This window comes from Lissotriton helveticus, chromosome 8, assembly GCF_964261635.1.
Source record: "Lissotriton helveticus chromosome 8, aLisHel1.1, whole genome shotgun sequence".
In the NCBI taxonomy this organism is placed as follows: Eukaryota; Metazoa; Chordata; class Amphibia; order Caudata; family Salamandridae; genus Lissotriton; species Lissotriton helveticus.
The window spans coordinates 1601375307-1601447395 of NC_136069.1; positions in this window are offsets into that span (position 1 = coordinate 1601375307).

Genomic DNA, 72089 nt, shown 5'->3' on the forward strand with positions numbered 1-72089 from the left:
GTGCTGCCAGATATTTGAATTAATTTCTAACAATACATGTTGCTTGATTTGTGTTGGCAGCTGTGCTGGTGTTGTTAGGAAATGCCAGCTATTTGCCGAGTGGTGCTCTAGTTGCACTTTCTGGAAAATTATGCGTGTGAGCAGGCTGCCAATGGCGTCCTCTTGGTGGACACTTACGTGTAAACTTGGCATTCATATTAAAACAGGGCGTTGAAGTACATGCCCATTGAACTGAAATCAGTATGGAAAGTTCCTTGTGTACAAGTCACAATTAAGAAATCTTAAGGCAGCTTGATGAATATTATGAATACTTGTGGGCTGCCACTCATGCTTTGTTCACCCCAGCCATTTGTTCCTGGGCTTGTCACGCTTCTGCCTTCCTGTCTGCATACTCACTGTCTGCCTCTCATACAGGTTCCTTGTAAGAATACTGTGCCTAGGCCTGTGCCACACACAGCTTGTGAAATGTAAGTGTAGCACTGAGCTGTTAGATGAAGATTATGCAAGCAGACTCAACTTGAAGCTACTTCACTGGAAATGAATATAAGCCTCTGTGCAGCATTTATTATTGAGTCCTTCCTGGATTGCCAAACAGATCTTCTATCATGGACTCGCCACTCTTGACTCTCTGAATACTATAGGTGGGTGAGCCAACAAATTAACAGGACCCGAACTAGAGCCAAGAACAACGGTCTGGCTCGAATCTTGGAGCCCTTGTTTGATCCCAGCATTGAAAATACTTGCTGTGTAAATCACTGAACAAACATCACATAAAATATAATAAAGTCTCTTCAAAATTAAAAATTGTTAAATAATAAATAAATAAAAATTGGCAAAACCGATAGATCTTGCTTATGATAAACCTATTGGCTTTGCCAATGATTGTTTAATGAGTCCCTAAGCTGCAGAAAATTTATATAAAGAAATCTGCATCTCAGTTTCAAATGAGTGAGTGCTACATTGGTCTTTTTCCAGTCATATTTGAACTGACTTGAAGAGCAGTGCAAAAATCTTTTGTTTGGCTTTTGGTGCTTTCGGCCCACCTAAGGCAGCCGCAAGATAAAACTAATCAAACATGCTTCCTTGCAGCTTGAAAGGTTTTCTTTGTTTGTTCATCAAGTAAAAAAACATTGTCATTTACAATGCCAAAAGCTCAGAATTTAACAAATGTGAGACCGATTGCATGTAAATGCTTGTCTTTAATTTACTGGTGGACAGTATCTTGGAGCGGTAAATTAAAAAAATGATAAAAGGTACAAGAAGTGCATTTAGAGGAATGGCCTTCCCAGTAGTAAATTGCAGCTGCCAGGCTCTCCTAAAAAGTAAAAAAAAATCTAATTAATAAATTGAATGAAATAAATGGGACACAATAAAAAGCTAAACAGGATGGGGAGGGATGGGGTAAGCAATGGACCAGGGCATAAAGAAGACCCTTGCAAGCCCCTGAGGTGTGGGGGGCTCGACCCTCCAGGTGGCCCCCCAACTCTTCAAGGGGTTCATTAAGCCATGGATCAAGGAATATCTGTGAGATATGCAAGACTCCGGAGCCTCTCATCACATTCTGCAGCAGGCCGCAATATTTTGCGTTACGCCACTGCAAACGACGAGCTGGAAGGCAGGGAAGCAAAACAGTGCATGGGAGATCCTGGAAGAAAACAGAAGTAGTCCATAGGAGTGCTGAAATGAAAAGAAAAAAGGAGTTCTCAGAATGGATACAATGGAAGGATACAAGTCATCCAGTCAAAAGGATGGTAAAGAACTATGCCTCACAGGAAGAAGGAAGGTCAAGCAAGCTAGCAGATGAGACTGGCAAGAAAGCCAATCATATATAAGCAACGGGTTGACACAAATCCCACTGTAAGCACTGGTGTTGTGCACACTGAATTTATCAACAACAAATAGCTACCGCTGTCTGAAGAAGAGAACTAAAAAGAGTGCCAGCCAGAGCCAGCTAGTCTCTGCCCTGTATCAGATTTACCCTTGCAGAGCGGTGTCACGACCAGGATTAAGCTCAAATTGCAGATATTGCAAAATTTGCCGTAACGTTAGGGTTAGATCAGGGGCCAAGAATAGGATTTGATTAGGGTCAGGGACAAGATTAGGTTAAGGTAAAGAATCATAATTTTGATTTGGTTTAGGGTTAGGGTCAAGATAGAGCAGCCGCGGCCCGTGGAGGGAGTTTCGGTGGAGCAGAGAGGCGGGGTGGGGGAGGGGCAGGGTGGGGGGTGCTAAAAACCGGAGTATGAATAATTGAAGGTAAGTAAACAATTTACTTAATAAAACGAATTTCGTAGCGTGCCCTCCATCGCAAAATGTGATGCAGGGTGCGCTACGAAATTCGTTTTATTTATTAAATTGTTTACTTACCTTCAATTATCCATACTCCGGTTTTTAGCACCCCCCACCCTGCCCCTCCCCTGCCCCGCCTCTCCACCCCACCAAAACTCCCTCCACGGGCCGTGGCTGGGATAGAGTTAGGCTGATGGCAAATGGCAAACCTTTAGGAATCTTAGGTCTCAGGTCACGGTTAGGACTAAGGCCTCAGCTGGGGTTTTGCAAGAATCAGTGAATGCATTGGTGTTAGGCAATGGTTAGGTTTAGGGTCAAGTTTATAGTTAGGCAAAGGTTAATTCAGGTAAGTTTTTGGATTGGGGTTAGAGATCGGGTTACGTTAGAATTTAAGTTATTTAAAAAGCAGAATTTAAATGACAATACAATGAAGCCATCTTGAAAGGACAAACCATTGAAAAACAGCAGGTTTTTGGTGAAAGAATTTTCAAACAGCTGGAATCAAAACCTCTGCTTTAATGTAAGGAGTGACAACATCTGAATAGCTCTCAATAATATGTTATGTAATGATAAAACTATTCTCTGAAATAGAATGTATCTTAAACATTCAGATAAAATCACACATATAACCAGCAGCCAAAAAATGATATGCGAGTGTCCCCTACAGATGAGTGGTGCTGCCTACTGCACATTGTCGCGGTGCATCTACGAGGGTCCCAAACGCCAGCACCATGAACGACATTTAAGTCAATATGATTGTTACTGTTGAACCTTTCAGGTGAATGCAGATTATACCCATATAACAGTGGATAGGGAAAAGACCATGGACTTCCACTAACCAAAATGGCTGGGGCAGAGGAAATGACAATGCCACAACCTTTCACCTCAATGACATAATAGGAAGTGACATCAGAAAACCTTGAACTCTGAAATCACAAGAAGTGATGCCACATGATCTTTATTTTGAACACTGTTACCTTCTGCTCTAGGCACTATATAATAATTACGAATAATCCAGGTTTTGTTGAAGTAGGTTCTCGATTAATGAGCTCCCGATCCACAAATCCAACCTCCTTCCGATCCAGCTTCAACTGTCCAATACAGAACATTGGTCAAATCATCACTGATCTGGAACTTGCCCACATTCCACTTCAAGCATTCTACTAGATGTCTGTAGGACACCACACACTGCTTTTTGCGACTTCAGTGGCCAAGGGCGATGCAGGGGTTGTCAGGGGCAAGGTAGGTTCAACACCTTCTACCTCCAAAGATGCCTAAAAGACGTTCATGGGAATTACAGTGTAAAACCATGACTGAGAGATGTTTTTGTCTGATTAAGAGAGAGCAAATTAGGTTGCTCTACTCACAAAAATGTGTCACAGGTCAGCGAGGAGCTAAGAACTTCAATCCTTTCCTGGTCACACAACAGAGAAAAGCATCATTAAGAAAAAATCCTGTCAATATTTGACTAAATTCCCTTTAGGACCCGTATTCAACAGGCGCTGTAATGATGGGGAGTGAACCCCATAATAGCCCTTTTTTGTCTTCGCACAATTAGGAATATGGCTCGGGTATATCTAGGACAAGATTTGGTAATATTGAGAATCTTCAGATAACTCTTGGAGATATTACTGACAGGCTCGAGAAAGCTGGTGGAATTGCCAACATAAACAATGATTTCCACTAGCTCCATCCACTTTTACCAGTATAAGATGGCAGCTGGTAATGGTAAGACCGGCTCGCTGTCCCCGGTGTATTTACCAGTAACTGTATAATTGGGGCATGTGTTCCTTCTTCAGCTATTCGGAGGCTGCAACAGGTCTAGAAATGGTCTGTGTGAGTCATTCTGAATGATAATGAGTCAACATATTACCCCAGACTGCTCTGAATGACTGGCTGTAAACCTCCACGTGTGTCTACTTTGAAGTTCTTGATTTCATACCCAGAACATTTTGAAGAAAATGCTCCAGCAACCATGCAATGCTGTCTACATGGAGAATCCCCATCACTACTTCAGATCATACTCAGTTATGCCGATCAATGCCCCAAAATACAAAACGTTACGGGGGCGCATATTAGCAGAACTGGGCTTTCCACGTGAGCCTCTGCTCGAGATCAAGTTAGAAACGTGTATGTATAGTTTAGGAAAGTTATCAAAAGAGAAGTGTATTTTTTGTGTTTAAGAGAGCCTGAATTGGCCAGGCCAGCTGTGTCATTTATTATCTCTTTCCAAGACATCCATCCCCACCTGCCCAGATTGATGAGCCAAGATCTGTAGCAGCCCACTAGTACTGCAGCATTTATAAATCCCTCCCTGAAAATGCCCTGGAAGGCAGAGCAAAGAGTTGCTGTCTCCAGGCTGAAGCAGTCTTTCAGATGTAAAGGCAACTTGGAACATGGTTGACCCTGAGTTGACACCTGTTCCTTCAAAAGGAGGGCTGATACTGTCTACACCCCTGGACTAGTAGAGCTTTAATGGTATACAACCTTTACAACAAAACTTTTACAACGAACTACCATTACAACGCAACTTTTACAACGCAAACTATTACAACGCATTGCTCTGGGGGGGGCGCTCTAGGATAGGGAATAGGTTAATTTACTATCCATTAACCTTCCCTAGTGTCCACGGGGACTGGAGTTGGAATAGTAAATTAAACTATTCACTATCCAGCGCCCAAAAGCATTATGCGTTGTAATGGTATGCGTTGTAAAACTTGCAATGTAAAGGTAGGCGTTGTAAAAGTATGCATTGTAACGTCATACATCCAGCTTTAATAGTTCACCTGCTTTTGAGATGGACAGTTTCTGCAAAGGGACAGGGATACAGTGATCAGCAGTATGGCTGGGACCCCGAATAGTTGTTCTAGGTAAAAGGCATGGACAAAGCTAGAAACTGAAAAAGATGTGCTGCTGTGGCATGTAAGACAGATGAGGATGTACAACCCACTGTGTGGAGGGGCAGGACCCTGGCCGGAAAGATTTAAAGGTAAATCAAAGTGGAATGAAGACTGCTTGGTGGTAGTCTTGCAGGAGCGAGCCACACAGGGACCACGAGGATCCTGCAGTCTAGTTGGCCACAACCGACGCAAGAAGTACTGTACTATCAACAAGGTTAAAAACCTGCAGACATCACTCGAGGACTGCAGGTGTGGTGAGCCTGCATCATCTCTGGACCATCCTCTACCATCCCTGGCTCTGTGGAGCCCCTGTCTGCACCTTCCAGCCTGAGGGATCTCCCTCCGGATGTATGACATTACAACGCATGCTTTTACCACGCATGCCTTTACATCGCAGTTTTTACAACGCATGCTGTTACAACGCATAGCGTTAAGGGGTGCTGCATAGTGAATAGTTTAATTTACTATTCAACTCCAGTCCCCGTGGATAGTAGGGAAGGTGTTGGATAGTAAATTAAAACTATTCCCTATCCTAGAGCGCCCCGAGCGCAATGCGTTGTAATGGCATGGGTTGTAATAGTCGCGTCGTAAAGGCACTGCGTGGTAAAAGTTGCGTTGAAAAGGATGTTTCCCCTCCCTCCTCTCCTTAGACCTGAGGGTTGTCACACTGATTCAAGAACAGTTAGAATCTTCCTTCTTTCCCTTATTGTAATTGTAATTGGATTTATATGGCATTTACTACCTCTGACGAGGCTTCGAAGTTCTTTTCAGCAAGGTTTGGGATGAGTATAAGAGAGATGAAGGAGGAAAGAGTCTCTAGAAATGGATCAGGGAGATCAGAGTAGTAATATGAGTTTTCGGATGAGTCTAAGGAGGGATACATGAAGGGAGAATTTAGAAAGGGTTGTTTGGGAGATCATAATAATAAAATGAGGTTTAGGGTAATGTAAGGAGAGACAAAGGAGGTAAGCGTCTAGAAAGGGTTATTTTGGAGATCATAGTTGTAGAATTAGGTTTGGTATGAGTCAGAGAGTGGAGGTAGAGGATATGTTGAGAGAGGTGTATGGTGAAACATAGATCTGTATCTTTAAGTGCCAGTTCCCGAGTCCACGCTGGTGATGTGGTGGGTCCGGTGGTGCTTCTTGTCTTGTGAACTCTGTTGCCACTGGAAAGTTACACTGCGACCACCCAGACCTTAGATATAATGTCAATGATTCTGGCAGCAATGGTCCCCTTTATAAAACATTAACTTTGAGAAATGAGTTGGAAGCCCAAACTGGTCTCACCCATGCCTGAAATAAGGTACCTTAGACAGCTGACTTTGGGAATGGCCCTTAAAATATCCACCATGAACTTACTATGATAATGAAAGTTGTAAGAGATCAAGCAGTAACATGCAGTAATTAAACATTGTCATTTCCCAAGCCATAAATATGTAATTATTTTGTTTGGTGTGTTAATAGCAGGTGTATGCAAACAAATTGTGAATTAGACTGTAGAATTATTTTTCTTTAAACAAACATGCACACATCTCAGTTACTTGCTGGGCTATCCTCATCCTTAGCTGTCTTGCAGGACGATGGGTTTCCTGCAATACACGTCACAAGAGCTGGGAGGATACCTTTAGGCTGCTGAGACTCCTTGAGGGCAGTAGAGGCCCTTCAGCAGCCCATTCATATTTAACCTTCCTTTCCTAGCAGACAGCTGTGCAAATAACTTCCAGTGTACTGCATGAGCACACTTTGCAACATTACATTACCCCAAGGTCCCTCTTGTCGTCGTCCCATTCCATCACGAAATTAGGTATTTCTACCTCACAAAACAGAAGAAAAACAAGAAGAAGGCTACCTGTATGCCTCTCCCACAAGGTGGCAGCCTATAAGGCTATACTCACTCAGCATTCCTTGTTCTGTCTTACAGACAGGTACGAGGAGAAAGCACACTCTGCGTGACTTAGTCCACCGTTGTGTTTCACGTATGCTAACACCAATGTGGTATCTGGTTCCCAATGCTCTGCATCTTTCCTGCTTCTCTGCCTTGCTGGTCAACTAGAGTGGATGTGTTGTGGAATGCTGGTGCATGTGAGGTAATGGAATGTCTGGGATGCTTGGTGGATGAGGGTCAGGTCATTAACTGTTGGGGATGTCTGGTGGATGAGGGTCAGTTGGGAGTATGGGCTGAGCAGCAAGGGAGCTGCTCCTTGTGGGGCTCACCTTATGATCTACATTAAACCTTAATCTTCTATCTACACCTCGGCTACATGGACTTATTTACGTTTATTACATTTGGCGACGAGGATGCTGGTGTCTCTCCTGTGCTGCTGTGCTTCAGCAGGAGAGACGGATTGCTGTGGAGACCGGAGGGCAGCGAGGCGCTCTTCTTTGGCAAATTCATACTTTATGGTATGGTATTAAATAAAATATGTATTTTCTCTTGTCGTCCTCGTCTGTCGAAATCCCCCCACCCAGCCCCACCGCTCTTACCCGCACTGACCGCAGCTGTCTAGTGCTATTGATCCAGCGCTCTCACCAAAATATTGCACAAATGACACTATCTACTACCACAAAACTTACATTACAACACTAGGCCCATAACAACAATAGAGCGCTTGAATCATGAGGCGATAAGATCTAAATATAGTTGTTTAAACCATCTGCAATAATCAAGACCAGCTTGTCATTTTAGAAAGTTTATTTTAACACATCTAGAAAAACTTAGGTTTTGGTATTTTATTAAACAAGCATTAGAAAATGTCATAAAGAAAGATTTATTCAGTATTAATAAAAAGAGCATAAATCAAGAATTATTATTCATTAGCAGGAATAAGTAAAATTAAGCATTTCCCAAAATCCTAACTATATCTCTGTCTCTACCCTCATCTCCTAGTAATAAAGTAATTAATAAAAACTCCTGTCCTCACGTGTAAAGTCCATCAGCATAACATCGTCCTCCAGATTTCTCGAGCGTAAGCCAACTATGTGTTCTCTGAACCTATTCTTATACCCTAAATTGAGCTGAGCTAACTATTTTTCACATTCCAGCAGACGAATTCTAGTTCTCCATTGGCTGAGCCACCTCGTACCACAGTAAACTGTGACACCTCCTTCTTACATGCCCGGGCAAATTCACTAGTCCATTGTTCATTTAGAAGTCTTGGCAGCTCTCCTTAGACTGCTACATTTTGTAGCAACAGCTTCCTTTTTAACCTTGAGCTTAGTCAGTTCTGAACTCCCGTGGCACGTTAGCAAACGTTAGCAAATTTCTCCAGAAAGTCATCTTTTTAGCAGTTCAATCCAAAACCTTTCAAAATAAAAGCTCAGAGGCCTTTTCCATCCTTTCAGAATTATTTTCACTTGAGCCATTTTCATCATTAGGCCTCTTTCAGAAAGCGTCAATTTTCTGCGCCACCTTCCCTGCGCCACTTTTAAAAGGGTACTATTTTCCTGCAGCCATCTCTAAGCTTCATTTGTAAAACTATTATATAAACAAACACAAAGAATAATTAATGAAAGAAATACAGTTTGTTCTGTTGCCTCCCATCATTGCTAATAATTAACCCATTAGTCTAAATTACCTAGCAGTAAAGCACAAATAAAGCAGCATTTTATATCTACCAGTCTTCATAATCCATAAAGCCTTATGTGCACCTAGAATAGTAGAAATGACATCACATAGACAAGGGAAGCAAAATAAGCACATGCCTTTATTTTAAAAACAGCTGCTATTAGTTATGACATGACAATAGACAAGATTAATTTATTATTTTCCACATACATAAGAATGCAACATAATGCACATTTATGAGCACACATGTTAGTTTCCCACGTGTTCTGTAATGTAATGTAACTTTAAACTAGATTGAATTAGCATACACATAACACAAATTATTAGCATTATTAATTTATTTATGGAAGTGTGACTTCACGGGTTTAAACAAAATTTTTGTTTTCTATCCCGCTCCATCAACTCCCTCATCTGGTGATTAACAAATCACCACACCACCACCCAATATTTTAGCAAAGATTTTATCTAAGATGAACACGATTCAATTTCACCTGTGTTAGTATTTCTAAAGACTTATCTCATCAGTTTATCTACAATTCTCATATTGAGTTTTAAGAAACCTCTCTAGTTCTATTTCTTTCTCTTGTGTAACATACAACTAAGCTTCAAAAAAAGTGTTGCAAAAACTATAACTAATAAAATGTCAGTATCTTGCTTGTCATATTAACCTTAAACTTCTCCTTGTTAATTTCTCAAAGAACAATAACCTAATTTAACCAAAGCAGAATTATTATTGCATTGAGCTTGTAAAGAAAAATAAAACAAAAATTTTAAAAATTTTACCTAAATTTTCTAAAAATTTCTAACACCCCCCTTTTTCAAATTTTTTTTTATTTATTTTTTTTTTTTTTATACTCTTTAAACCTTCTAACAGTTTTTCTTCGACCTAATGTCACAAATTAATTTTTCAGCTAACAGAATTTCATCGACCTTGTGTCACCTAACAAGATTTCTTCAGCCTTATGCCAAAAACAGAAAACCTAAAAATTTAACAGGTATGTACTTCAATCATTGTCACTTTTGTTTTCAATCTTTTCCTGACTGCAATCCATTACAGGTATCACTTCCATTCTCTTTCCTGTCTCACTTTTCTTTACAGAATCTCTTTGACTTGATTTTTCATCAATCTGTTTCTTTGATCTGTATCTCAATTTGAATTTTAGGCCTTCGTTTTCTTCTGGCCAGTTATCACTTTTTCTTAGTAATTTCTTCTTTTGCTTGGTCACATTACATTCTGTTCTCCAAGCTCCTTTTCTGAATTTTCTTATTTCAGAATCTTCATCACTTTCATCAGTTTCAGTGTCAGACATTTCCATTTTGGACTCAGGTACTTCTTTACTCAGCAGCTTCACTCCGTTAGGAACGTCATCTTTGTAGCTGGTACTTGGCAATTCATTTTCTTCTTTTTCTACAATTACCTTTAACTTCCCAGTTTTAGAATTCCTGTTCCTGCTTTCAGAGCTACTTTTCTGCTTTTCAATACTCTCCTGGTCTTGAATCACAATCTGATCACATTCTTCTTCTGCTTCTTTTTCTGGCAGATTTCCATCATTTTCTGAGTCTTCTGTCACAATTTTCAAGTCTTCTTCAATCAAGGCTTGTTTTCTTTTCGTGTTCTCCAGATATCGACCAACCTGTCGATCTTCAAGATCTGGATTATCTTCAGGCTCTTCTTCAGAATCTGAATCATCAATTGTGACACTATCCTCATCAGGATTTTCAGGTGTAGTTACACGAAAAGTATGGCCAGTGTCAATCCACCTCTTCAGTCTTTTGCACTTCTCTGCATTTGTTGTGACAAGACTGACTGACCTCCTTTTCTGCCACCTTGGCACTAGAGAATTTCTTTTTAGACGAACCTTTTTCCTGATTCTTTTTCCTGGTAACAGATCAAGTACTTGCTCTTTTTCTCTTGTTTGTACTTCAGTTTCATCTTCATCAAACACAGAGATCAATTTGTCTGATAAATTCCTGCAGTTCTCCAAATTTATGTTATCATTGATAGTCATTATTCTCTTCTCTGGTATGAATGTCTGTCTCATGACTTTGTCCATCATAATCTCACGTTGACTTAAATCTGTCTTTTTATCAGTAGTGTTTCTCAGAAACATCAAAACAAGTGGAAGAATATCTGTCCACTTTATACCTGCAGCTAGGCACATTTCTGCATCTCTTTCTTTTATAGTAACATTCTTATGCTCCTCAACATCTGAAATTTCTATTCTATCTGTACAATGGAGCAATCTGTTTTCAATATGTTTTCTGTTATCTGATAACTTTGCAACAGTAATTTCATCATGTCGCATCCGAAATGTTTCAACCCATTTTGTAATCAAACAAAAAATCACAAATATGTAGCACAGTTTGTCATTCAGTGCCATCTCACAGAAATCCATTTGTAATCTGGTCAATGAACCACTCTCCTGTAATTCTGTTCCCAATCTCACAATTGTTCTCTTAATTGTGTTCACTTGCTGACAAGTCAGACACCTCTGGTAAAGAAATTTTGCAATTTTATGGTACATTCTGTCCATGTCAGTAATTATGCTATTTAGTAAAACTACTCTACCATCTTTGTGTGACAAAATCTCATCCTCATCTCGCTGTCTAAAATCTGTACTAAACCATGTGTTTCTCAACCATGTGTTTTTCTCCTCATGAGTTGCATCATTTAGTAAGTCTTTGACTACCTGCCATGTTTCAACTACAGCTGTTAGTATTAGTGAACTCAAAGCATGTTCATCATTCATTTTGTATGCTGCACATATCACGACAGCAAACCTTTCTGCCAATTGAATATCATCAATCAACTTTTTAATTAAATTTGCATTTCTGAAAAGTGAACCTGCAGAAGTCAATGTTTCAATCTGTTGATCATTTGTATCCTTTACCTTGATGTCTTCACTCAAAAGAACATCAATTTTATTCCAACATTCTGGAAGTGCATTTAATCTTTTTGGACTGTTTTCCTGTTCTTTATTTAATCCTGTATCTGTTTTGTCTGTTTGTTCATTAACAAAATTTTGCAATGGCAGTGAAGCCATGTCAATCTGCTGAACCATTACCTGTCGCTGTATTTGTAGCTGTTCATTTAGCTCATTTTTTTCAATTTCCTTTTCCTTTGACCATAATTTTGACTCATCAGGCTGGGTCAATTTAATCAGATCAGTATCAGACTTCTCACTTACCAGAACTGAAGTCATCTCTGTTTCTTGCTCGGTTGCAATCCCTATTAATTCAATTTCAAGTACAATAGAATAAACCTTTTCAGTTAATGGGACCTTTAAATTTGCGGAATTAATTTCATCTTTTCCCAGTGTAGGCACTATCTCTGTTTCCATATATTTCATGGACTCCTTTAAATCATTTGATGAATTTATATGATCAGGAATATTAATTCCAGATGTACCAAGCATTTCATCATGCTTTTCTATCGCATCAATTTTAGTAGAATTCTGAGCTGGCACTTTATCAATCTGATCTGACACTTTTGGCGTTACATTAATCTGCTCTGGGGGTCTTCTTGAATTTCTGTTCTGATCCATATTTACAACATCTATTGTACACTGATCTATATTTTCTACTCTGACGCCTTTATTATTTATCTTCGCTAATTTTGGAATCTTTAATTTATTCTCACATTTAGCTACAACTTTTTTCATTTTCTTATATAAGAAAGACATTTTCTTTAATTAATTTGGTAATTGTACTCTCTAAATTTGCCTTATAGCGCTTGCTGATCAATTAATTAATTAACTTAACAAGGTCAGGTGAAGAAAACTTTATAATTTGGTCAATTTAATATTTCTCCTAATTTACCTATATCACTAATTATATTTAACCTGTAGAGAAAAATTTTAATTTGCAAAAACAGTAGTAACGCAAAATTTTATTTTATAACAGTAAATATCAACATATAATCACATGTGTTTTAAATGTACTTATTTTTCACTTACACACCTTCTGCAACATATACCTGTGAAAAAGAAAACCTAACTAGTTTTGCCTTAATTTTCTGTATCTTAATTTTAATAAACCTGAAAAAATTATGTATTTGTAAAACAGCAATATAAAAATTTTATTCAACACTTTAAATGTGACTGGGCATAATTTTTATACATTTGTACATTAATTTTGAGAATTTTCGTTTTTCCTTTTATTTTATATAAATGATACTGCTGTAAAACTTCAAACCACTCCCTACAATCTCCAGCTTGTGAATCTGCCTTCCTCCACCTCACCACTACTGCACTTTGTTTAGCGCTCACCAGCATTCATTCCAATATCCACAGCCCTTTAAATGCCTCCACAGCCTTTCTATGCCCCCACAAACATCACCTCACACTAGCGCGATGACAGCATTTTAATCTCCCTTTTAAAGTAACTACTCGGCTTTAACACTCATCAATAGCTCATCAGCCAATCACAACACATCGCATCAGCCAATCACAACACAGCAACTGATGCTAATGTATACTGTTGCTGCTGCAATCTCTCTCCCCTCGCACTTTGTTCTAGGAAGTATTTAATACAGCGCGCAGTCTCTGGCCCATATTAGATGTGTTATAATCAGGAGTGCAGCCTTGTCATAACGCTCCGGACATTTTAATGAATCAGAGCTATAAATTATCAGTACAACCTTAGAAATTTAAACAATTACAGCCTTTAATGTTCAGTGTTATTAATTTAAACGAGGGACATGTATTCACGAACGAAGTTCAGGGAACTAATATTATGGAAATTAAAGCCTCAATACTATCGGCAAAAAGTAAACAACACCTCAACCAATCATAGCGCTGCTAGCTAGTTATAGCCAATTACAGTATTGTTTACGCTGCTACAGCCAATTACAGCGTGACGACGCATTGGCCAATCACATTACAGCGGTAGAAAATGCTTCAGCCAATCAAAACGCGGCCTTGATAACACTCGTCCAAGCTCAGCGCGGCTGTTACTTCAGGAGGGTGTTTGGGGTGTTACAGCCCCTTAATAAATATATTTTCCGATAAATAGTTGGGTACAGGTGTTTTCAGTCGCGTATGGTGAAGCGTCTGTCGGATTTCACCAGAGGTTTTTACATACACACAGATAAAAACGCACGCACATTTCCCCTCTCTCTGTTTTGAAAGCCTTCCCCCGCCTCCCTCAATCTCACTGACCAAGCGACGTCCCTGGTGCAATCCTGGCTTCGCCCCCCCCCCCCTTCCTTCGTTAAAACACTTTAGCAAAGGGAGCTCAACATCAAAACAGACTCTGAGGAATGATGGCAGCTGTAGCCTTCAAAACAGAGAGTCACTTATGGTATCTCGATACTGGCTGGCATCCCCAGATGCCATCTAGCCATTTTAAAAGCAGCCCTCAGTGCCACTGCCCGACTCCGTTTCCAATCCCATCCCCGATTACTTTAAATTGACTAACAGAGGCAAGTGGTATATTTAAGATGACCACTAGGGGTCAGTAAAGCACTTAGCACATACATTGGTCACCTCAACTGTTGAAAAGCAGCTAGAAACCTTCACACGCAATTCGGTGTGCTTGACCTTTACCACGAGTACTCGCTGGCACTAGTAGGTAGTGACAGCCAGTCTTGGATGCTACTGTCCCAGAAGCTATTGCGACGCTGCTACCTGTGCTAGCTTATGCTTTGTAACACCTAATCCAGTGCAGAGTTTACTTTGCATTCTGGGGCTTGTAGTCCTGTTTTTTTTTTTGTTTTTTTTTATTAGAAATTTTTATTGGTATACAAAAGAAGGTCGTACAAAAATATATATATACAGATATAGGTACACAGTTGGCGGTCATATATATCTATTGTTCTCCCTCCACTGGAGAAGAAAAGAGAAAAGAGAAAAGAGGGGGGGGGGGGGTGCGCACGTAGTTGTCCTTGATTGTCCTTTATTGGGTCGTTCTCAGGAGCTCATCAAGCGGGTCCCACATGTGCAGCTTGGCTGTGTGTTCTTTCGAGAAGGTGCCTGTAATGTTGTCTGCTCCCCTCAGGAAAGTAATCCAGTTGATCCATGTTTTAAAGCTTGCTTTGGCTGTGTTTTTCCAGTTCGTTAGGATCATTTTGAGGGCCGCTGTGAGAAGTAGGTCTAGGAGTTCTCTTTCTTCTTTACTTTTTAGGTTCGCTGTTAGGTGCTCAGTCGCCAGGCTGACGAAGCTGATCTCCAGATTCGTTTTGAGCATATCGTTCAGGAAAGTGTTGATTTGAGCCCAGAACTTCCTGACTTTCACGCAGGTGAAGATAAGGTGTTCGAGGGTCCCTTCTTCTTTCTGACAGTTCCAGCATTTGTCTGAGTCTGCTATGCCGACCTTGTGGAGTTTGGATGGCGTCCAGTATGCGTTGTGGAGCAGCCAGTATTTTGTTTGCGCTAGTTGTGGGGTGATTTTGTTTGTTGTCGCTGAACTCCACATTATCGCTCGCTCCTTTTCATTTAGTTGCCTGCCCAGGCGCGTCTCCCATGTGTTGGTTGCTTTTTTGTTCTGCGCCATCTTGGATGGGCTGAGTAGTTTATAGATTTTTGCCGTTTGATGTCCTGCTAAGTCGATGAGCTGCAGATACTTGATGATCCCCGGCTCTCCTCCGCATAGGTTGGCCTTTGTTATAGCTGTCTTAATTTTAAGGAAGTTATAGAACTCTGGGTTCGGGAGATCATGTAGCTGCTGTATGTTCTGGAAAGTCAGCGGTTTTCCCTTTGTTTCCAATTGACTGGGCGTGCTGATACCTTCTCTGATCCACGTGTCATTGTGCAGTGTTGCCCCTTGGTAGGTCACTTTAGTGTTGAACCAGATGGATTCCCAAGCAGTGCCCTTCAGTTTCTGCGCCATGTGCCTGTCCACTTTCAGCAGGGCCTCTCTCGTGTGTTTTAGTATGGCGCTCGTTTTCAGTGGGTGCCGGTTCGCTGTTAGGAGTGCTATTGGCCTGAGTCCTCCTAGGATGTCTTGTTCGACCTCCAGCCATACTGGCCTGTACGTTTGTGTGGCATCTACCCAGGCGAAGTCCTGTTTTTATAATGGGATAGATGGAACCACAAGTCCAAGAATGCAGAGAAAAAGAACTGGAGTGTAAGAGCTGCTCATGTAAATGTACTTGGAATGTGGAAAGCTCACACAATTCAGAAACACATGTATGACTATTCAAAAACAACATAGTAAAAGAGAAATAAGAGTAAATAAGCCTGCCTTTTTGAGTGGAAATCGATCGAATCGATATGAGATCCCTTCATATTTATTTAATTTATTTTGCATTGTGCAAGCATGTCATCCTTGTTTTATCATTTTGGTTTTCAGAAGGCTCTGAAGGTGTGGGCGGGGCTGCCCACAGAGCAGAGGGAGGAGTGGTGAGCACTTGCTAAGTGTGCATGACGGTTTGGCCGGCCGTCCCAGGCGGGCCAAGTCGTCATGCGCACTTAGCATGTTGCCCACCGGGCTGTATTGCACAGCCTGAGGGGAGAACATGCATAGGCTCCCACTGCAGTCATGCTGGTGACAGCAACGTCGTGATTGGCTAGGGGAGTCTGCTTCCTGCATCTTGCTCAACCAAAGAGGACGGAGGAGAAGCAGCGGCCGGCAAGTAAGTGCATTTTTCTTTTTTCTTAAACCTCCCCCCTTCCCCCGCCTACCTCTCCCAGCACCACCATTACTGCCCCATAGCAGCCCCTACTGCTTAATTCCACATCTATGTACCTTGAAGATATATATATATCGTCAAGGTACGTAGATGTGGAGTTTTATATATATATATATTCACTGAAAAACCATAGGTTTCACACCAGTTATAGTTAGGAATTAGCATTTAAAAAACCTATTAAATTCACTGAAAAAACCATAGGTTTCACACCAGTTATAGTTAGCTGGAAATTTTATTCGCATAAAACCATTGAAATTCCCACGTTATAGTTAGTTGGACTCACTATAACTTGCGCGTGCAATGCACTGCTGATGACGTCACATATTACATCACTCATGACATGGTCAGTGACATCACTCATGACATCACTGATGACACCATCCAGTGAATGTGTGTCTTTAAAAAAAATAAATATGTGTTATATATGTATATGTAAAAGTTGATGGAAGAATAAATGTTTAAATAAGTGTTTGCATGGATGTTTTAACAAAAAATTTGATTGGTTAACTGGTTTATTAAGTGTATTTTAGTGAATACATATATTAGAGAGTAATGTTTAAATATTTAAATATATGTATTAGTGTTTCAATTTGTGTATAAGTGGCTGCATGGGTTGGTGAGTAGCTACATGTGTATGTGTATGGGTAATTAGATGTTTTTCTTAGTATCAGTATGAGTGTTTGTATGGTTTGGTGGGGGTGTTACTTAGCACATAGATGCATGAATGACTGACTCTCTCTTTGTATGTGTTTTGAAGACAGCATATGTGCAGGACTGTATGGGTGGATGAGTGTGTATATGTGTGTGTTAGTGAGTGAATGACTGTCTCACTAGTGTCTTTATCAGTACCTACATATGTATTAATCTAGTATATGTGAATATTGATGTATATAAGTGAGTATATGTGAGAGTGAGGGATTGTAAGAGTTCCTGTTTAAATTAGTATGTGATTCTATAAGTGATTGTTTAAGAGAGTAAGTATGTGTAAGTTTCCTTAGAAGTAAAGTGGTAGTGTGTGTATAGCTGTATATGCAAATAAATGGATGTTTAATAGTTTATTTGGATGTGTGAGTATGTGTGAGAGTATCTTTTGGATGACTGTCGGAGTGTAACAGGATGTATAGGTGTATCACTACATTACATATGATGAGTGAGTATATGTATGAGTGACTATTTAGAACTGTTGGTGAATGAGTGGATGTGTATATAGATGGTGGAATTATTGAATTGGTTGTTGTAACTGGTATGGGTATCTCCATTTTTTTGAAAATTTTAGTTTCTATTTTTGAATATGTGTTTCAAGGGTTACATTACAGTGAAAGGAGGTCTGTCACTCTGTCACAAGGATGGTGTCATCAGTGATGTCATGAGTGATGTCACTGACCATGTCATGAGTGATGTAATATGTGACGTCATCAGCAGTGCATTGCACGCGCAAGTTATAGTGAGTCCAACTAACTATAACGTGGGAATTTCAATGGTTTTATGCGAGTAAAATTTCCAGCTAACTATAACTGGTGTGAAACCTATGGTTTTTTCAGTGAATTTAATAGGTTTTTTAAATGCTAATTCCTAACTATAACTGGTGTGAAACCTATGGTTTTTTCAGTGAATTTCATAGGTTTTTTAAATGTTAATTCCTAACTATAACTGGTGTGAAACCTATGGTTTTTTCAGTGAATTTCATAGGTTTTGTAAATGCTAATTCCTAACTATATATAGGGCCTCAAACCTATGTTTTTTTCAGTGAATTTCAAAGGCTTTTTAATAGCAAATCTCTATAGGTATGAAATGTATTATTTTTTATAATGAAATTTATATTGTATATTTATGTAATACTATTTTTTTATGTATATTTTCCCTTTTTTTTTATTTCTTTGCGTTGGTGCGCTCCCGGTGCGCGTACCGGTGAGCGCACGGGTAAGCGCTGTGTTGCGGTGTGCCCCGGTGCGCGTACCGGTGAGCGCCCCGTTAGCGATATTGCCGCGAACGAAAACATCATCGTGACGTATCGCGTAGCCGCGTGATGCGTCTTATGACGCACGGCGTAAGGGCACCCGGAAGTGCCCGAGCGCATACGATCGCGCAACGTAAGCGCCCCCGGGTGTGCCCCGGTGCGCGCCCCGGGCGCGTAGCGTAAGCGCGTCAGGCCATGTGACCTGAAAATAACACTTTTCATTGGTTCAGAACAGTTTTGTTTTCCAAATGATGAAAGCCCCCACCTTTTTTCCTCATTCTCACTTTGTTCTTTGAGTGAGGAAGACCTGGTTCTATTCATAGAAAATGGCTACAGTACTGTCAGCAGCTGGAGCATCTGCACCACCACCACCACCACCACCACCACAAGGACCACCATAACATCACATTGGTGGTGATGAAGAAGAGGAGGAAGAGGAGGAGTGAAGGCAGTTCCTGCCTGAAGACAATCCTCCATATAAACCTAAGGAGCACTTTATATGGGAGTTTTTTAAAATCCCAAGGGGTGCAAAGAAGGTAAATGCTGCAAAGGTGACCTGTCTCATCTGTGGCGCTGTTCTTTCTAGGGGGAACCCTACAAAAAAATATTCATTAGGGAACCACACAATGCTTCGCCACATGCAACGAAAACACCCCAATAACTATTCTGCAGCAGAGGTGAGAGAATTGTCCAGAAACCTTCCCCAATCATCTTCCAGAACCTCAACAAGCAAAGAACCCACTCCATCGGGTCCAGAGACAAGGGAGATGGTCCCAAACATTCAAACCAAGTTTGGTGGATACAAAATCGTTTGTATATTTTGTGGAAAAACAATTACCTATGGTGAGCAAAGTATTACACTCATCAACCATGCTGGTGATAACCACAAGTGCCCAAAGAAACCTTAATTTTTTCTTGATTTTTTTTTTGCTCCAGTTGTGCCGTTTACAATTCCCTGTTTTTTGTTTCTCCCCATAAAAAATACAAAAAATATATAAAATTGTTCAAAAAAGCCAAAAAAGTAAAAAATGTTCCCAAAAAATAAAAAATATATAAAACAACAAAAAGAATAAAAAAACAGTTCTTTTTAGAACTACCTCCAAATTATTAAAAAAACTACATTTAAAAAAAACTCTGTCATTCTTTTTTCCCCATGGTACGCTCCCCGGTACACTCCCTGGTGCGCGTTCCGGGCGCTCCCCCCGCGAAAATCTCTAAAGTTTTTCAAGAGGCCCTCTGTTCTTTGGTTAGGTTGTCCAATTTGGAGTTTTTTAAATTTTTTCTAGTTTTCTTCAATTCTGCTATGACAGCTTGGTTATATGCCTCTATATTATCATATGGGACATTTGGATTAAATTTCGTCTTCAATTTTAGGCCACTATGCTTCATTTGTTTGTTTTCAAATGAAGCATAGTGGCCTAAAATTGAAGACGAAATTTAATCCAAATGTCCCATATGATAATATAGAGGCATATAACCAAGCTGTCATAGCAGAATTGAAGAAAACTAGAAAAAATTTCAAAAACTCCAAATTGGACAACCTAACCAAAGAACAGAGGGCCTCTTTAAAAACTTTAGAGGATGACACCACAATTGTGATCAAGCCCTCCGACAAGGGGGGCAACGTTGTAGTTATGAACTATAAAGACTACAAGCTGGAGGCAATGAGACAATTAAGTGATACCTCCTGCTATGAATTGATCAATTAGGAGCGGTACAGAAAGACAATAAAAGAGTACCATGTATTACTTGGTGACTGGTACCATATTGGACTACTAGACTCTGATGAGTACAAGTTTTTGAAGAAAGAAAATCCACGTATCCCCTGTCAGGATCTGAATACGGTGCCTGCCTAGAAGATAGACTACATCTCCCAGAAAGCCTAGCGTGGTGTGGGACGGATTTCAGAAGGCATAAAAGACCTATGGGTGCCTGCAATCAGCGCTCGTGATTTGTCTTTGTGACTTTGAAGTTGCGGACGCCTTGTCCCCGCGGAGCTGCTGGGGAAGTGTGGTTCGTTTGCTCTGTGGCTGCGGAGCAAGTTTTGTCGAGTACTAGGATTTGATATCTGATGACAGTTACCGTCTGGTGCTGTCTTGTGTGTTGCCCGCGAGACGCGTGAGACGCTTGGATTGCCCCCTCCGCGCTCTTGCGGTAAACATTTAACTTGGACGGAGAGACGCCGGAGACGTTTGGATTGCCCCCTCCGTGCTCTTGTGGTGATATAGTAACTTGGACGGTGAGACGCCGGAGACGCCTGGATTGCCCCCTCCGTGTCTCTCACAGAACGCGGTTCAGAAACTGCGTTACAGTCACCGGCTGGTGCTGAGTGCAAAGGGGAGACGCGTGAGACGCTGGTTTGCACCCGCCGCGCTCTTCTACTTTAGAGTTCCTCATTTGGGTGTTTTTGTGGAGACGCTAGGATTGCACCCTCCACGTTACACTAAGACTATTTGATCTGCTCTCGGCTGAGAGCATCGAACAGGAGCCGCTGGTTTGCACCCTCCTGATTCTTGTATCCTTTATTGCACAACTTTCCCCCTCATGCAGGAAGAGCCGGTGGGCTACATTTGTTTTTGATTATTTTATCGTTTATTTGGAACAGTGATTCACTGCCTTATTATTCTGATTGGGGACTAGGGCCAGATGTAGGTAACACAATTTTACCGACTCTAAAATACCGATTTTTACCGAATCGGTATTTTAGAAAAGTGAAACGAGATGTAGGTCAAAATCCGGTAAAAAATACCGATTCGGTAAAAATCGGTAAGCCCTTCACGGTATTCACCGAATCGGTATTTTCCGATACGGCAATACCGAATCGGTAAGTCACATGCAATCCTATGGGCCCTGATGCCCATAGGAATGCATTGAAACTACCTACTCGGTATTTACCGAGTCGGTAAATACCGAGTCGGTAAATACCGAGTCGGGGATACAAAATATCAGGCAGTTGAAGTATCAACCAATCACGTGTCTCCATCCCGCCCCATAGCCAACCAACAGAGCAATAGACCAATCCTGTGCATCGACCCCACCCCACACCCAGGAAGTGGCCACACCCATGCAGGTGCAGTGTAACTGATCACACAGGAGAGCAGACACACAGAGAGAGGCAGCTGTGAAGCAGATCCCTGCAGGAAAAACAAATGGAGCCCCAAGACTCTCAGAGGGAAGGACCAGAGAGGAAGAGAAAGATGAAGTTTAGCACTGGAGAACTGCAGGTGCTGGTGGAGGAGGTAGTCAAGCACTACCCAAGAATATTTGGAAAGCAGTCCCTGCAGGTACCAGAGGCTGTCAAGAGGAGCACCTGGCTGGGGATCCAGACTAAAATCAATGCCATAGGAGTGACCAACAGGGAAGTGGACGACCTAAAAAAGCGATGGTACGATCTAAGGATCATCACTGAGAAGAAACTGGCTGCAAGAAGTGTGGAAAAGTAAATTTTGCCATGTTATATGTGCCTACGTGTTCCCCATCTTATGTTATATGTGCATGATCGATATGCATGTATTCCCCTCTGATCGATTAAAGACGCAATTACAGTTGTGTCCATCTCTAGTATGCCAGTTTCCAGTCCTCGTGAAAACAACGAATATTAGGCCTGTGTAAACCTACGTTGCCACATTTCACAGTGTGCACGTTAATTCATTGAATTATCCCCGTTTCTAGGCCTCAAAAGGGCCCGGACTCAGATTCAGCTCCTGTCTCCTGAACCCTCTCCAAGGAGCGATACAGCCCCCACCTGCATCCCTGACCCTTCGTTTACTTCATGCCTTGCAGTGCCCGGCCCGGCCTGGCTCTGCCTCCCAGTCTGCCAAGAGTATGTTATGTTTCTAGTTATCAGTCCAGCCCTCCTTCTCTGCATTCCTAAGCTACTGAATCGCATCAATAGTTTCCGTCATGGTCTAGCCTTTATGTCTCCATGTAAGAGAAATACTGTATTAATATTCATAGAATATTCCTCGCACACGCAATACATGTAGAATTATGCATGCACCAGTCTTAGTGTCTATTAGCCTTTGCCCTGATAACTTTTGGATTCTATCAACATGTACTCTAAACACCAGATACTAGATATGTCTTGGGTACATGTCGCTCTGACACTCCAGACTTTAGTCTCCTCTTCTAGCGCAGAAGTCATAGCCCCCAGTTCTCCCTGGTAACACGTCATTGCCCGTTTGCGCGCACCACTAGGTTAGAGGTCCCAGCTGCTCAGGTAGCCCCCTCCATGTTTCCGCCCCGTTTTATGACATATTCTGTTACGTTTACATCACATGTCTATGTATACGCCCTGTACACGCCTTCTTGTTACATCATTTTGCCCTTATCTTTCGCGACTGCTACGAGTCACGCCTACTGCTACGCCTACTGTATTGAATGTAATGCAATTGTTTTGATATATATACTATGACCTGTTACAAAAAGTTATCCCTTATCCCTTGTCCAGATCCTGCCCCCGGCAGCTGCCTTCATTCTATTCCCGTACAGGCTGTCCTGTTCCTGTCCTTTATGCCTGATTAAAGCCTGTCGACTCAAGATACCTCGAATCCTGACTCTTATTTATTGAGCTACCTGTTTTATTGATTGTATTGAAAAATAGTACCGGTAATTAATTATTTATTTACCACATAATGGCGCCCGAATAGGGACTTGCCCTTTCCCCACGCGCCGGAGAAGCCACGCAGGCCCCCTGATCCTCTGCAGCCGTGACGGAACCATACCGTGCACGTGCAGATATTTCTGCTTCAAGTATCCCTCAGGCCCACGGAGGAGACGGAGGTTGCGGTCCAGCATCCAGACGAGGCGGTGAGGAACGCGGCGAGTCCCGACCAGAACCCAAGCCGAGAGTCCAAGGTCCGAGGTATCCGGAGGCCCACCTGTAACTGAAGTCCGAAGTTCGTAGTCCGTCGTCGTAGCAGTCCAGTCCAGTCCGAGGCCTTCCGTTCTTGCTGCCCGGTGAGTACCGTTGCTGGGGTAGTATCTAGACAGGGTCAATTAATTTGCCTCTGGTCCGTGGGTTTGGGTACGCAGATCCAACACGAAGTGTTCACCTAGGTGGACGCGGGTCCTGACGTGTCTCTTTATGGGACCGGTAAGTTTCGTGCTGTTTTAGCAGTGCATCTAGTCATTCCCGTAAGTTCTGTTCTCGAGAAATTCATGTGTTCTGTCCGAACTGTTATTTTAAATGTTATTTCATGTGTTTTCAATGTCGTGGTATGAGTGATTTGTTTTTCCAGTTATTATTGTGTTTATCGTGTATTGTATTGTGTCCAGACTCCAGCCTAAACTATGCCTCTATTCTCGAAGTTACGTCAGTTAAAAACCAGAAAAGGATTGCTCGAGGAAGCAGTTCCTGTCCCGCCGAGGGACAGTCCAGGTCATTTTATGTATCATAAGCATGGCTTAAGTGCCATATTATATCTAGACTTATGGGTGGAGTACACCAAGGAATTAGAAGAGAAATATAGATGGCCCGTATCAGGTATGTGGGATGCCGAGTGCATCATGCGAGTAGAAGAAGTATTATGGAAAAAGAAAGCCAGACAGTCCCAGAAAGATGCCATCGAGTTATGGCGCAAAGAATCTCATAGAAGAACCGAAAAAGAAATCAGAAAAACAGAATTAAGTAGGGAATCCTCAGAAAGAGCCCAAGAAAGGGAATTAATCGAAATAGGTGAACGAGTTAAAGCCGAACAGTCAGACAGACAGAGAAATGCCCTTATTAAGGGTATGTATCCTCTTCTTGCCGAGGGCTTGCCGAAAGCAACCCCGGAAGCACCATGTAATTTTCCGCCGCCATTAGTTCCGATTAAGTTACGTCACAAACTGACCGCAGCTGATATTTTCCTCTCGTCCTATTTGGACGACACAGTCCCAGAATATGCAAATCCTGCTCCGCCAGCCCTCGTAAATAATGTAATTCCTGTTCCTCCAGCCACCGGGGCACCCGTTACAGCACCTGTTACGGTACCCCCGGTCCAGCCTACAGTACATGTACCCGCTACATCAGTCACTCTCCCAGCACGTACGATACCCGTCGACGATTCTAGTCTGGGAGCCGTGGGGGGAAGTCCTCCTGGAACCCCGCCTCAACCCAGACGTATAACGTTACTCGAGCTACATGCACGAGCGTTACAGCGTTCGCCCAAACTTCAGTCAGTTGCCGATATCAAGCGAGCCCTTACCGAATGCCGTTATGATCCAGTCCCAGGCGATGATGATATGGTCCTGTATTCATTGCGTGTAAGGCGGGTGACCGAATATTTGGACACCCTACCGAATATGAAAGGTTATCTAGACAGAATATATCGTTTCATCCGTACAGGAGTAGATCCAGGAAGTATTGGCGAGGCCATGGCTCAAAGGAAAGTCGAGACTCAGCTCATGCTTTTAAAGTTTCTAATTAATTGTTTAATAAGGGAACAAGATTATCCGGATAAAGATCCGGAAGAAATGAAAGTCCTGACCAGGTGGAGTGACCATATAGCCGAGGGAAGACACAAGACACAGAACTGTATAGAGAGTATGTACAAGAAGATCCGTAGGGAAATAATAAAGTTACACGAGAAACGAGAAGCAGCACAAGTAACCGAGAAAGAAGACAACTCTGATAATGAAGAGGTAGACGACGAGAATCCCTCCAGAATAGCGTATGTAGGTAGAACTAGACTTCCCGACCGACATTCACGCCTAGAACACAAGAAAGTTTTCCCTCCTCCAGCACCAGAACAAGGTTCTCTTGAGCAAGTATTTCAAGCTACCGATCACATTCTGAAATCACGAATCGGTTATAGTGAACTTAGTACCATGCATGAACAAGAACTAGCCCGATCAGCGGTCCGATGGACTACTGATTCTACCACTTTTCCAGACGAAATAGTGGCACAAATGTTTCTGAAACTGCCCCCAGCCGAGCAGCGACTGGTGGGTATGTATATGATCCAGCACCTCATTACACTGTATGAGGGACAGCATTCTGATCCAGGTCCGTTACATGATGTTCTGAACGAGTTACTCCAGTATAGATGGAGAGGTCTAGGTACTGATTTAATTAGTATCATTCTAGAACAGCGCCACAAATATCGAACGTTTCTGAATCCGCATTTTGTTCGTGTCCCACCTCCAGAAAGTAAATCATTTTACATAGATAGACAGCATCCGTTACGAGAAGTACACCCAGTTAGGACAGCGGGTGGTGATCTAGAACGAGTATTTGTTTACACCCCTATCACAAAGATGGAACTCTTAGAGATGAAAAAGTTAATTCCCTGTCACGACAAAGATCCAGCAGGGTTCCATCGAGAATTAAAAGACATGCTCCGTATGGGAGAATACACGTATCCTGATATCATTAAAATGTTAAAGGTCCTGTTGCCCGCAGGGGTATATGAAAAACTCAAGGAAAAAGAATGGGAGGTGGGAGAGAAAAAGATAGATTGGACAGCTCTAGAAGCTGAAGATACTTCACGAGTACCAGGTACCGGTCTTGGGGGTAAAGTTAAAGAATTGCCCGAGTTATTGATACAGGTTTTGCCAAGGTTACTAGCCACGAAAAAGGAAGATTGGGATGCAATCTCAGCTTGTAAACAGAAACAGGATGAAGACACTAGTGATTTTTATTCTAGATTTGAAAAATGTTTTATTATTAACAGTGGCCTGAAGACAAGTAGTGAATCGTACCCTCATCTTTTTGTTACCAAACTAGTCGAGAATTCGAGTCCACAAGTTAAAAATCGAGTATTGAAAGTCGAAAGTAGTTGGCAAGCTAATACTCCGTCACAAATGTTACAAATGCTCCAGTATCACCAGAATAGAATCAGGGAAGAGCAAGAACACGAAAGGAGACGAATGAAAGACACGAAAATGAAAGTATTAGTTGCACAATCTGTTCCACAAGACAGTCAGAAGAGGGGTCCGAATCAAGCCAGTCATCCTGCAGCTCCCGTTAAAGGGACTTGCAATTACTGTAAACAGCCAGGTCATTTTATAAACGAGTGTGCAGTTCTGAAACACAACATAGCTACTGGTAAAACTAAAGAAAGACCACGTCCGCCTAGACAAGAACAAGTTTCACAGACTTCTCAGCTACCCCAGAATGCACAACAGACAGTTCCAGCACCGCAGCCTATCGCTGCAACACAGCATGTTACACAGCAAATGTACCAGTATGCTCAGACAGAGTATCCAGAGTATCAGCAGTATTCATGAAACAGCCTAGAGAGGGAGGTAGGCTTGCCTCTCATCGAGATACCTGTAGATCAAGAGGGTCCCTATGTACACAGTCAAGTATTAGGGAAAGACAGAAAGTTTTTGATTGATACAGGGGCAAGTAGGACTACTATCAGTCATGACGAGGTTCCAGGGGCTCCGCTCTCAGGCTCTAAAAATGTTTCCCTTGGATTTTCAGGAAAGCCGATTGTTAATGAAATTTCGAAACCAGTTTCCCTCGAAGTTGGTCCATTGCCCCGAACTACTGATTTGTTACTTACGAAATCATGTCCAGAAAATTTGTTAGGCATTAAAACACTAAAAGAATTAGGTGCAGTAATTTGCTGCTCCCCAGAAGGGGTCCGTCTGTTTCTCCGTGATTTTAAAGGTCATTATGTATTACGTGATTTTGATCCAAGATTATTGAATGTACCACAGCATTTATGGGCGCAAGGTCCAACTGATGTAGGTTGTATGCATATCACACCCCATCGTGTGACTCTCAAACAAGGTATAGTTTTGCCACAAATCAGACAGTACAGATTGCCACCTGAGGCTGTAGCAGCCTTATCCAAAATTATTGACGAGCTTATCGCTCAAGGAGTGGTTGTAGAAACTGACTTCAATGTATGTAATTCTCCTATCATTCCAGTCCTGAAACGTACTGATCCAAATGCACCTCCAGTATATCGATTAGTGATTGACCTTCGAGAGCTTAATAAATGTATCATACCTCAGTACCCAGTAGTCCCAGATATTTCTTCCCTATTGACAGCCATTGATTCTGAAGCTACATTTTTCACAGTTATCGATCTCAAGAACGCATTTTTCAGTGTCCCCATTCATCCAGACAGCCAGTACCTTTTCGGTTTTTGTTTAAATGGAAGGAGCTATAAATTCACACGAGCTCCTCAAGGTTTCATAGAAAGTCCTAGTATTTACAGTCAAGCACTTAAGAGACAACTAGACAATATTCACATGCCGACTGACACTGCCCTGCTCCAGTATGTCGATGATCTACTGATCACAGCCCGTTCTGAACGTGACTGCGAGCGTGCGTCACTCACGGTTCTGTATTTTCTGGCCGAGCAGGGGCACAAGGTGTCCCCTTCCAAATTACAATTCTGTGTCCAGCAAGTGGTATACTTAGGACACTTACTGTCCAAGTGGGGTAGGCAGTTGACACCAGACCGTATCCAGTTAATAGCGAGTCTTCCACAGCCCAAGACACAGAAGGAGGTACGAGCTTTTATTGGCCTCACTTCTTACTGCAGACAATGGATTCCTCAGTATGCATTTCTAGCCAAGCCACTGATACAGTTAACAACACAGGAGGCAGCCGTATCGACTGTCCTCCCTTGGACCCAGGAACATACACTTGTTTTTAATGAGTTAAAGAAAGCCTTATGTCAAGCACCTGTTCTAGCAACACCGAACTACAGTAAGCCTTTTACACTTTTTGTCACAGAACGTGATGGTACTGCATTATCTGTTCTCACACAAGATCAAGCAGGACAATACAAGCCCTGTGCTTATTTCTCGAGCACATTAGATCCAGTAGCCCAGTACAAGTTCCACACTCCGTGGAAGTTCTTTTAAACCGAACACAGACTCAGCACTTGACAATTGCACGTTTAACAGGTTATGAACTGACACTGTTCCAGCCACACATAGAAATCAGACGCTGCAACATTCTAAATCCTGCAACACTGTTACCGTCAGTTACTTCAAATCCTGCCACACATGACTGTGTGGAAGTTGTTAACACTATGACAAAGCCAAGACAAGACCTGACAGACATTGCATTACCTAATCCCGACCTGACACTTTATGTGGATGGTTCATGTATGAGAACAAGTACAGGAGAACTAGTAGCCGCGTATGCAGTGACTACTGAAACTGAAGTTATAGAAACACATCGTATTGACACCCTGTCTGCTCAAGCAGCAGAGCTAGTTGCTCTGACCCAAGCCTGCATACGTGCCAAGAACCTGAAAGTAAACATATATACAGATTCACGTTACGCATTCGGAGTCGTACACGACTTTGGAGTGCTCTGGCAGGAGAGAGGTTTCATGACTTCTCATGGAACCAAGATTCAGCATGGTCTCCTCATCCAAGCTCTGTTAGATGCAATACATTTACCGACAGCTATCGCTATCATGAAGTGCAAAGCACATACGAAAGTTACTGACATCATTTCCCAAGGTAACGATCTAGCAGATCGAACAGCCAAGCTTACAGCTCAGACCCCAGACATTCCAGTTAACACGACACAGACACTCACTCCAGATCCGACTACCTGTATGACAGTCAAGGACCCTACACAAGATGTCATAGACATACAGTCACATGCTACTCCCGAAGAAATCAAGAAATGGTCCGAACAAGGAGGGGTCCAGACAGATCAAGGATGGTTGACGAAGGGAAAAGCCACATGGTTTCTCCCCGACTCTATGGTTCAAGTCATTATTAATACCGCACATAGTCCAGCACATCTAGGAGAAAAAGCTATGTTAGACAGTATTCAGAACCTTTGGTTCAACAAGCACTTACGAGCTGCAGCCAAGCAGAAAGTCCGTACCTGTATGATATGTTGTCAGTTCAATCCAGGTAAAAGTGTCCCGGTGGAACAAGGTGGATTCCAACCTCCTGACCACCCTTTTGAAGTCCTCCAGATGGATTATATTCAGATGGAGCGATGTCGAGGTTTCAAGTATGTCCTCGTAGTTGTATGCGCTTTGTCCAGGTGGACAGAAGCATATCCAGTTCCAGATTACACAGCCGCGACCACTGCCAGGCAGTTGGTTCGTGAATTCTTTCCCCGCTATGGACTCCCTAGGGTCGTGTATTCAGACAACGGCCAGCCATTCTCATCTGAGCTTATGAAACATGTTTCCCTTCTGTTAGGGTACCAGTGGAAGTTCCATTGTGTGCGCCATCCTGAAGCAGCCGGTCTCGTAGAGAGACATAATCAGACTTTGAAGGTCCGCATTGCAAAAATATGTAGAGAGAAAGGTGTAGACTGGCTAGTTGCCCTGCCAGTTGCTTTATTTTATATGAGGATGGTTGCACATTCCAGATCAGGTCTGTCCCCGTATGAGGTCGTATTCGGCCGCCCCCCAAACATGTGGGGTACACCTAGACCCCGCAGTATTACAGATGTTTCCAGTAATATGCTGACAGATTACCTAGCTTCCTTGATGTCTGCCCTACACTCTTGTCGTTCACAGGTTGCCGCCGCATTTCCAGACAACACCGAGGTGAAACCGCATGAAGTCGTTCCCGGTGACCTCGTGTTTGTCCGAAATTTTGATCGTTCAAGTCCGCTGGAGCCCCGTTGGAAGGAGCCTCGCATGATCTTGCTAACAACAAGGACCGCCGTAAAACTCGAGGGCAGGAAGGGGTGGGTCCACCTGAGCCACATAAAGAAATTCCATGGATTACGAGAAAAGACTTTTGCTAAGGACTGCCTTATTCCTAAAGACTGCCTAAAAACAGACTCTGAACTCAAAGTTCCCCTGTTAGAGAAAACTCCGCAACAGGAGTATAAAGAGAAGCTTCGGTCTAGTAAAATAAGTCAGCCAGTTTAATTGTCTAAGTCCCTCTCGGGTGAAAAGGTTAGACAGGTTCCTGACATGTATGAGATAGACCCCCATAGTGAGAGAGTTAGTCAAAACTCTAAAAGATGTATTATTGTTCTAAGTTTCTTGTTATTTTTGAGTCTTATGGTTACCTGCACAAGTTATGCTTTACATTTATGTTTTCCAATTTCACATGTACATATGTTTTCTAATGCTACAGTAGAGCACACATTTAGTGATCTGCCTCCTCACGAGCTATCCTATCGTCTTGCTATGCGAAATAACACATTCATTAGAATGTTACACTATTCACACCAGACCAGCAATGCCACTAATTGTTGGGTGTGTGGTCGACTCCCCCCTTTCCAGACACCGAAGGGAGTTCTGCCACTCTTTCCTTATCCGTTTTCACATAATGGTTCGTGTGGAGCATGGTCCACTTTAACGTCATCCTCCAATGATATGTCCCTTCTGAATAGAACATGTTTTCCAGACAAGCAAGGTCTCTCCCATAGAACAGGGTTAGATCTAGAAAATGAAGTATATGATTTAGGTAATTATTCTTCGAATTTCATGGTCCTGAATGTTCAGTCTGATACTACTCCAGATTTGCCTGCTATTTCAGTACTACCAGTCAAAGGCGAATTATGTGTCAGAAAGAATGGTTCCGCACATATAGGACATAGTGATTGTACTACTACTGTCGAGTATAGTGACAGTGGGAAATCTATTTTCAAAGCCTCACGTCATTCTTATTTTGTTTGTGGTCAGACCGCATATGTTCGTCTGCCCCTCGATTGGGATGGAACATGTTACATTGCCTTCCTACTGCCACCAGTTTTTCTAGCCCCATCTGATTATCACAGAAACACACATCTAGTACACGTCAGACCTAGAAGGGAGATCGAGTCCCCAATTGTCGATCAAACTGAAACTACTCTAGAACAGTATCAAGACTTTAATAAAGGTTTCTTCTTCTTTATAGGACCTGTCCAGAATAGTAAGTTAATACGTAGGTTAACCAGAACCCTTGAAGCAGTAGTGAATGAGACTACTTCTGCTCTAGGTAACTTAACTGAAGAGCAATCTGCTATGAGATTTGTCGTGCTCCAAAATCGTCTCGTTCTTGACGTCATACTGGCCGATAGAGGAGGAGCATGTAGAGTCATCGGATCTAGTTGCTGCATTTTCATTCCTAATAACGCGCCGTCTGTTTATTCAGCTATAACCAGACTTCATAAAATTGCCCATCAGTTACACCAGAATCCAGGCACCTGGACATGGTCCGGTTGGCTCTGGAGTATTATATCTGCCTGGGGATGGAAAGTATTGTCATTCCTAGGTATTGCAGTAATGATCATATTCAGTTGCTGCCTCTGTATACAATGTGGCCCTGCGATTTGCGGCATGTGTGCTACCTCTTGTATTCCTAGTCCTAAATCCCGTTCCAAGACAATTCGAGACGAGCAAATGATGCTATATGAAATGATAGATGGTATCATGAATATTGATGTTTCCTGATGGAAACGTAGGGCACAAGGAGGGAATGTGGAAAAGTAAATTTTGCCATGTTATATGTGCCTACGTGTTCCCCATCTTATGTTATATGTGCATGATCGATATGCATGTATTCCCCTCTGATCGATTAAAGACGCAATTACAGTTGTGTCCATCTCTAGTATGCCAGTTTCCAGTCCTCGTGAAAACAACGAATATTAGGCCTGTGTAAACCTACGTTGCCACATTTCACAGTGTGCACGTTAATTCATTGAATTCTCCCCGTTTCTAGGCCTCAAAAGGGCCCGGACTCAGATTCAGCTCCTGTCTCCTGAACCCTCTCCAAGGAGCGATACAGCCCCCACCTGCATCCCTGACCCTTCGTTTACTTCATGCCTCGCAGTGCCCGGCCCGGCCTGGCTCTGCCTCCCAGTCTGCCAAGAGTATGTTATGTTTCTAGTTATCAGTCCAGCCCTCCTTCTCTGCATTCCTAAGCTACTGAATCGCATCAATAGTTTCCGTCATGGTCTAGCCTTTATGTCTCCATGTAAGAGAAATACTGTATTAATATTCATAGAATATTCCTCGCACACGCAATACATGTAGAATTATGCATGCACCAGTCTTAGTGTCTATTAGCCTTTGCCCTGATAACTTTTGGATTCTATCAACATGTACTCTAAACACCAGATACTAGATATGTCTTGGGTACATGTCGCTCTGACACTCCAGACTTTAGTCTCCTCTTCTAGCGCAGAAGTCATAGCCCCCAGTTCTCCCTGGTAACACGTCATTGCCCGTTTGCGCGCACCACTAGGTTAGAGGTCCCAGCTGCTCAGGTAGCCCCCTCCATGTTTCCGCCCCGTTTTATGACATATTCTGTTACGTTTACATCACATGTCTATGTATACGCCCTGTACACGCCTTCTTGTTACATCATTTTGCCCTTATCTTTCGCGACTGCTACGAGTCACGCCTACTGCTACGCCTACTGTATTGAATGTAATGCAATTGTTTTGATATATATACTATGAACTGTTACAAAAAGTTATCCCTTATCCCTTGTCCAGATCCTGCCCCCGGCAGCTGCCTTCATTCTATTCCCGTACAGGCTGTCCTGTTCCTGTCCTTTATGCCTGATTAAAGCCTGTCGACTCAAGATACCTCGAATCCTGACTCTTATTTATTGAGCTACCTGTTTTATTGATTGTATTGAAAAATAGTACCGGTAAATAATTATTTATTTACCACAGAAGCAAGGAGACCAATTTAAAAGGTGGAGGGAAGAACAAGGCACCTCCACTCACAGACCTGGAAGAGCTAGTGGAGTCCACACTGGAGCCAGATTGCGTCCTGGGGCTTGGTGATGCAGACAGCTCAGCCCGAGCTGCAGCTAAGAAAGGTAAGGGACATGTCCATCACCCCACACCCCATGCCTGTGTACCTCCCCCAATGTGGCTATGTATTTAGGAAATCCAGTCCTGACTTTATTACTCACCTGCAATGCATTATGGGAGTGGTAGTCATGAGAATACCCATATGAGCAGTCAACATGAAATGTCGTCAGGCATACCACACAACACAAGCAGACACATGGGAGGAGCAGTAATTAGTGATGTGAAACTGTAATTTAATATTGATGTACACGGTGAAAGCACCACTAAGATACTGTCCATGTCTGTCCACAGGAGAGACATCACGCAAGTCACAGCAGGTGAGGGAGAAGACACATCCCCAAAGGGATAGCATTGAGCAAGAAGGCAGGGATGCTGGGCCCAGCAGTGCAAGACCCACAGCACCATGCACACAGGCATCAGACATACCAGATGCAGACGACACCATACAACTGGAAGCATCTCCTGTGCTCATTGGCTCACCACTACCTGCGTCAGGACAATCACACACACCAGCAGACTCCGAGGTGTCTGAAATCATCAGGCCTGTGAGGCATGAGGGTCCCCCGCATAGGATCCTACAAACTTCCTCGGATGAGGAAGGGGAATGTGATGAGACAATGCAGTCAATGGCAGGGAATGCACCACGTCACACATCCACTCCTGTCAGGCCATCTGAAGGAACAAGACGTCGTAGGGTTTGGGAGTCAGGCCGCAGTGGCCATGATGAGAGTGTGTTCCAAGGCCTCGAGGCCACCATGGTGAAGGTTCAGCGCCTGCAGGCAAAAGGGATAAGTGCAGTACACAGGCAGATGCGAATCCTGAACAGCAACTTCACAGACATGAACAAGGGAATATCATCTATGGCAGACAGCATGAAGGACATGGCAGAGGGAGTCAGGGACATGTCTCAGTGTGTGATGATACTGTGTGAGGAACTGCGAGAGGACCGTGCACAAAGGCGCAGGGAGAGCCATCGCATGCACCATCAGACAAGGGGAATGCGCCAACTAGCAACTGCGACTTCACTGATGTGTCGCCGTTCAGTTGCAATGCAGGAGGGGCTGGTGCACTGCTGTACTGATCTATCCCGGGGGATGGGGAGAGTCACTACAGCACTTGAAGTGCTGCTGACTAACCAGTCAGCCACCACAGGCCCAGACGTTCTTGGGGACACAGATACCCCTAGTAGCAGGAGCAGCACCCCTGTTCCTGAAGTAAGGAGGAGCAGCAGACGCCAGCGCAGGCACAGCAGACTCTGAACCTAATCAACCTCAGGCATCACGCGTGGGTGTACTTGGGCGCAAGCAGTGAGTCTGCCATATGCAGATGGACATGTGAGGGTGAGGTAACCCCCGTCCACACAGTAATGCTGGGCACACTAGTATGTGTGTTCTGTGGCTTATGTCATTTCGACGTAGTGCAAAATAAACTACGTGCATTGAAGTACAACACGTGCTTTGTCTCTATACTTACTCAGAAGTAGTTGTGTGTGATTTCTGCCCGTCTCTGTCTCCCGTCTGTGGGTGTTGGTCCTCCTACTGTGTTGGCTGCTGGTAGTGCCTGCTCATCATCGTGGTCTTCATAGTCCTCCAATTCCACCTCTGTGCCCCTCTTAGTAGCGAGGTTGTGCAACATCGCACAGGTAGCAATATTCTTACAGCACGTTACTTTTGTGGAGGCAGCGGAACCGGCTCTTCAGGAGGCCAAAGGTGCGCTCAATGATGTTGCGGGTGGATTTATGTGCCACATTGTAACGTCTCTGGCTGGGGGTTGTTGGGTTGAGGTAGGGTGTCAGGACGAAGGAACGGAGTGCATATGCACTATCCCCTAAAGTGGAAGACAAAATATACATTACTCAGATGCACACGTTGACATACGTATGCTACATCTATCAAGGGAGTGTCACCCATTTCTTTACCTAGCAGGTATCCTTCCCCGAATTCACCCGCTGTCAGGCGGGTATAGATCCCACTGTTTTGGAAGATATGTGAATCGTGGGTACTTCCTGGGTATCTGGCCACTATATCGGTGATGATGAACTTGGCATCACAGATTGCTTGTACATTAATTGTGTGTGTTGACTTCCTGTTCCGGTATATGTGCTCTGTGGCAGCTGGGGGGCAAATGGGGATGTGGGTCCCATCAATGCAGCCAATCACGTGTGGGAAGTTTGCCATGAGGTAAAAGTCAGTCTTGGTCCTGAGCAAGTCCGCATCAGTGTCTGGGAAGTGGATGTACTGAACCATTCTTTGCATCATGGCATCCAGGAACTTGCGGAAAAAACGCGACAGGCAGCTCTGGGACACCCCACCGACCGCTGCCACTATACTCTGGTAGCTCCCAGATGCTAGGAGGTGTATGCTACAGAGCACCTGGACATGGGGTGGGATGGCATGGGCCCTTGGTCTTGGGTGGTCCAGGAGTGGATGCAGGTCCCTGATCAGGTCCATGATGGTTTGGGGGTGCAGTCTGTATCTCTGCAGTATCTCTGGCTCTGTCAATTGGAAGAGTGTAATCCTTTGCCTATATACCTGTTCCTCCCTTCTCCATTCCCTCTCACCTGCTGCCTGTAGCCTTAGCCGTCTTGCTATGACGTAAAATGCCGCCATTCTGGTTCCAGTGTTGCATTTTGGGTGCCTTTTTTATAGGCTGCACCTGATTACCACCTGCTTGCAATCCATGTTAAATACCGACTCGTAATTACCGAATTTCGGAGCAAATCGGTAATTTAAGGCTGACCTACATCTCGATGGCGTGGTATTTTCCATTTCGTAATTTCCGAATCGGTAAAATTACCGAGTCGGAACTTTTACCGACTCAGTATTTGTTCCGACTGGGTAATTTTACCGAGCCGGTAATCTACCGAATCGGTATTTTTTCCGGTTTTAGGCGGCCTACATCTCATTTTTCATATACCGGTCGGTAACGGCCGAAAACACCGATTTTCGGCCGTTACCGCCCGGTATTAGGCTACCTACATCTGGCCCTAGGAGAGATACCGATCCACCAAGACTGTGATCAAGTATTCCTTCGGTATCCTTCTCTTGGCACCTGGTGAGTGACTGTAGGTTCTGAGGAATGATGAATGGCTCTCAGGATGTACGGAGTATGTAGGAGGGCACTAATTGTTATTTCGTTTCCTCAGCAAGAGAAGGAGATCAGCAGAGGGAAGGGGTCTCCTCCTGAGCATTATCAGGTGAGGGTTAAATAAAGCATTATAGAGATAGAACAAGGGAGGTAGTGAGTTGTGGATTAACGTGTGCCCTTTTTTGTTACAGGTCCCTATCCCTGCTGTTCCTACCCCTACCTTTTTCCCTCGCCTGACTGCCTTGAGCTCTGGATGTATTAGATAGTCAGAGTGCAGGGACGTCTGGAGGAGGACCCCATTTGAGCATCGTTCCGACCCTGAGGGGCAGCAGCCGTGACATCCCCTGTATATATTTCCTCCCTAAAATTCACAAGGACCCCACTACACCACCAGGGTGTCCAATCGTGTCCTCCAATGGGGGATTGCTGGAAAACACATCTATATTTTTGGACCTTTATCTAAATGAATATGTGTCGAACTTGAATTCCTATTGTAGGGACAGCACAGACTTCCTAAAGAGATTGCATGATCTTGAATGGTAGGAGGGATACTGTATGATTAGCATGGACATATGCTCGCTCTATACCTGTATTAATCAAGTAAAGGGAGTGGAAGCATGTATGCACTATTTGAGAAGCCGACATGTGGACTATTGTGAGCATAATGCAATGCTTAAGACAATGATGCTGTTTTGCTTACAGGAAAACATCTTCCTTTTTGAGAAAGCGGTATATCGACAACGATCAGGGACTGCGATGGGGACCTGTTTTGCCCCCAGCCTGGCGAATCTTTTTCTAGGCTGGTGGGAGGAACAGGTCGTCTGGTCACAGAAGTCTGAGATGTACACTGACAACATTCTTATGTGGGTCAGGTACATCGACGACCTTTTTATAATTTGGAATGGCCCAGAAACATTAGCCAGACAGTACATCAGTCATCTAAGAATCAATGATCTCAATCTCCGTTTTACGTATACCATCAGCAAAACTTACTGTGAATTTTTGGATGTGGCAGTTGAGGTCAAAGAAGGCGCCCTGACCACTCGTCTGTTTCGCAAGGCCACTGCCGGCAATGCGGTGCTGCATGCGGCGAGCCATCACCCGATACCTCTAAAAAGGAGTATTCCATATGGTGAATTATTGAGGGCTCGCCGCAATTGCAGCACCGATTGCGACTTTGAGAGAGAACAGGAGGCGATGATTGAACGGTTCACCCAAAGGGGATACGGGAAAGAAACTTTAAAAATTGCCCATAAATAAGTTCAAGGCCTCAAACATGAGGAAGTCCTCTTTAGAACATCCACCAGTGGTAGGAAGAGAGATTAAACTGTGAAAAAGAGCCAGCCTGATGCACCACGCATGATCACTAATTTCAGTAGAGGAGCGTGGGCCCTGGAGAAAGTGATGAAGGCCAATTGGAACCTGTTGGTGTCCGACCCTATTATTGGAGGACTGATAGGAACAAGACCCCAGTTAACATATCGAAGGGCACGATCCCTAAGAGATAGACTAGTACATAGCTATCCAGGTGAGCCGTCCAAAATGAAGTGGCCTCCCATCCCAAATGGCTTTACCGTTTGCGGCAATTGCAAATGTGATCGAAATGGCAAGTCCCGGAAAGATTATATGATAGGGACGGGCCAAATGAAGCCAATCAGACATCAGATAAACTGCAACACCGAATTTGCTGTCTACGTGCTGGAGTGCCCTTGTGGCCTCCGGTACATAGGCAGCACGAAACATCCACTCAAAGTAAGGATTTTGCAGCACCTACGTGCCATCACAAACAGGGACCATAACTATCCTATGGCTCGCCATTATGAAGAGAGTCACAACAGCAATAATGGTAGCCTGAGGTTCTATGGCATAGACAAAATACCCAAAAACATCAGGGGTGGAGACCGCGAGGTGCAACTAAGGGTCAGAGAGTCCAAACACATCATAGATATGGAGAGTAAGACTCCAAAAGGACTCAATTGTGGGGAGGAATTGTCCTCACATATAGGCATCTGAAGCAAGGACAGGACAGGGAAACGGTTAACCCGCAGTATGTTGAGTATTGTATGTTTAGAATAATCACTATCACAATTTTATAGGTGGGGCTTTACTCACATTTGCAGTTGCTAGTGGCTAACAATAGGTACTAGTATCCACAACTGTGGACCACGTAGGGGAAGTTAGTCGTCCCACATCCCACATAGCGGCAAGAGGGAGCCCTGCGAAAGTCACTTAGGAGACATGTTTGTTGGTTATTGATTATGCACTTAATTTATGATTTTTATTGGCAATTTGGATCAGAAATGTTCACAAACTCACCACACAAAAGATATCTCACAAATCACTCATCCTTGATTTAAGCACTCGAACATTAGACCTGCCACCATAATCTGCAACGATTCCCTATAACAAGTGGGAGCACCCACCTGATCTAATATGGGCTCTTAGGGATTTACCGAGGGAGCTCCCAGGGGATATTGCTAGAATTAGACATAGCATCTAACAGCCTCGAACCCCACTATTCATGTCCGTATTTGACCAAATTAACATAGTGTACATACCCAGTGAACAACTGGACAAAACAATATTGTACAGGAGCCATCATAAAGGGCTACACTATACACTCATTGGGGAGGCGAAACTGCACATGCTAGTTCTTTATATTTGTCCTGAACCCCGTACATGTCGGATTTACCGAACTACATTTCCCGGTGTCGGATTTACCGAACCACATTTCCAGGCAGGCATCGCGATTCTGTAGTTCAGAATCATGTATCATGGGACAGTTGCTAGGCAACACTCTATAAGTCTTACTATGAGGCTTTACTGATTACTCGTATAAAAGTAAAGTATGAACACAGAATGGAAACGAAAATGTACATAAATGTTATGTGTTTAAAATGTTGAAATGTTGAAATGTTTCATATATCTTTTGAAATACGGACCGATAAGACATCGAGGTATTTTCTTTATGTTTATATGTTTGGTCATGAAAGAAGGACTTAAATGTGATGAAATTTAAAATGGTGGCTACTTGAAAAAGGCTAACGCCGAAACACGTCGTCCTTGTTCTACGAGTGCACAATAAAGGATTTGTGCAAAGATCTCTTGGTGTGCCGTCTCTGTGTCCCTCTACATAGTCAGATTGAGAATCTGTGCGATATATATATATATATATATATATATATATATATATATATATATATATATATATATATATATATATATAAACACGAAGTTTGCCTGGTGACAGGTGACTACCAAGACCACAAGGCCATCTGATTGTCAACGCCCACTGAGGCGGGAAGTATGTTGCTGCCTGATAAAAATGCTTGCCTCCGAGTACAAGCCCAAGCCTCTGATGAAGTAAGGCTACGAAACGCGTCAGGCTGGACTTTGATGCTTGTTGCTGGAAATTTGCATCCATTTCACTGCTGCTCCCAACAGGAATAAAAAGCTGTGATTTCACCTTGCTTGTGGGCTCCTTCCTTTTTGCAGGCAAACTTCGTGTTTATATATATATATATATATATATATATATATATATATATATATATATATATATATATATATATATATATATAGATAGATATACACGAAGGATTTCCTGGCAGTGTTGTAATCCACAGGAAAAAAGGAGACTCGCACTCCACGCTGCTGTGCATCCTTAGTTTATTTCGGCTGACACGTTTCGAGAAAAAGCTCTTTGTCACAAGCCAAGGAATCACCTCCAGTGATCACCCATATAAACACAATAAAACAAAACATAAAGGTAGGACCATTCCTGGCAGTTAACATGAAAGAAAGACTTGTAAGCATTTTGTTTGCGAGAAAAGACTTGCCTCAATTATTCACATTGAAACTGTGCAAAGCAGAATGCCCGTGTTGCAAATCAATGACAAATTAAGTTCATACATTTGTATATAGGACTGTGTATCTTACCACATCAATTTTGAAAACATTCATAATATAATCCATCTAGGTAAAACAGTTAAATATGTGTGACGTCCATATTAATTTAGTGCACAGTAGTGGCCAAGTGGCCAATTCATAGTCACTCTGAAGCAGGAATGGTAACAAATCATATGCTATTTACAGTAAGAAAAAATATAAAAAAGAAGTTAATAAAGCCAGAACAAAAAGGGCGTTCATGACGTAATCTGATCCCCATAAGACAAGACAGTGCTGATGCCGTGAGAGGAGAAGGGTGGAGGGGTGGATGACGGCAAGTGCCTGTCGTAAGCGGTAGGTGGAGGTTGAGGGGTTATATACAAAAAAAAAAAATGGGGGGGAATCGTTTATTTACAGTTACGTACATACATATATACAGGCTGAGTTACATAGCTGAGAACAGGGCGCTCTGGTAGCTACAAGGGTTCAGATGACCTTAACCACAATTGGGGATCGGGGTGGGGGGGAGGCGGGATGTTTTGGAAGCTACGGATGAGAGGAGGATGTTATTAAGGCTTCGGGGGAGAGAGGTATAGGGTTAAATATCCATGTTATAGGTTAAAGGATGACACACATGGATACAGGGCCTTACGTGAAAATTTCCAACCTGATGACACTGTGTTGTGGTGGGGAACCCTCCCCGCGACACAGTATGTACAGAGAAATCCAGTATCATCCGTAAGAGGTAGAGACATAGGGCCATCTGTATCAACAAACTCTTTTGCGATTCCTAAATAGCGATTTTTAAGGAATCGCTATTTAGAAATCGCAAAATGGTATGTATGTAGGAAATCGCTTCTTTTTAGCGATTCCTTAACATTCCTAAATTGCGATTAGCAAATTGCTAATCACAAATTTCCCATTCATTTCTATGGGCCAGGAGTAAGCATGAGCGCAAAATCCGCTCCGATCGCGGATTTTGCGGATTTTCTGTGAATCCGCGATCCGCGAACTCTCGCGGATTTACCGAAAATCCGCAATCCGCGATCGGAGCGGATTTTGCGGTCAAAAGTTCAGGCGAGCCTAATTAACGATGGCGCCGGCAAGCTGCCAGCGCCATCCTGCAATAGTTACTTAATTAGCTTCAACAGGAAGCTCTAATAGATAAGATACAGCAGGGGCTCGAGCGCCTGCTTTATTTTAACAGTTGGAGCTTCCTGTTGAAGCTAATTAAGTAACTATTGCAGGATGGCGCTGGCAGCTTGCCGGCGCCATCGTAAATTATTTCAACGGTGGTGTCTTTACTCTTCTTGAATAAATATGAAGGGCAGGGTTCATTCGGGCATGACGGTCCTGGCACAAAAAAATAAACCTCAACAGGAAACACTTGCAGATATCAATAAAGCATGTGCCCTAGTTGAAGCTTAAATTCAGTGACTCATTCATCAGCCCAAAAATTAATCTGCTGCTCTGATCGGTCTCTGCCCTTTTATACACACAAGAGGCATGCTCGCATGGACGCCCCGTCCGTTTGGCCCCGCCCACACACTCGAGGTGTGCACCGTCTTCCCGCCATTTACCCACTATGATGGACATTTCACTCAAGGGACCCCTGCGCACTTCGGCGCGATTGCATAGTAACACACACTTGGTCGCTGGAACTAGTTGAAGCGCAAATGCAGTGACTCATTCATCAGCCCAAAAAAAATCGTGAGCGTTGGGAGGCTGGGCAGATGTGCCTTCTTCCCAAATATACCATCGATAATCCGCTGTGATGCTGCTCTGATCGGTCTCTGACCTTTTAGACACACAAGAGGCATGTGCGCTCGCGTGGAAGCCCCGTCCGTTTGGCCCCGCCCACACACTCGATGAAGCCCCGCCCCCAAATCCGCAAATCCGCTAAATCCGCGGATTTTGCGGATCCACGATCCGTGGATCCGCTTAATCCGCGAATCGTGGATCCGCAAAATCCGCCCATGCTTAGCCAGGAGGCCCATAGGAATGAAGGGGAAATTTGCGATTAGCAATATGCTAATCGCAAATTGTGAATATTGTCAAGGGTGCAGGGGTGTCTCAAGAACACCCTGCTGCACCCCTGAAAATGACATGTGTGGGCATATGGCGCACATACATGCCCTAAGGGCATGTATGAGCGTCATATGGCACCTTTGGATTTAAAAAAAATTGCTTTTGTAAAAGAATTCGCAACTTACCACCAACTAGAAGTTGGTGGTAATTTGCGAATCCTTATGGGCATTTTTGAATTAATTTTTCTTTGATACATTGCATTTAAGGAATCGCAAAATTTGCGATTCCTTAAGTGCAATCGCAAAATAAGGAATGGCAAATTTTGCGATTCCTTATTTTGCAGCCAAAATGTTTCATACATACCATTTAGCAAATTAGCATTCGCAAAGGCCGAAATTCTGCAAATTTCGGCCTTTGCGAATGCGAATTTGCTTGATACATATGGCCTATAGTCCAGAACTCAAAGTTGTACTTATCCAATGTGGACTGAGAGTTCCTCGTCCTCATTGAGGCCGAAGGGGTTCTTGTTGTCGAGGAGCAAGATGTACTTGGACTCCAGCACTCGCAGTTGTTTCTCTCTGTTCCCCCCTCGGGGACTTGCGGCCACTCTGTCAACACCAAAGAAAGATAGGTTATTAGCATTTTTGGCTCACAATTTTTAACTGCCCTGATGTGTTCTAGGATTCTCTTTTTTACAGGAAAGATCGCGCTTCCCACGTACATTTTTTTTCCACACGGACATTCAATGGCATACACACAGTAGTCAGAGCTGCAGTTGATAAATTTGGAGATGTCGCCTATTTTGCCCGTAGGTAAGGTATATGTTTTCCTGTTTTTGCTGGTGCTACATGCCTTGCATCGCCCGCATTTAAAGAAACCCCTCTGTTGCTGTATCCACCTCTGTTGCTTGTTCCCCCCCATGTAGCTGTTGACTAACATGTCTTTCAGGGATCTGGATTTCCTATAGGTCACCAGTGGGACTTTACTCACTGTGTTCCCTATCACTGGGTCGTTTCTGACAATATGCCAATGTTTTTTGAGAGTTTCACGGACCCTGTCTGATTCCACGTTGTATTCTGTTATGAGGCGGATCTCACTCGCCCCCTCCTTGGTTCCTGGTCTCTTCACTAGCAGGGAAGCCCTATCTCTCGATTCAACTTTTTTAGTCGCTGCACTTAAAACTCTGTCTGGATAGCCTCTCTGTCTGAATCTCTGGGTCATAACATTCTTCTCTTTTTCATAGCTCGTCTCTGTGTTACAGTTGCGTTTGGCCCTGATCAGCTCACCATCGGGGATACTCCATTTTAGTTTACGTGGGTGGTGGCTGTTGGTATGGAGGAGACTATTCCCTGCTGTGGCTTTTCTGTGCAAGGAGGTTAGGAGCTTTCTGTTCTCAACCTTCACATTAACATCTAAGAAATCCATTTCCAATTTGTCAGTTTTATGAGTGAAGCGTAGGTTTACTTCATTGGAATTCAAGCCTGTCAGGAACTGATTGAGGTCGGACTCACTCCCTCCCCAGATCATAAAGACATCATCTATAAAACGGGTCCAGAAGACCACATGTTGTGTCAGGAATTCATTCGCATCACTCCACACAATTCGTACCTCCAACCAACCCATCATCATGCATGCGTAGCTCGGCGCAAAGCAACTTCCCATGGCGGTACCGACCACCTGCTTGTACCACTTGTCATCAAATAAAAAGAAGTTATTGTTCGGGCACACGGTCAACATTTCAATTAACATATTTGTCTGATTATTTACAAAAACAGATCTGTCTCTGAAAAAATGTCTGCATGCATTAATACCATCATCATGTTTTATACAGGTGTAGAGAGACACCACACATCATTTGTCACAAGTATGAAATTTGTTTGCCATGTTATGCCTTCTATCTTGTTCATGAAGTCTGTGCTCTCCCTACAGTATAATGTGAGGCTTAATACGTAGGGAAAAAGGAATGAATCTAGGAAAATAGAAGCATTTTCCAACAGACTACCATTGACCGAGACAATGGGCCTGCCTGGGGGATTGGTGCTGTTCTTGTGGATTTTGGGTACCATGTAAAAACATGCTACCGTTGGATGTTTTTTGTATAGGAATTTATGTTCCTGATCGCTGAGTAGTTTATGTGCTTTCCACTGGTCAATCTTACTGTAAAAATTGGTAGCTGCTTCATCATATGCATTTCTGCTGGACCTTTTATAGTTTCCTGATAAGGAGAGTTGTTTCAATGCCTCCTGTTTATAGAGTTTGACATCCCACAAAACCACATTTCCACCCTTATCTGATGGCTTGACAATGATGTTAGGGTCGCTGTTAAGTGGGAAACATCCTTTACGATGCAACTTTCACTACGCAGTACCTTTACAGCGCAGGTTTTACAAGGAAAGTCATTACAACGAATTGCGCTGGGGGGCGCTGCAGGATAGGGAATAGTTTAATTTACTATCCAAAACCTTCCCTACTATCCACGGGGACTGGAGTTGGAATAGTAAATTAAACTATTCCTCTATCCAGCGCCCCCCCAACCCAAGTCGTTGTAACGACTTGCGTTGTAAAACCTGCGTTGTAAAGGCATGCGAGGTAAAAGCATGCGTTATGATGACATACATCCCTGTTAAGTGTGCCTAGGGCTTTTCTTTGCTCAGGTGTGAGGTTATGTGCGTGTTTATTCGAGGTTTGATTCCAGATCGTCATGAGTTCTTTTGTGATCACCTCATGAAAGGTGTCCAGATTATCATGTGGCACATTGGGGTTAAAAGTGGACTTAGGTCTAAACTAAGTGCGGACTGTACCGGTGGTTTCTAACCCCATCTGTTCTATAATGTCTCTTTCATTTTCCCACTCATCCAACTCACCCCCCAATTCTGCTAGACAGGCTAGTGCTTCAATGTCCCTAAGGCAAATGTGTTCAGAGAGAGTCCCTTCACTACTGGCTCCTGTTGTTCTGTCTAAAGATCGTTTCTCTTTGTTTAAAAACATTTTCATGAGCTTGAGTTTGCGCACATATAAAAACATGTCAATTCTTTTGTTGCCATAATCAAAATTCGCTGTGGGACAGAAAGTAAGACCAAGTTCGAGTAAAGTTTTTTCTCTTTCTGTCAGCTTATGCGAGGAAATGTTTATGACAGTTACATTTTCCTCACCCATCATTGCCGTTTGGTCTGCCTTGTTGTTCTCCCATAAGGCGTTGTGTCTTTTGTGCTTTCTTCCTGCTCTTCTTGTCGGTTTCCTCTTGCGTTTCCGCCTCTTCCTATTTTTCAAAATTTGAGGAATTGCTGGCAACTGTGGCAATATTTTCCAAGGGATTGGATACCCCAGGCCCGCCTCGAGTTCACACCAGGCAAGTGGCCGCTGCCAGCCGGCAGTCCGTGACTTCACGGAGAACCCTGGATGATTGCACACGTTTCACGGCCCTGCGTGATTATTGGAATTGGGGCTGGACGTTGGGGACCCGGGGTAGCCCATGGACACAACAATACAGGGTGCACCCACAGCATCAACCCCCCCTGTTTACCTGGCATCACGGCGCTCACCACAAGCTTGATTCAGTTCCACCGATATTATTTACAAGAAAATTGCAGGCTGGGAAAATGAGTCTTCATTAAAGGACTGCAGCCACAATAATCAAGAGGGACGAGCCTTTACTCCCACCAATGGGAGAGCCACAGAATATTTAAACAGGGGAGGAGGGAACACTTTGAGTTGATCGGCATCTGAAAAAGGCGTGAGACGCCCAGGACATCCCCAGGACACCCCGCTGTGTCCTCTTGATTGCCTGTAACAGGAGTGGTCGTTTTGGATATATCTATATATATATATTTTGAAAAACACCATGCCCTCAGGCAAGGCTGCACATGAGCGGCACCACAATCAAGCGGGTAAAAGACACATCAGCATGCCGGTGTCAGCTCTCAGTCGTTCTTTGCCTGACGCGTTTCTGAGCCGTTCGCTTGTCATCAGAGGCTCGACTGTCCTTGGCGCTTAATAATCCCGCTATTTATTTAAATAGAACTCAAATGAGTTTGAACGCTGCATTGTGGGATATATATAGTAAGTGTTAATTCCCTGAATGGGAGCGCCACAGCTGAAAAATATAAAGCTCAGAATGGGCCCCAGAATACTATGTGTCCATTAATCCCTAGATGCTGCTTCACATCAGACTTCGGTGGCTCCGAGTCCCGTGACCCCCTTAAGCTTGGGGTGGTGCAAGCCTCCACGGCAGGGCTGCCGCGTATTAATTGAAAAACACCATGCCCTCAGGCAAGGCTGCACACGAGCGGCACCACAATCAAGCGGGTAGAAGACACATCAGTATGCCGCGCACAGGAACAGTAGGAAAGTCAAAGAAATCGAGATACCGGGCAAAATAGAGATACGTAAGATTAATAAATTGTTAAATTTCAACCCAAATTTTGTAGTTTACTGCCTGGTATGCAATAAGAAGTACTTTAGTAGTACTGTTCATCCTGCCAAGAAACGGATCTTGGAACACACTTGGGCAATTACGAACAAAGATCCATCCTACGCAGTTTCAAGGCATTTTGCAGAGATACACCAAAGTAGAAGCGATTTACTGAGTTTCTTCTGTATCGATCTAGTCCAGCACAAGGAAAGATTTTTAAAGCAGTTAGAATCTCGTTATATAGTTGACCTAAGAACCCGCACACCCTCACACCATGGGGCTTAAACAGTGAGGAGGAGTTATGGTCTCATATAGGTTAACTGATCTATGGGAAGGGCAAAGTAGGCTGCATAACCATGATCTCAGGAAAAGTCAGTAGTCTAGTGAATGAGTAACATGACATTTCTGTAGTAAAGAATGTTAAATTTCTCCAAATCTAAATTTAAAATGCGATTTAACTTCCCGCAATGATACAATTAGAAAACATTACATAGGAAATGTCTCGTGTCTAGAGATTCTGGAAATATCAAGTACTTACTTGCACCAACTTTGGTGAAACACTCAAGAACTTTTTCCCAAATTGTTCGAGTTACACGCACTGCATATACCAGAATGCAGAGGGGAGATCCGGAAGAGAGGCTAGCAGTGTGCTCCCATCTTTGTTTCCTTTTACATAGGAAATGTATTTGACTAATATGAATTATATCTGTTGATTGAATTTAATTTTATTAATTTTTTACGTTCATTTTTTTCAATGCATTGGGGGACATAATAGCAATGTCACATTTTTTCCTGTAATATTGTTGTGATGAAATGGCCCATTAAGGGCGTGATAAATGGAATTAAGTAATTGTGAGTTGTGGCCTCACAGATGTAGGATGGTAAATTTGCAAATGCAGTAGGTGGGCCCGTTCAGGGCAATATGATGTGGATACATGATTCAGTAGATAGGCCCACTGAGGGCAATGTGAGCTGTTAGAAATATGTTCTAATGATACAAAACGGAGGTCATAAGTCTAAAGAAAACTGCTATCAGGGCCCATTCAGGGAGGTATAATGTTGATATGTGAAATGTTAAATATCTATTGTAATGACACAACTCTCAGTGCACCGATATCAGTGTATATTTGACAACAACACAGGCCTAACAACAACATTATAAGATGGCCGCCACATTAATCTGGACTTATAAGAGAGTATCATTGATAGTCCTTCATCAATTTCTATGGAGAGTTTTCTGACAAATCAATGTTTCTTTGTTACATGATATAATGTAACCGATCGAGAAGTGAATCAACATTGAGAAAGGCCAGGAGGCGGAAACACGTTTGTTGGTTCTTTTTTGCAAGCCTCAATAGATTGATTTATATGCAACTTCTGAGTGTGCAACAATCGTGTGAATTGGAATTCTTAAACGACACTGTCCTCGTTGGTCACGGCACTCACCACGAGTGAGTGGTGAACTTGGCGGAACTGTAAAATAAATAAATATATATATATATATATAGATAAATATAGATGTAGAGAACTTGCTGAATGGGCGGGACTCTGTTACAATAAATGCAGGTGTTCCAAATCACGCTGTCTTTGCTTCACTGTTTAAATGGCTCTGGATGAAGGAGTAATTTCCGAAACGCGTCGGAATTTTTTAATTTACTATCCAACACCTTCCCTACTGTACGTAGGCTGGTGTTGGAATAGTAAATAAAAAAATTCCTAAGTCCACACCCCCTCCAACGCAAGTCGTGGTAACGACTTGCGTTGAAAAAACCGTGTTGTAACGGCACGCGTTGTAAAAGTACGCGTCGTAATGCCGTACATCCATCCAGATCAGTCGGGGTTTCTGCTGCATAGATCTACAAGGTACATATAGAGGTGGTCGGAGTCTGATACAAACAGTAGCAAATATCTCAAAAATCTCAAAACATCACAAATTTTTCGGTAAATCAATCTCATTACATCCACGCCATAAATGTCACTCGGAATAAAACAGGTTCTTACATTCGGTGCATATTTATTTTGCACAAGATAATTTATAGGAAGCGTAAATTCCAAAACTTTAAAGTATAAGGTATTGCAATTAATGCATTGACAATATAAGTGAAATTAGAAAGAGCACATTTCTATAACATAAGCACATTCAGGTATGTCAACGCGCTCACAGTGCATAGAGGAAGGGTATTAAGAAGGGATGGGTGTGTGGGAGTAGAAGTGGGGACCGGGTAAAGGTGGTGTGACTGAGTTATAATCACAGTGAGAAGTAAAAGCCTTTACAGTCTATATACAGATCAGTGGGTTCCAAAATAATCTCAAGCATAGGTTCCGCGATCATCCATTATTAAGTGCTATGCTTGGAAAGATAAACAATATCGGTTGTCGACGTTTCGACCCCTGAAGGTAAGGGTGATTCAGAACCTCAGGCTGGGGTCTTCATCAGGACGTGTGGTGTGGCAGGAGCGCCTATGAATAATGCGAAAATAATGAGTGTATCTAATACTCAGATAAATCATTTGATGCACTCGAACTGGGGTGGTAAATTACCTACTTTTCATGGGTCCGTGTGGACCTTGAGCTTGGGACCTTCCAGGGTTCCTAATTGGTATGGTCAGCCTGTAATTAAGTGAGAGGATCATCGTTACAGTGGGCTGCCCAACAAGTGGAGTGGGCACCAGTGTAACAAACATACAATTTAATTTAAAAACAAAATCGAGGGGAGCACTTACTGGGAGCTTTTTCAAAATCAGGTTCAATTACGTAGGATTCTTTGGCCAACTGGACCAGCCGGTCCGTGGACGGAATCCGTATCTCTCTGAAAATAAAACGTTGCAAGAGATCGATCTCAGTGAATGAGCCAAATAATCAAAATAAATTGCTGCCCACTCCACTTGTTGGGCAGCCCACTGTAACGATGATCCTCTCACTTAATTACAGGCTGACCATACCAATTAGGAACCCTGGAAAGTCCCAAGCTCAAGGTCCACACGGACCCATGAAAAGTAGGTAATTTACCACCCCAGTTCGAGTGCATCAAATGATTTATCTGAGTATTAGATACACTCATTATTTTCGCATTATTCATAGGCGCTCCTGCCACACCACACGTCCTGATGAAGACCCCAGCCTGAGGTTCTGAATCACCCTTACCTTCAGGGGTCGAAACGTCGACAACCGATATTGTTTATCTTTCCAAGCATAGCACTTAATAATGGATGATCGCGGAACCTATGCTTGAGATTATTTTGGAACCCACTGATCTGTATATAGACTGTAAAGGCTTTTACTTCTCACTGTGATTATAACTCAGTCACACCACCTTTACCCGGTCCCCACTTCTACTCCCACACACCCATCCCTTCTTAATACCCTTCCTCTATGCACTGTGAGCGCGTTGACATACCTGAATGTGCTTATGTTATAGAAATGTGCTCTTTCTAATTTCACTTATATTGTCAATGCATTAATTGCAATACCTTATACTTTAAAGTTTTGGAATTTACGCTTCCTATAAATTATCTTGTGCAAAATAAATATGCACCGAATGTAAGAACCTGTTTTATTCCGAGTGACATTTATGGCGTGGATGTAATGAGATTGATTTACCGAAAAATTTGTGATGTTTTGAGATTTTTGAGATATTTGCTACTGTTTGTATCAGACTCCGACCACCTCTATATGTACCTGATTAACTGACCCAGGTCAGAGAGTTCTTAGGGTCTACCCCGTTGTAACTCACTGCATAGATCTACAAAGCAAAACCTTTGCAGACTACATAATAATGTGGCACATATTGAAAAAGCAAGAGAATCCATAGCTGTGATGTCATTCGACACTGATAAGGCATTTGACTACATCGTATGGGTCTTTTAAGTTCACACTGCTTAACTGGGGCCCTATCATAAAAAGTGCCCCGGGGGCGCAACGGCCATGTGCACCTGCTTTAGGTGCCCCTGGGGCACAATGGCATCACAGAGGGGCCGCAGACAATTTTGCACCCCCTTCTGTAATACTGATAGTGCTGGTGCACATGTAGCACCAGTACTAACATTAAATAGCACTCTCTCATTTGCATGGGGGTGTTGCCCCACGCAACTGAGGAAATCTCTTTACTTCTGCGCCATATTATGTACGAGGGTGCAAAGTCAAGGAAGCTGTCAGGAGGCTCACTAACAGTGCGCCACAAAAACGTGGCACACTGTCAGTGCTTCCCCTGATGGCAGCCCTCTGGAGGTGGTCAAAGGGGTCCTATGGATCCCACAGGTATCCCTTTGCAGGGGGGTGCAGTCAGTCACTGCAGTCGCTTGCAAAGGGATATCTTTCCCTTCTAAAAAGTGCAGGAAGGTTGCCCCCTGCACAGTGAAACTCAGAGCGGCTGCTTCAAAGCCACTCGGTATTTTACTTGAATGTGCTGCCCCCAGGGCAGAACGAGTTTGCAGCTGCCCTGAGGGCAGCGCATTCCACCTTATGGGGTGCACTTTCTCTGTTTGTGCATGGCGCACCTGTTTGAAGATACACTATAGTGCAAGCAGGGAAAGTGTACCCTGTATTTAATAGGGCCCCTGGATGGGCTTTGATCCAAATTTTCTTTCAGGTCTGCTAATGCTGTGCAATGCACCACTAGCAAAAGTTAGTGTAAACAGAGCACAATTCCAATTGGGAGGAGGACAAGACAGAGCTGCCCCTGTTGCCTCTCTTGTTTGCGCTGACAATAGAGCCCTTAGCTCTAGAGTGCATAGGACAGGACCTACTGATATGAGAGTGGACATGGAGTTAAACCTGAGATGACTCATTGCAGTACATAGCAGAATCTGTCTACACTCTGACCTAACTAAAATATGCATGATGTATGGGAAATGTTCAGATGTTGGCTACACTGAGAAGTTGATGCTGTACCCGTGAGGGAATAGGAACCATCACCTTTAAATATCTTGAAGTAAAGATATCAAGAGACTAAGTTGGGTTTTACTCAGTTAAACTCAACCTTTGTTGAGCAGGTTGATGACAGATATCAAACACTGAAACAAAGTACATGTGTCATTATTGGGGAGGGCGGCCATGTTTAAAATTATAGCATTTCTAAGATATTTTATATATGCTGCAGAACACACCCTACAAGATATCAAACAGATTCTTTCAGAGGCTGATGAGTTAGTGAGGACTGTGATATGGCAATGTGAGGGTACCCGGGATGGAACGTGCAAACTTACAAAAGTCCATTTATGAAGTGGTCATTGCATTGCTAGATGTGAGATGGTACTATGATGCAGCCCAATTAGCAACAGTGACTGACTTGGCCTTTGCCCTTCAAGGCAAGCTGGCACTGTGACACAGAAAGGAGATGAGGTGGAAGAAAATGTTTTGGAACGATTCATGAAGATTCGTTAGACGGTGCTGAAGTTATTATGAACCTGAAAACACTCTTCCTTTGGTAACTAGGTCCTAACTATAACTACACAACAGTGGTGACTGCTACTATGTAAAAAAAAAAAAATATATATATATATATATAAACGATAATCTACAAGCTCTAGTCATCCCTAGAGTTGATTACCGGTGTGTCTCTCTCTGCGGCTTGCCCAGAGCTACAACGGCCCCTCTAAGAGCCTTAATCAACGCTGCAGCAAGACTTATCACTGGCTCCAAAAGAAGCTCCCACATGTCCCCTGACCTAAAATCCCTTAACTGGCTACCTTTTGAAACCAGAAGACACCTGAAAATAGCATGTATGACACATAAAGCCATTCACCACAACAAACCTAGCTATTTGGTACAGAAACTGGCACCCTCATGTGGGGTCAGATCTTCAAGAAGTGCTAAAAATCTTCTACTGAAACCGCAAAGATTCAACAAGAAGAAAACATATACCCGAACTTTTTCAGGGATGGCGCCCAGAATATGGAATGCTCTAACCCCAGAAACCAGACTTAATCGCTCTACGGCATTTTTCAAAAAAGAAGTGAAATCGCTTCTCATGGCTAAGCTCACTTGAGCATGGACTACTCTTATTATGCTACCCAGTATATCTTCTACATAAAACCTTATGCTACCCAACATATCTTCTACATAGAACCTTTTGTTGTCTATTGGCCAGCCAGGTGTCCTGGATACTGTATCTATATTTTTCTTGATATACATTGAATGTTTTGTTATGCACCTTATACCCATGTATCTATGTTAGGGAGTTTATACTATCATTGACCAGCATTGAACCTTATGTTATTTGCTCTGTACTTATGTAACTATGACACCTACCCTGTAAAGAGCTCTGATACCTGCAAGGGTCTGGTTCGCGCTATATAAAACTTTCAAATAAATAAATAGGTACATCCTGATCAGGAAAAGGCATGTGCTGTATGGTATTAGACCACAGCACAAGTTTCCTGCAACCACTTCGGTGATAGGTGCAACAAGCTTATGAGAGACAAAGACAGGTACCCAAGACCCCACTATGGGTAGATGTTCTACCTCTGGGACTGAATGGGCTACAGAGATTTACTGAGTAGGGCACAATTGGAATCTATACATTAAGGGGTATATGGCAAGAAAATTAGATAACACTGTTCACACCATTAAAAGAGGAATACGGGCAGGAAGACACGCAGACGTATAGATATTTACACCTTAAGCAAGTGCCACACACCTGCACCAGAGGTAAGGCACCCAAACTGGTAAATTCACCCGTAGAAATCAGACATCTTGAAGAACAAATGACCACAAGGATAGTACGCCGCACATATGTTACCCTGATGACCATCACCCAGGTGAAACTCAAGTCCTGCTTTAGGTACTGCATCCTTAAAAGCATGCAGAAATGTTAGAAGCGGATTTCAGATAACACTGAACAGTTAGTAAATTAATGTGAAATTTGACATTAGTAATGAGTGTTCTTATATTTAGATAAACATGACAAACAAACCGATAACACAGAAAACCTCTACGTAAGTATAGCCTCTTCGCCCCGGCGGAAAGTGAAAAAAATTACGCGTGCGCGGTTCGGATGGCCCCCGGCAATCCTCCGCACGTGCCCACTGTGACATCGGACAGCCGGGGGCCGTCCGACGCATCGAAGAGGATAAATGTGAGAAAGATGGCACTCCAGCACTGGGATCCTTCCTGGTAACAGGTGAGTCATTTTGTTTTTGTTGATTGGATGATTTTTAGTGAATATTTCAAAGTTTCAAAACTCAACACTTAGAATAATTTCCAAGTGAAAACCAGCCAATGTTACCCTATAGAGAAAATGTGAGTTATCGTCTTTCAGGTAAGTACTTGACTGGCAGAGTTAAGGTTCTGGGGAAAGACTCAGGGGTCTCCCAGGTTCAGGTAGATACAGTTGTTACACCCTTAGCAGCACAGGGGCAGCCGGGTGCAGAGAGAGTAGGCCCAATGTTAGCCTATGGCGGGTAAGGGGCCTTTGGTTGGTGGCTCCTAGCAGGCAGGCCACGCAGCTGTGGGAGCTGAGCTCCTGGTCACTTACACAGGGCAAGTGGAGAAGTAGAATAGAACAGATGCTGCACTTCCAGTGGCACTCGGGCGGCTGGGTGCAGGGTGCTTTTGGGCCGTCAGGCACCCAATGGTTTTCAATGGGAAAGGTACAAGACGAACAAAGGCTGGAAACTCGGGTACGGAGATTCTTCAGGAGCGACCACTACTTCGAGAGGTAAGTTGGGAAGCTGTAGGTTAGGTAGACACCCAGGAGTTGGGCACAAGGGGCCGTGAGGTGCCGGGTGCAGGGGTGTCTTTAGGCGTCGGGAAATCTTACCCTCTGCTGGTCGCGGTTGGAAAGGTCCCTGGTTGTGAGGCTGCAAGCGTCGTCAGGAGCGTCGAGGAGGGTCCTTGGGTTCTGGATTCTGGGTCACAGTCACCGGAGGGATGTCCTTGTGGTCTTTGTTCACTCAGGCACAGGCCGGGCTCGGCGGGTGCAGAGTGGGCTGGATTTGCAGTTCCTGGCTGGCACTAGGAGATGTTGTTGTTTGAGCAGAACCACTGCTTGTGGGAGTCCCTGTCTTTAGATGAGCAAGGCAGTCAGGTCCTCTGGGGTTTTTGAGGTTGCTGACCACTGGAGACACCGGGGTGTAGCAGGAGCAGGGTTGAAGGTCGACAGGTCGGTAGGGCTGGGGCAAAGTCAGTTGGTGTCGTCCTCTTGTTAGCAGCTGCATGGCAGGTCTTCTTTCTTCTTGTTCTTCTTTGTAGTTTCTGAATCTAGATCTGAGCAAGGAAGGTTCAGGGTGCCCCTAAATACTAAATTATGGGGTGTTACAGGTAGGGAAAGGACAGGGACCAATGGGTCCCTTTCCTGGGGTGAGTACACCCCCTATCCTGCCACTCTCCAGGGGCAGAAGCCTAGCCCTGATTGGGTAGGGCTCCCCATCCTCAAGATGGAGAGAGCCCGTAGTTGGGCTGCACCTCGCCTCCCCTACCTGAGCGCTGGGGTAGGCAGAGGCTGGCACACCCCCTTTCCTCACTTTGGTTTACCCACCTGTCTTCCCACCAGAGTGGGGGGTCAGATCCGGTGAGGGCCAGTTGCTGAGTACAGCAAGTGGCCTGGAGAAGCTCACAAAGGTGGCATGCCTTTGAAGCTTCCCCTGCTCATCCTGGGGGAGGAGGCCTAGCACCTCGCCCCAGGATGTGCATTGTTGCAGGCCCAGGAGAGCGGATGGGCTGGTGGCAGCCCAGCAGTCTCTCAGTCAGGACGCAGGTTGTGGGTTAGTTTCAGGGAGCAACTCTAAGTTGCCCTCTGTCGTGCATTTTACATTAAATTCCACACTGACATCAGTGTGGGTTTAATGTGCTGAGAAGTTTGATACCAAACTTCTCAGTCTTCACTATAGCCATCATGGTGCTGTGGAGTTTGTGATGATGACCTCCCAGCACCAAATACTCTTAATGGCAGCACTGCACTTACAGTGCCCAGGAATGGGCCTGGGTACTGTAGGGGCACAGAGCTCATGCCCTTGTACCCACATCACTGGCATAGGGCACCCAGCTAGAGGGGTGACTGAGGTATGCCAGGGCAGTGTGTTGTGGGCATGGCACACAGGGATGTGTGCCATGTTAACTCTTTGGTTTGTTCTGCACCAAGACACTCAGCCTGCAAAGGCAGTGTGTGTGTGTCAGGGTACAGGGCCTCTAAGGGTGGCACAATAAGTGCTGCAGCCCTTAGGGGCCTTCACTGGTCACAGTGCCCTGGGTACCTAGGGTACCATTTACCAGGGGCTGACATGTGGCAAGAGATGCCAATCGGGTTTAGGTTTCAATACAGTTTTAGGGAAGGAACACATGCCCTGCGCACCTGATTGGCAGGAGCCCAGGGCACACTCAGTCAAAGTACTTCAGCAATCCAGCAAAAAGTGGGGGCATACCATGAAAGAAAGATGGCACTTTCTCACAATACAGCTGTTTCATGTGTTAGGAAATCAAATAATATTAGAATGTGTAATGTGAGCACTGACAATTGATTAGAAAAGTAGCTGTTACATGTAGATGTATTAAGACTTATTTACAAAAACTTATCATTGATGTGCTTTCTGAACCTTGTATTGCTGAAATGACATATAACGTGCAGAAAAGACTTACAGGATTTTATGTGAAGTGATGGTGATTTACAAAATTTTTACCTTATACTTAATTAATTGCAATACATATTAAAGTGATATTATAATGCTCAAATGGGAAATTAATGCGTTGTTCTATGTAATGCTGGATTCATATTTTAGCCAAAATCCTTCGTGAATAAGCTGTGTTTCATGAAGGCGTCAAACTTTGCTTCCTTTCCTAGTATGAACTCACAAACTGAATAGTCTAACGCCTATGGGCACTTTTCGTGATGTTTCCACTTGTGTTCTAACACTCAGTGGTCTCTTACATGTTTGTAGCTTAGTTGACTAGACTTGCAACAAAAGTGTTCATAGAGCAAAGCTTGAGAAGGGACTGACAGGAGATGAGAGCATGAACTTGCCTACTTTTTGAATGCAACAAACTATCATACAACAAAACTACAGTAGTCCTAGGGGAAATTGCGAGCAATAGATTGCGTAATTCTTCCGGATTTATATACTTTTGACTTACCACACCATCACTTCCTATCGAGAGTGACCAATGGGACAGAGTGGGCTGACAATTTTGCTGATGTCAAAGGGTTTAAACCTGGAATCAATGGTGTATAATTGGCTACATTTTTAACTCTATCTACCCATCTTGCGGTAGAGAGACTGGCGATTTGGGATTTCCAGAACAAATCGAACTGTGATTAAATACTGTGTGTGCTGCCGGCTGGTATGCTATCGTAGTGCACCCTTTTCAGCTGAAAGGGTTCTTGAGAGACTGTGGCATTGACGCTGCAGTGCTGACAGAGGCAAACAAGTCTGTCTATGAACTGGAACTGGTCATTTGGTAATTGCTGTACTTTCCTACTGGGTTGGTATGAGATTCGACTGATTTCCCTTCTAATTGGTCTCCTTAGGATATAATCTCTCTCGGGTGAGGAAGATAGATCTGTAATATTAAATCTCGTAGAATTTGCAAACGCTTATTAAACCTGATCTAATTTGAAATTAAGACTGTATGCGCATCCTTTGATCCTTAAACTCAAATATAATATGATAAAATCACTCTGCTGATTCTGTTTCATTCATTTGGCTGTAGCTGAACAAAATTGATTAATGTTATGGGAAATTGAATGGTTTTACAAGGAAAACTGCTTCTATTTAAATGTTAGCAACTATTTGTTCCAGGTCCTCATATGATAATTGCTCATCCTCTTAATATTCCAATCCCTTTTAGCACAGAACTAGAGCCATTGGACACTAATATGGTAGCTGAGGCTATTAGGGACACAGAACTAAATTGAATCAATTAAAATATATTATGAGGCCCAACACCTTAACGCTACATCAAGGAAGACTGCGGAAGATCCCCATTGTACTACCAAGAGATGTCCATAAGATCAAAGTTTAAATTGATACACTATAAAATCTTTTGTTGGGTTTACTATATGAGGGTTCAAATGACAAAGTTTTTTAGAGAGATAAATGAGAATTGGAGCACAGGATGTGGCCTGGGGGCTCATTTTGGATATAGTACGGTCCTGCCCAGTGACTGGGGCCAGAGAAACAAGAAGGAAGAGTGCGTCGAGTAACAAATGAGACCTTGGTGGAGCACCATTGATGGCATGTGGTCTTATAGCCCTAGCAACTGTTACTAAGTGGAAATGTGCATTGTGGTGTAGAATATGTCAATTAGATTGGTGGAGTATAATTATGTAAAAGTGCAAATGTGACAAACATGTTTTTTATTGGTCGTAGCTATATAAAAATAAAAAACAATTCATAACATTTGATTATAAAAAAACTTTCAAACCATTACTAACTATCCAAACATACATATACAAAGTGCTTAATTTATAAAAGAAAAAGTGCTGGTGCTTGGAGCTGTGCTCAGTAGCCTGCTCCCAGCGCAATTAAACATTGGTACACCATATACCAAGGCTGGTCATCTTAAATCCACGTCATGATTCTTTAATCCACTCCCAGACACCCCTTGCCCATGTATCTCTCCCTTTTAGGTTCCTGTTTTCTCCCTGTGTAATGCGTTGCCATCTTTCTCCTCATCAGTCTTTCCGATCTGTGTGTTTTTCCTTCTCTTGCTCTTGATAAATATCTGATGAGGAAAAATAAGTGTGTGTGTGTGTGTGTGTCCAACCGAAAACCACCAGTTGGGGACACTAAACCTAAACCTGACGAAGAATTCCCCGAGGTTCACCAATAGGCTGCAGAGGATGTCTTACCCTCGTTGGAGCGCCGGTCAGAGCCAGAGAATCACACCACCACCCCGTGTCCCACTAGCAGTGGCGGCTGGTGACATTTTAACATGGTAGGGCGTAAAATTCCCCACGTACTGCACTGAAGCGAGCAAGCCAGAACAACCTAGGAGGGATTGGGGGGGGGGGGTTCTCCTCCGAATTTTTTTTTTTAAAAGAGTGGATAAATGGAGCATTTTCAAGCAAATTTGAGGAAGCAGGAAGGTTAATTAAGCAATACAATTTAATTATATATGAGTCTTCTTTTTCAATTCAAAAACAAATTATTGAAACATATATCCTTTATGGGGATGAGCACTGACTGCTTATATTCAAACCCCATTATCACTGCCCTCAGACATCCCGCCCCCACAACCTGTGCCAGGAAAATACACTGTGCAAAAGATAGCAACACCTGGGAATCACAGGCAATCCATACAGTGTGACATACAGCTAGGTAATCATTAACATTATTTTGAAATGCTCCTTTTAAAATCTAATATTTTGGTCCTTTGCAGTTTAAAAAAAGTACTGTTTGTTTGAGCATCTTCATCACTTGGTCCCAGCAGGTGGTTTACACATGTTGAAGTTCAAAGCACCCACATACCAATTGTTGTGTGACCTGTGCTCTGATCATTCTGTGTACTATTTAGAAGTTCTTAGGCTGTGAACTGTTGACATCTAAATAGTGACTACAGTTTTGTATACACTCCGTGTATGCAATAATTTGAAAGTGGATTAATCGATTTCGTGCTATTGAAGAGCAAGAAAAGCATGAAGAGCATCAAAGTAGGAAGCTCTATATAAATACCCTTCAGTGGAATAAAATTGTGAATAATATACTGACCTCTGACGTACACTAAAAGAGCCAAGGGCAATACAACTATAACAATGCATCATTCGAAGCCAAAAACGAATTGACTCAATTTTTAATTTGTCCCTCAAACTCAAAACTAGCGCCAGTATGGCTTGCCTTGGTGAGATTTGCCTTTTTGCACTCATTTTCTTTCCGAACACGGAAGACGTTGTTTCCCTGCTTACCACTAAAACTGCAAATTTGTCATTTCAGAGCACAGGAAATGAATAACAGATGACAATCTATGGTGCTCAATGACTATACTGTAAAAGTCTGGGAGGCCTGAGCCTGCCTTGCCTGAATCGAAAACAGCAGAATATAATTTCAGATGGAAAGGGAGTGAGAGAAGTAGCACTTCTTAATCTTAGGCCTGGAAAAAATAAACACACTGGAGAACACCAACTGCAGTTGAAAGCTATTTCTTACACTCAATGCAACAGTCCATTGCGCAAACGCTTAAACTTTGCACAGTGTGTCTGCCATCCCCCTCCCCACCCCAGCCGACATCCATGGCATCCATAGCTCAAAATATTCAAATAACCGAAAGCTTAATTTTAATTAATATCGACACAAGTTAATGAACATCTTAGGATCCATAGCTCAAGCCTCCCAGTCTTTTTAATTTCTATAGTCCCGTTTAGTTACTGGACATCAAACAAATACTGAAATTTCAATCCATAACATAAATCCATAGCTCAATCTATAAAAATGACACTTCTTAATGCAGCACCTGGAGAAAAAAAAATAATCACACCGGAGAACACCAACTGCAGTTAAAGCTTTACACCAAATGCAACAGACACACACAGCCCATAGCGCAAACGATTAAACTTTGCACTGTGTGTCTGCCCCCTAAGCCCCCACCCCACCATGGCATCCATGTGACGACATTCACCAGGAATCCATAGCTCAAAAAATTGAAATAATAACTATTGCTGCAAATAAGCAAAAGCTTAATTTTTTATTAATACCTGCTGGTATGTTTCACAGTACTCGGTCTGCAGTGTGATTACTTTCCGGTCTAGGAGTCTGTGCCTTCACCATTCATCAGAACTCTGTGCTGTGACAACTCACTCTCTGAGACCCACTGAGTCCCGTGCGGATCTTTATCGCTTCACCCAAACCCCTCCTTTCTCTTCTGACAACAACCTTGGAAACTGGCCTATGGATTTGAGCTGTCCATAGCTCAATCCATAAAATGGCACTTCTTAATCCAGCGCCTGGAAAAAATAATCACGCTGATCATCTCACCGCCACCGGAGAAGAGCAACTGCAGTTAAAGCTTTCCTTTACACTGAACGCCAGACTGCCGATTGAAAAATGCAAAACAAATACACACAGCCCATAGTGCAAACGCCTAAACATTGCACTGTGTGTCAGCCCCCTCTCCCCCACCCCGGCTGACATCCATGGCATTGGCATCATGCGAACAAGGCCCTAAAAGGGCCTATAGTATGTAAGAAGTTTAAAAATGCCGGCTTGGGCCCTACCTGGGCTGGTGAAATTCAACTGACCGAGTCACAACGTCAGACTGTGACAGCAACTACCTGCAGTAGATGGTGGACTACTACCTGCTGCCGGCAGTAATGAACTCTCTGCTCCAAAAATGCAGTCCGTCCATGACGCAGTAACCAATATGGCTTCCTCTCAGTACTCTGACTGCCACAGTGCCACTGCAGTGCAGACTCATGCGCGGGAAGACATTTGAAGTAGAGTCTGCGCAGACTCGATTCCTTGGCTTTGCCACACCCCTTTCCCAAGTCGTCAGAGGGTGGGTCCCGTCCCACCACGCCCTGTAACGAGTTGGGAAAGGGTAGAGTGACAAGCTCAGAGTCTCCACTCCCTCTGATTGACGTGGAGGGTTAGAGATCCCGGGCTTGTGTTTCAACGCCCGGCGCTAACTTTACCTCCATGCCATCAGGGGGTGGAGACTGTGCCTCGCAGCTAGGTCTTTGCCGAGCTGATGACATCACAGCCTTCAGGGCTGTGAGGTTCTCAGCCGGCAAAAACCCACGTAGGCACGTATGTTTACGGCAGGGAAGAGACTAGAGAATCAGTCACGTGATGTCCAACAGCGGCGATAACAGTGAGTGGGGCATACACAGTGCCCCACAGCCCCGTCTGCAAGTACTGTTGAACGAAACTTGTTAGATATTATTAATGCATTTTGGCAAGTGGTGTAAATGTTTTTTTGTTGTTGTAAAAGCCTAGGAGCTGAGCTTTGTTGAATCCAGCAATGCAACGGGGGCGGAGCCCCGACGCCCTCGTAGAGAAACCGCCACTGCCCACTAGGGTGAAGAACAGCTTACCTTTTGTGTCCTCTGAGCAGAAGCAGCTCCGATCACTGGAACAGACCTGCAGCATTGCGCCACCGCCGCCGGGTACTGCCGCGGTCATCTCGAGCAGCCTGACTTCGCCATACAGGATCTGGGCCTGTGAGCTCCTGAGGAGAGGGTGGATGTACCTTCAAGGGATTTTGCTAATAGTTTTTTATATTAATTTGTATATATAATTCAAGACCCAAATCAATGATGGTCTATATCTAAACATACAAATAGTTGTTATTAATTTAAACTTTAAGCAGTCACACTGTGTGATCAGAACAAAAAAAGAGCAAAAACGGGTGTATGTAGAAAAATATGTATATTATTAATCTAAATAGGGTACTCAAACAGTATATCAACAATGTTACAAGAAGTACATGATTTCAGAAATAAAACAACTTCATTGTAGCAATTGTGTGCGCTTTTCTTTATAATGACAAATATAGAAAAAAGAAAAAGCGTAAGTCGACGTTTCGGTCTCTAGAAATTGATTGCCGAGACCGAGACCATCTTCAGGACAAAACGAATATATACAGGAAGAAGACCCCTGAAATAACATAGAGTAGAAATTACTACTTTTTCTGTCTCATATTATAAAATTATACATTATTTGCATTTATTCAAAATCATAACACCCGAACACCACCATCCTATTGAAGTGTTAAAAACCAAAACTTTAACTCATTTTGCCTTTTGCATGTTGTTGAGCCCTAAAGGTTTAACAACCCAATGTGAAATAATCCTTTCCTATATACAGTGCCCCAAGGCAAAGCAAAATTATTTGCTATCGTGAATTATTTTATGGATCCTAAAGCCCTACATTCAGAAGTCCCCCCCTCCCAATCTCTCTGTAATGACATAGCAACATTGTTTTAAGAAGAAATCACTAATATCAAAAAAGACTTTGGAGCATTAAGATCAGAAGAATTGGTGAACGAGCTGGAGTCAAATCATAGGCGGGATAGACCCGTTCTCAATGCCTTTCAAACGGTACTCTATCTCAGACACATGAAGCTATTCTGGCATGTACATCAGGCTCCCCACTGGATGCATGTCCTCCAATGATATTGCATCATATCATGGACATAGTGAATCCCGTGATTAATGGTATTGTGAATTCCACGCTGTCCTCTGGCACAGTGCCTGATGAGTGGAAATTTGCGATGGTGAAGCCCCTAAAGAAAAAACAAAATATAGACCCATCTAATCTCTCCAACTATAGGCCCATATCTTTACTGCCAATCTTGGGTAAGATTACAGAAAAAATGGTCTATAAGGAACTCTCTAATTTTGTCGAGTCAGCCAGGATCTTCCATCCTCGACAATTCGGCTTCCGTCCGAATCATTCCACGGAATCAGCCTTATTGGAGATATCTGACACTCTGAAATTCATTACAGACAATGGCAGGAAGGCAGTGCTGATCCTTTTAGATCTGTCGGCCTGTGGAAAAGTAAATTTTGCCATGTTCTGTGTCCCTACGTGTTCCCCATGTTATGTTATATGTGCACGATTAATATGCATATGTATTCCCCATGATCGATTAAAGACGCAATTACAGTTGTGTCCATCTCTAGTATGCCAGTTTCCAGTTCTCGTGAAAGCTACGAGTATCAGGCCTATGTAAAGCTACGTTGCCACGTTTCTCAGTGTGCACGTTATTTCATTGTAAAGTCCCCGTTTCTAGGCCTCAAAAGGGCCCGGACTCAGATTCAGCTCCTGTCTCCTGAACCCTCGCTGAGGAGCGATACAGCCCCCACCTGTATCCCTGACCCTTCACTTACTTCCTGCCTCACAGTGCCCGGCTCGGCCTGGCTCTGCCTGCCAGTCTGCCAAGAGTATGTTATGATTCCAGTTATCAGTCCAGCCCTCCTTCTCTGCATTCCTAAGCTACTGAATCGCATCAATAGTTTCCGTCATGGTCTAGCCTTTACGTCTCCATGTAAGAGAAATACTGTATTAATGGTCATTTAATATTCCTCAACACACACTACATGTAGAATAATGCATGCACCAGTCTTAGTGTCTGTTAGCCTTTGCCCTGATAACTTTTGGATTCTATCAACATGTTCTCTAAACATCAGATACTAGATAGTGTTTAGGTACATGTCGCTCTGACTCTCCAGACTTTCGTCTCTCCTTCTAGCTCAGAAGTCATAGCCCCCAGCTTCTCCCTAGTTACACGTCATTGCCAGCTTGCGCGCACCACTAGGTTAGAGGTCCCGGCTCCTTAGGTAGCCCCCTCCATGTTTCCGCCCCATTTATGACATATTCTGTTACGTCTACATCACATGTCTATGTATACGCCTCCTGTTACACCCACTTTCATCCTTATCTTTCGCGACTGTTGCTAACTCCACCCACTGTCACACCTACTGTATGTACTGTAATGCAATTGTTTTAGTATATATACTTGTGTATTGTTATTAAAAGCTAGCGCGCTCATTCCAGCCCCTGCCCGACAGCTGTCGGGCCCCCCCTGTTGGCTAGCCATCCCAGATCTTGCCCATGCAGGTTGTCCTGTTCCTGTCCTTTATGCTGTATTAAAACCTGCAAACTCCTACTACCTCGAATCTTGACTCTTATTTATTGAGCTATCTGTTATTGTTATATCTAGTCAAAAATAGAGGTATTATTTATTTATTTACCACATAATGGCGCCTGAATAGGGACTTGCCCTTTCCCCACGCGCCGGAGAAGCCACGCAAGCCCCCTGATCCTCTGCAGCCGTGACGGGACCATACCGTGCACGTGCAGATATTTCTGCTTCAAGTATCCCTCAGGCCCACGGAGGAGACGGAGGTTGCGGTCCAGCATCCAGACGAGGCGGTGGAGGAACGCGGCGAGTCCCGACCAGAGCCCAAGCCGAGAGTCCAAGGTCCGAGGTATCCGGAGGCCCACCCGTAACAGAAGTCCGAAGTTCGTCCGTCCGGCGTCGAAGCAGTCCAGTCCAGTCCGAGGCCTTCCGTTCTTGCTGCCCGGTGAGTACCGTTGCTGGGGTAGTATCTAGACAGGGTCAATCTAATTGTCTCTGGTCCGTGGGTTTGGGGTACACAGATCCAACACGAAGTGTCCACTTAGGTGGATGCGGGTCCTGACGTGTCTCTTTATGAGACCGGTAAGTTTCGTACTGTTTAAGCAGTGCATCTAGTTTCTGTTCTAGTCCGTTCTGTTCTCGAGAAATTCATGTATTCTGTTTTCAGTATTCCAGGTAGTATTTTGTCCGAACTGTTATTTTAAATGTCATTTATGTATTTCAATGTCGTGGTGTGAAAGTGGTGTAATTATCGTGTTCATTGTGTATTGTATTGTGCCTAGACTACAGTTCAGTCATGCCTTTGTTTTCCAAATTACGTCAGTTAAAAACTAGAAAAGGTCTGTTGTTGTTGTATAGCTTTATTTCGAAATATTTCATTTCATAAAAGCATTGCAATAAAACAAGTACAGGATAAAAACAGTTATACAATTTAAGATCAGGAGAAAAAATCATTTAAAAAGTACAATATACAACAATGCTAAAAAACGTCCATCTTGGGACAATCATAGGGACACATACTTAGTCGACATTAGGGGATGGAACGGGACACAGCAATAGGTAAATGAGCCGATGGATTATAAATTGGAGCCATTTACTGGAGGATCATCATCCTTGCGGATCTTATCCTCCAGGCCCACCCCAGGTATTTCGCCAAGCCACAGGCGAACAAGGGTTGGGGGTCTGATCTTAACAGATATATTGCCTCCGCATATGACCGTGTACCCAGCCTCAGACAAAGCGGTTTCAACCATCTACGGCGAGGACTAGTATATGCGGGACATACAAACATTAGATGGAAAATGGATTCGACACTGTTTGTACAGAAAGGGCAAGGTGATACAGTTTGCCAGGGGGGTTTCCAATTTGCTGTCCATGATCCCAGGGGCAGAACACCGACCCTGAATTTAAAATACAGCGCCCTATCTGTTGGGTTAGAAATCGCATCCAAATAACGCTCTCAGAAAAGGTCTGTTAGAAGAAGCAGTTCCTGTCCCGCCTAGGGACAGTCCAGGTCATTTTATGTATCAAAAGCATGGCATAAGTGCCATATTATATCTAGATTTATGGGTGGAGTACACCAAACAGTTAGAAGAAAAGTACAGATGGCCCGTATCGGGTACATGGGATGCCGAGTGCATCATGCGAGTAGAAGAAGTATTATGGAAAAAGAAAGCCAGACAGTCACAGAAAGATGCCATCGAGTTATGGCGCAAAGAATCTCATAAAAGAACCGAAAAAGAAATCAGAAAGTCAGAATTAAGTAGAGAATCCTTAGAAAAAGCCCAAGAAAGGGAATTAATCGAAATAGGTGAACGAGTTAAAACCGAACAGTCAGACAGACAGAGGAATGCCCTCATTAAGGGTATGTATCCTCTTCTTGCCGAGGGCTTGCCAAAAGCAACCCCGGAAGCATCCAGTAATTTTCCGCCACCCTTAGTTCCGACCAAGCTACGTCACAAACAGACCGCAGCTGATATTTTTCTCTCGTCCTATTTGGACGACACAGTCCCAGAATATTCAAATCCTGTTACACCAGCTCCTGTAAATAATGTAATTCATGGTCCTCCAGTCACCGGGGCACCTGTTACAACACCTGTTACGGTACCCCCGGTCCAGCCCGTAGTACAAATTCCCGCCACATCAGTCACTCTGCCAGCACGAAGAGTATCAGTCGACGATTCCAGTATAGGGGCCGCGGGAGGAGGTCCTCCTGGTACCCCGCCGCCAAGTAGACGTCTAGGAGCAGTCGAGTTACATGAATGTGCGTTACAGCGTACGCCCAAATATAAGTCCATTGCAGAAATCAGGCGACTCCTTACTGAATGCTGTTATGATCCAGTCCCAGGCGAGGATAGTATGGTTATATATTCCGTACGTATAAGGCAGGTGTCCGAGTATTTGGTCACCCTACCGAATATGAAAGAAGATCTAGACAGAATGTATCGTTTCATTCGTACAGGAGACGATCCAGAAAGTATTGGTGAAGTCATGTCTCTCAGAAAAGCTGAGATCCAGTTCATGTTATTAAAGTTTCTGATAAATTGTTTAATACGGGAACAAGATTCCCCGACTAAAGATCCGACCGAAATGAAAGTTCTGACAAGGTGGAGTGATAATATAGCCGAGGGTAAGCACAAGACACTCAATAGTATTGAGAATATGTACAAGAAAATACGTAAAGAAATAATAAGGTTACACGAACAACGCAAAGAAGCACAAGTAAGCGAGAAAGAAAATGACTCTTCTACTGAAGAGGTAGACGATGAGAATACCGCCAGAATAGCGTATGTAGGTAAATCTAAATTTCCAGACCGACATTTACGCCTAGAACACAAGAAAGTCTTTCATCTACCAGCACCGGAACAAGGTTCTCTAGAACAAGTATTTCAAGCTACCGATCGAATTCTGAAATCACGAATCGGTTATAGTGAGTTAAGTACTATGCATGAACAAGAACTAGCCCGATCAGCGGTCCGATGGATTACTGATTCTACCACTTTTCCAGACGAAATAGTGGCACAAATGTTTCTGAAACTGCCCCCAGCCGAGCAGCGACTGGTGGGTATGTATATGATCCAGCACCTCATTACACTGTATGAGGGTCAACATTCTGATCCAGGTCCGTTACATGATATCCTGAACGAGTTGCTCCAGTATAGATGGAAAGGTTTAGGTACCGATTTAATTAGTGTCATTCTAGAACAGCGCCACAAATATAGGACGTTTCTGAACCCACATTTTGTTCATGTCTCACCTCCAGAAAGTAAACCGTTTTACATAGACAGACAGCATCCGCTACGAGAAGTACACCCAGTTAGGACACCAGATGGTGAAATGCAACGAGTATTTGTTTACACCCCAGTTACCAAGATGGAACTCTTAGAGATGAAGAAATTAATTCCCTGTCACGACAAAGATCCAGCAGGGTTCCACCGAGAATTAAAAGACATGCTCCGTATGGGAGAATACACGTATCCAGATATTATTAAAATGTTAAAAGTCCTGTTGCCCGCAGGGGTATACGAAAAACTCAAGGAAAAAGATTGGGAGGTGGGAGAGAAAAAGATCGATTGGACAGCTCTAGAAGCTGAAGATAAGATACGAGTACCAGGTACCGGTCTTGGAGATAAATGTAAAGAATTACCAGAATTATTGATACAAGTTTTGCCTAGATTATTAGCCACTAAAAAGGAAGACTGGGATGCAATCTCAGCCTGTAAACAGAAACAAGACGAAGATACTAGTGATTTTTATTCTAGATTTGAGAAATGTTTTAGCATCAACAGTGGTTTGAAGACGAGTAGTGAGTCATACCCTCATCTTTTTGTTACTAAATTAGTCGAGAATTCAAGTCCACAAGTTAAAAATCGAGTTTTGAAAGTCGAAAGTACTTGGCAAGCTAGTACCCCGTCCCAAATGCTCCAGATGCTCCAGTATCACCAGAATAGAATCAGAGAAGAGCAAGAACACGAGAGAAGACGTATGAAAGACACAAAAATGAAAGTACTAGTTGCACAATCTGTTCCCCAAGACAGTCAGAAGAGGGGTCCGAATCAAGCCAGTCATCCTGCAGCTCCCGTTAAAGGGACATGCAATTATTGTAAACAGCCAGGTCATTTTATAAACGAGTGTGCAGTTCTGAAACACAATATAGCCACTGGTAAAACTAAAGAAAGACCACGTCCGCCTAGACAAGAACAAGTTTCACAGACTTCTCAGCCACAGAATGCACAACAGACAGTTCCAGCACCACAGCCTATCGCTGCAACACAGCATGTTACACAGCAGATGTACCAGTATGCACAGACAGAGTATCCAGAGTATCAAGCGTATTCATGAAACAGCCTAGAGAGGGAGGTAGGCTTGCCTCTCATCGAGATTCCTGTAGATCAAGAAGGTCCCTATGTTCATAGTCAAGTATTAGGGAAAGACAGAAAGTTTCTGATTGATACAGGGGCAAGTAGGACGACTATAAGTCACGACGAGGTTCCAGGGGCTCCGCTCTCAGGCTCTAGAAATGTTTCCCTTGGATTTTCAGGAAAGCCTATTGTAAACGAGATATCAAAGCCAGTTACTCTAGAAGTAGGTCCATTGTCCCGAACTACTGATCTATTGCTTACGAAGTCCTGTCCAGAAAATTTGTTAGGTATTAAGACACTGAAAGAATTAGGTGCAGTTATTTGCTTTTCCCCAGAGGGAATACGTTTGTTTTTGCGTGACTTCAAGGGTCACTATGTTTTACGAGATTTTGATCCGAGATTGTCTAATGTCCCGCAGCATCTATGGGCGCAAGGTCCAACTGATGTTGGTTTCATGCAAATCACACCCCATCGTGTGACTCTCAAGCAAGGTATAGTCCTGCCACGAATCAGACAGTACAGATTGCCACCTGAGGCTGTAGCAGCCTTATCCAAAATTATTGACGAGCTTATGGCTCAAGGAGTAGTTGTAGAAACTGACTCCAATGTATGTAATTCTCCGATCATTCCAGTCATGAAACGTACTGATCCAAATGCACCCCCAGTATATCGATTAGTGATTGATCTTCGAGAACTCAATAAATGTATCATTCCCCAGTATCCAGTTGTCCCAGATATCTCATCTCTATTGACAGCCATTGATTCTGAGGCTACATTTTTCACAGTCATAGACCTCAAAAACGCATTTTTCAGTGTTCCAATTCATCCAGACAGCCAGTACCTTTTCGGTTTTTGTTTAAATGGAAGAAGCTATAAATTCACACGAGCTCCTCAAGGTTTCACAGAAAGTCCTAGCATTTACAGTCAAGCACTTAAGAGACAACTAGACAACATTCACATGCCAACTGACACTGCCCTGCTCCAGTATGTCGATGATCTACTGATCACAGCCCGTTCTGAACGTGCTTGCGAGCGAGCATCACTTACAGTCCTGTATTTTCTAGCCGAGATGGGGCACAAGGTGTCCCCTTCGAAGCTTCAATTCTGTGTCCAGCAAGTGATCTACTTAGGCCACTTACTGTCCAAGTGGGGTAGGCAGTTGACACCTGACCGTATCCAGTTAATAGCGAGTCTTCCTCAGCCCAAGACCCAGAAGGAGGTACGTGCTTTTATCGGCCTCACTTCTTATTGCAGACAATGGATTCCTCAGTATGCATTTCTAGCTAAACCACTGATACAGTTAACGACACAGGAGGCAGCCGTATCGACTGTCCTCCCTTGGACATCTGAACATACACTTAGTTTCAATGAGTTAAAGAAAGCCTTATGCCAAGCTCCTGTCCTAGCTACACCGAACTACAGTAAGCCTTTCACACTTTTTGTCACAGAACGTGATGGTACTGCATTATCTGTTCTCACACAAGATCAAGCAGGACAATACAAGCCCTGTGCTTATTTTTCGAGCACACTAGATCCAGTAGCCCAGGCTCTGCCTGCGTGCCTCAAGTCAGTTGCAGCCACAGCACTAGCTATTAGACAAAGTGATTCCATAGTATTAGGACATTCCCTGACAGTACAAGTTCCACACTCCGTGGAAGTTCTTTTAAACCGAACACAGACTCAGCACTTGACAATTGCACGTTTAACAGGTTATGAATTGACACTGTTCCAGCCACACATAGAAATCAGACGCTGCAACGTTCTAAATCCTGCTACACTGTTACCGTCAGTTACTTCAAATCCTGTCACACATGATTGTGTGGAAGTAGTTAACACTATGACTAAGCCAAGACAAGATCTGACAGATATTCCATTACCAGATCCCGACCTGACACTTTATGTGGATGGTTCATGTATGAGAACGAGTACAGGAGAACTAGTAGCCGCGTATGCAGTGACCACTGACACTGAAGTTATTGAAACACACCGTATTGACACCCTGTCTGCTCAAGCAGCAGAGCTAGTTGCTCTGACACAAGCCTGCATACGTGCCAAGAACCTGAAAGTTAATATTTACACAGATTCACGCTACGCATTCGGAGTTGTACACGACTTTGGAGTGCTCTGGCAAGAGAGAGGTTTCATGACTTCTCATGGAACCAAGATTCAGCATGGTCTCCTTATTCAAGCTCTGTTAGATGCAATACATTTACCGACATCTATTGCTATCATGAAGTGCAAAGCACATACGAAAGTTACTGACATTATTTCCCAAGGAAATGATCTAGCAGATCGAACAGCCAAGCTTACAGCACAGACACCAGACATACCAGTTAACAAGACACCGACATCCACTCTAGAACAGACTACTTGTATGACAGTTAAGGACCCTACTCAAGATGTCATAGATATCCAGTTACATGCTACTCCCGAAGAAATCAAGAAATGGTCCGAACAAGGAGGGGTCCAGACAGACCAGGGATGGGTGACGAAGGGAAAAGCCACATGGTTTCTCGCCGACTCAATGGTTCAAGTCATTATCAATACCGCACATAGTCCAGCACACTTAGGAGAAAAAGCCATGTTAGATAGTATCCAGAACATTTGGTTTAACAAGCATTTACGAGCTGCAGCCAAGCAGAAAGTCCGTACCTGTATGATATGTTGCCAGTTCAATCCAGGTAAAAGTGTCCCGGTGGAACAAGGTGGATTCCAGCCCCCTGACCACCCTTTTGAAGTCCTCCAGATGGATTATATTCAGATGGAGCGATGTCGAGGTTTCAAGTATGTCCTTGTAGTTGTATGCGCTTTGTCCAGGTGGACAGAAGCATATCCAGTCCCAGATTACACAGCCGCGACCACTGCCAAGCAGTTGGTTCGTGAATATTTCCCCCGCTATGGACTCCCAAGGGTCGTATATTCTGATAACGGCCAGCCATTCTCATCTGAACTCATGAAGCACGTTTCCCTTTTACTAGGGTACCAGTGGAAGTTCCATTGTGTACGCCATCCAGAAGCAGCCGGTCTCGTAGAGAGACATAATCAAACCTTGAAAATCCGCATCGCCAAAGTATGTAAAGAGAAAGGTGTAGACTGGTTAGTTGCCCTGCCAGTCGCTTTGTTTTATATGCGCATGGTCGCACATTCCAGATCAGGTCTGTCCCCTTATGAGGTCGTATTCGGCCGCCCCCCGAACGTGTGGGGTACACCTAGACCCCGAAGTATTACAGATGTTTCCAGTAATATGCTGACAGATTACCTAGCTTCCTTGATGTCTGCCCTACACTCTTGTCGTTCACAGGTTGCCGCCGCATTTCCAGACAATACCGAGGTGAAACCGCATGAAATCGTTCCTGGAAGCTTGGTTCTCGTCAGGAATTTTGATCGTTCAAGTCCGCTGGAGCCTCGCTGGAAGGAACCGAAGCAAGTCCTTCTAACCACCCGCACTGCCGTCAAGTTGGAAGGCAGGAAGGGGTGGGTCCATCTGTCTCACGTCAAGAAATTTCACGGACTAAAAACTGTTTCCAAGAACTTTTCCAAGGATTGTCAAGATTTTAAAGACTGCCAAGATACTATTCTTAAGGACTGTCCCGCAAATGACATTGATATCAAGCCCTCCCTGTTAGAGAAAACTCCGCAGCAGGAGTATAAAAAGATGCTTCGGTCTAGTAAAATAAGTCAGCCAGTTTAATTGTCTAAGTCCTCCCCTAGGTGAAACGGTTAGACAGGTATCTGACATGTATGAAATAGACCCCCATAGTGAGAGAGTTAGTCAAA